This window comes from Papaver somniferum, chromosome 1, assembly GCF_003573695.1.
Source record: "Papaver somniferum cultivar HN1 chromosome 1, ASM357369v1, whole genome shotgun sequence".
Taxonomy (NCBI): Eukaryota; Viridiplantae; Streptophyta; class Magnoliopsida; order Ranunculales; family Papaveraceae; genus Papaver; species Papaver somniferum.
This window is the reverse complement of record NC_039358.1, coordinates 200,464,394-200,536,482: the sequence shown is the minus strand read 5'-3', so window position 1 is coordinate 200,536,482 and position 72,089 is coordinate 200,464,394. Positions and strand designations below refer to the sequence as shown.

At 36.6% G+C, this 72,089-nt stretch overlaps 3 protein-coding genes, 1 long non-coding RNA gene, 1 other non-coding gene and 1 pseudogene across 7 annotated transcripts; 4 read left to right on the top strand and 2 right to left on the bottom strand.

Moving 5' to 3' along the window:
* The first annotated feature begins 42,886 nt into the window (after positions 1-42,886).
* Positions 42,887-48,128, top strand: LOC113311984. Of its 2 annotated transcripts, none has more exons than XR_003341640.1 (5): positions 42,887-43,021; positions 43,453-43,774; positions 44,446-44,957; positions 45,637-45,998; positions 46,790-48,128. It is a non-coding gene; the product is annotated as an uncharacterized LOC113311984 (long non-coding RNA). The 2 variants fall into 2 exon arrangements; XR_003341641.1 differs by having other exon boundaries at positions 42,901-43,021; positions 43,457-43,774.
* A 240-nt stretch (positions 48,129-48,368) lies between these two features.
* On the bottom strand, positions 48,369-49,499 carry LOC113311976 (VQ motif-containing protein 9-like). The gene has a single exon (XM_026560758.1). The coding sequence runs from the start codon at positions 49,292-49,294 to the stop codon at positions 48,665-48,667; it is 630 nt and encodes a 209-aa protein (XP_026416543.1). The 5' UTR covers positions 49,295-49,499; the 3' UTR covers positions 48,369-48,664.
* A 5,201-nt stretch (positions 49,500-54,700) lies between these two features.
* Positions 54,701-56,998, top strand: LOC113311956 (alcohol dehydrogenase-like 1). 2 transcript variants are annotated; one of them, XM_026560742.1, is made up of 9 exons: positions 54,701-54,858; positions 54,973-55,046; positions 55,189-55,238; positions 55,466-55,788; positions 55,869-55,951; positions 56,030-56,105; positions 56,210-56,370; positions 56,474-56,635; positions 56,724-56,998. In XM_026560742.1, exons 1-9 carry the CDS (start codon positions 54,801-54,803, stop codon positions 56,838-56,840), a joined length of 1,104 nt encoding a protein of 367 aa, XP_026416527.1. In that variant the 5' UTR covers positions 54,701-54,800; the 3' UTR covers positions 56,841-56,998. The 2 variants fall into 2 exon arrangements, with proteins under 2 accessions (XP_026416527.1, XP_026416524.1); XM_026560739.1 differs by having other exon boundaries at positions 54,973-55,109.
* Positions 56,999-58,601: 1,603 nt separating this feature from the next.
* On the bottom strand, positions 58,602-58,674 carry TRNAV-CAC. The gene has a single exon. It is a non-coding gene; the product is annotated as a tRNA-Val (tRNA).
* Positions 58,675-59,145: 471 nt separating this feature from the next.
* LOC113311965 (alcohol dehydrogenase-like 1) lies at positions 59,146-61,803 on the top strand. The gene is made up of 10 exons (XM_026560748.1): positions 59,146-59,302; positions 59,383-59,519; positions 59,601-59,650; positions 59,746-60,077; positions 60,370-60,452; positions 60,565-60,640; positions 60,754-60,818; positions 60,917-61,012; positions 61,100-61,261; positions 61,353-61,803. The coding sequence occupies exons 1-10, from the start codon at positions 59,266-59,268 to the stop codon at positions 61,467-61,469; spliced, it is 1,155 nt and encodes a 384-aa protein (XP_026416533.1). The 5' UTR covers positions 59,146-59,265; the 3' UTR covers positions 61,470-61,803.
* A 96-nt stretch (positions 61,804-61,899) lies between these two features.
* On the top strand, positions 61,900-67,845 carry LOC113311971 (annotated as a pseudogene).
* Positions 67,846-72,089: the final 4,244 nt, after the last annotated feature.

Below are 72,089 nucleotides of genomic sequence, written 5' to 3'. Positions count from 1 at the left end.
AACAACGACATATTGTATTTGTTTGTCTTGTAGGTACAATCCATCATAAGAACACCACAACATGTATTTGCCAATTGTGAAAGCAAAGGATGCGAAATGAATATTTGAAGGGGCTTCTCGTCCGTACCTCTTTTAATGATACGCGTGTAGTTGTAATCCGAAGCCATCTTCTCAAATTCTTGCATAACGGACCTCCCTTCCCATTCCACCCTTCTAATAGTTGCTTGTGCGCTATAAATTGTACGTAGAGAAGACACGTTGGACTCATCCTTTTCCTTGAAGCCTCTGAGAATTTGTCTCGGTTTGATAAGTGCTTTGGTCAATCTCTTTACATCCTCGAACTCATGAGGTTTCATCTTCGCAACTAGGGAGTGACCAACAAAATCTTTCGGATCCCGGTGGTTATGACAGCCACACAAAACCTCACAATCCCAATTGTTCATGTCATTTAAACGGAAAACAAGCTTAAACGGGCAATCATTCTTCCTCGTACGAGTCTTGTATACCCTATTAGTCTTCTTTGGATATACATAATCCTTTCTCTTGTGGTTATTCTTCTCCTTGTATTTCCCACTTCTCTCGCAAGCCATCTCAAAACGCCTCTTTGAACGTTCGGTATTCCTCACCAACACACACATGTTCTTAAGAGCCGTCTCTTTAGCCCAAGCAATTGCTTCATTTCGATCTATTATTCCCTACATAAGATCAATTTCACATTCATTAGAAGGTTCATTACTAGCAATCCATTAGTAAAGTATTCTTTGGTCACATACCGGAGGTATTTTATAGTATTCCGACGTATCCCGATAAAGAGGCTTTGCATTTGTTGGATCAATATATGTCACCACCTAAATATCGAACGAAAATTAGTTCCAAACGAAATTAAAACACTATGACGGAAACAAGTACCGGCATGCTCGACCAATGTTCCGGCATTGTCGAACTAAGCCAAAACTGAAGACCAAATTTGAAACATATTCCGGCATACATTATTCATTAGACAGCAACGCCGGAAAACAAGGTGCCGGCACTGTCGTAATTTATTGTCCCAAGCCGGTACACGCTACCGGCATTCCAATTAATTGATATGTAATGCCGGTATTTAACTCTGGAAAACATTTATTCCTGTATGTTTTTTTTGTAGATACCGGCATTGTAAATTTGAAACTCAACAACGCCGGTTCCACTGCCGGCATTCTCGAAATTGATGGTACCACGCCGGTAACTGGTTCCGGCGTTGATGGTTATTAATTTTCCATGCCGGTTTTTGGGTTTACATGGAAATGTTTCCTGTATGTTTTTCATGCAGTTCCGGCATGGTAACCTATCAATGAACCCATGCCGGTTTAATATTCCGTAGTATATTCCTTGGTAGGTAAAAAAGTTAACTGCGTACCGACATAGTTTTTTGGTAGAATACTATGCCGGATCAATATTCAAATTGGGGGATATCGCTTTACCGTCATGGTCGTAGTATGAATACAATGCCGGTAACGCGTATGCCGGCATGGTATTCATACTACAACCATGCCGGCACCGAGGTTTTACAGTTGAAAAAATGGCGGGTTTAAAGAAAAAAATTGATTTTTCAACCTCTTAGCAGCTTTACCTGTGTGTTGGGGATGCTTGCATGTTGTGCAAGTTTACTTTCTTGTGTAGTTTCTTCGAAAAACTCTCCATTCTCGTCAAAATCATCATTCAAGGGTGTTGGCTTAACAAAGAGTTGCAATTGAGAGTTGTTGTCGTTAGCTCCTTGTTGTAGTAGAGCTAAAGATTCAACAGCTGCAATTCTCTCCTCACAATCATCTTCCATTTTCACAAAAAAATTTCCACTCAAAAATATTTTTCCCTCCTTCTACTCTCACCTCACTCACCCAAATTCAAATAAAACACACACTAATCATTTATCAAAAATCTTAAGATTTTACTAATTATTATTAATCACTAATCCTGATTAGTGAAGGGTAGATTAGGTAATACGTAAAATACTTAGATAAGGGGTGACCCCGAATTGATATATGGAACCAGTTTTTGTCATTTTCTTATATCACCCAATTCCTTTTTTTATCCCCCAATTAATGATTCTTTTTAAAGTGTGCGATGTATTTTATTCCTTCCTAAGTTCAACAATAATTTATCTTATTTTATTAAGAGACACAAAAATATAAATTGTAGATCGCACGAAACAATATTATTAATTTTTAATATTATAATCTTAATTATCAAACTCTTTTCATTGTTATTATAAGAAAATTGTCTCTTTAACAACTTTTTTTATCAATTAATAGTTTTTAAGAAGTGCGATTGGTGAATTAACAAAACATATTAAAGATAAAACGTTGAAAAATATGTCTATCATTCTAACATAGTTACTATATCAGTGTAACTTAGTAATGTGTTATGAAAATACTAATTTAATTAAAATAATAATCTTAATGATATGTGTAGTTGCAGAAAATCCTACACTATACCCCTCATATGATTTCATTATTACTCAACTCATTTTTTAGATTTACACTCTTAATTTTATTGATCAATCTTTGAATATTCTTACAAGAAAAGATAAAGGAATCAAGAATGACCTCTGCTCTAGACTTTCTCTCTCCTATTTACTTGTTTCTTACTCAAAAAAGATCTCTCCCTCTCCTTTACAACTGAACGACTATTTATAGGGAAATACATAGTGGATGACAGCTAATCTGTCCTTTATTTTCGAATATGACTTGCGACATTCTCGCAACCTTACAAATATTAATCTCGCAAACTCTCTAATTTTCGCAGGACCATCACATCTTTCTCATGATTTTAGCTGACGTCGTTTATTATATCATTTCTGAAATTGTTCTGCGACGCGTTGTTTGTGTTGTTGATAATTTCGCTGAATATTATTGTTGCGAGATTCTGATCCTACATCTTGCCTCTTCTCATATCTTTCTGCGAAGTAGAGAATGATGTGAGAAATGCCGCAGCTGTTCCTCTTCATATTCTGCATTTATCACTATTCTTTCTTCCATCGTTTCTTGACACGTCTTTTGTAACCGCTGCTTTTTAACCGCTTATATCTTTCCGTATTAATCGTGTTTATCTTCTCGAGGAAAAATTCCCTCTATATATATTTTTCACTCTCTTTTTCTTTCTTTTTTTTTCTCTGCAACTTCATCGTTCTTCTGCAAATTCCGTTATTGCAACTTTTTCTTCTTTCTTCTTCAATCTTTTTAAGTTCTTCTTCATCTTCATACTATTTCTTCTGCAGATCTTCATCATTCGTAATTTTCTTCGAAATAATCTTCCTGCTAGTGTTTTCCATGGATTCATCAAGGTTAGTTTTCTTTTTTCTTCTTTATGGGTTTTGCTGAAATTGATCTTGTTTACTTGCCTTATTTGATGTTGTTTATGTGATTCCCATACTGTTGTTATTTCAGCAAAAGCGCCTCCAACACTAATTTACGGTTCAGAACCCTAACATTCCCAAACCGCAGCATAAGTTGTTGCGCATAAAAGAAAGTCTGCGAATGAGAAGGTAGTAAGAAACATTATCTTTTCTAATAACAATATTGTTGCCTCTGTTTCTTATCTGGATTGTAATTCGCAGGGTGATAAGGATGTCAATAAACCTCTCAAGAAATCTCGCCACCTTAAAACTGTTCAAACTTCTGTTCCATTCCACTTACTTATCTCTTCTAAATCTCCTGCGACATCTTCGCAAGATAAACCTTATCTCCAATTCGCGAAAAAGCTGCCTCAACTATTCATTTCTTCAACTGACCTTTCAATGATTGAAACCCCCTTTGTTGATCCTTCTGTGAATGAAACTTCTTCTCTTCCTATTGAGAATGTTTCTCAACCTTCTATCATTGCCAGTTCTCTACCTGAGTCTCTTCCCTTTCGAAAGAAACCGTGGAAGGAATAGATATTGCTTTCAAAGTTTGTCTGAAGTCCTGGATGATGGCAAGAAGTCCTCCATTGATCCTGTCAAGTCTAATGTTTGCGAAATTCTGAGCAAGCATTTAGGTTCTGACAGAGCTGCTTCGCAGACAGCTTTGGAAAAAGAGTGTAATGCTCTTCGTCTCGAAAATCAAAAGCTTCAGAATGTTTTGTGGATCGTGACAATCTTCGCAAGAAGAATGATGAATTGAGAGGTATGATTTTCTTATCTGTGTCTTCAATTTGCCTTTTAATGGTTTTATCCTTCCCATATTTAATTATCCTTGAAATCCCTCTTTCGCATGTTAGCCTTAAACCAGAAACGAATAATGGAGAGATATCAATTTGAATCTGCTGTTGAAGAAGCCCGTGTTGATAAAGAAATTTTGATGGATCAATATAACCAATTAGATAACCTCTATTCATATTCTCTTGATCATATAAATAATCTTACCAATGAAAATACCCAATTAGTTCAGACAAGATTTATTAAGTAATGAAGTATCTCGCCTTTCTTATTCTTTAACTAAAGCTAATTTAGGGATGGAAACTTTATCAGATGAGAATAAAACCTTATCTCAAGAGAAGCGAACTTGTTTAAACAAGATGGCGATATCTTCGCAACAACTTAGCATTCTTCAGAAAGTATGTGATGACCAAGAGCAATCTCTTCGCTCTTTGAGAAATGAACTTAAAGAAGTAACAGAGTCATCTATCGCTGAAAGAGATACACTCATTCAAGGTAGAATAGCTTTAAGTGTAAAGGCGAATCAACTTAAAGAACAATATTCCAAATTAGAAGAATCTTATTCTTCTCTTGCGAAGAAAAATGCCTTTCTTATTTCTAAAGAGAAAAATCTTCAGTCTCGACTTAAAGGTTTAGTTGGAGATAAATTTGATGACGCAATGGACCGTTGGGAGAATAGTTGTTGTCCTTGATTCAACACCTTATTTCGCAAAAGGAAGGTAGTCATAATAGTTTGACTGCCTTAACTATCTTTTCTTTGTCATATCTTTTGAGTTCTTCATCTTATGAAATTTTGTATTCTATTTTCGCAGAGTCTGAGAAGAATCTTCATTCCTCATTTCTGTTTTGGAGGCTAAATATGCCAAAATTCGCAAAGAAAATGCATTGCTCGTCTCTGCCTTACTGGTTCTCGCGACCGAGCAGAAAGAAGACTTGATTATCTTGCTTATTTTAAGGATATTCAAGATAGGAATCATCAGAGAGCACTTCTTCGTCAAGTTCATCTCCGGGCTGAAGTCCTTGTAAATGAATTTTATTGTCCAAATCTCTTCCTCCTACATCAATTGAACCTTTGAAGTAGATGATGATGAAGTTCCTCGTCCTGCTGATAGTGATTATGATTATGAAAGTGGTGCAGAGGATATTTCTTGGAAGATGAAGAAGAAATTCCTTCTAAGGAAGCATCTGCTGGTGTTAATCAAAATGAGAAAGAAATCTCTCCTGAAGAAGTAATTGCTGGCGATAATCAAGGTGCTAGTCAAGGCGAAGATCAAACCGAAATGAAGGAGAGGCTTGCGATAATGAGAACATTGGCGAAGAACGTCTGTTATCTCCTACTACTGGAATTAATACCGAACTTGAGCTTCTTATCTAGTTTTATCTTCTTGAATTGTCTTACTTTTATCACTTTTGCGAATAATATTCTTCAACCAACTTTGGAATCAATTTTTCCTTTTAGTATTTTGCTGATGAAAAAGATAATGCTTCTTGTTTATTGATTCCCATACTTGACTCTCATTATCTTTCTTGCAAAAAATAATCTGTTACGAATACTTATAAATATTTTGTTTTATCATGTGGTCTTATTTTGCCTTCCTAATTAAAGGTCTTATTATGCCATCTCTTGTCATTGCGACAAAATCGCAGGACGTCCTTTCACTTTCATGCAAAAACCCATTGATCTTGCCTTAACTTTTTCTTTTACATTATGGCCTCTTCAGAAATGTTGCGACAATATGACAGGCCTAAATATTCTTGCGAAAATAAATCCCCATGACATTGCCGTCTTGCGACGAAATCGCAGGACGTCTTCACACTTTCATGCGAAAACCCATTGATCTCATCTTATCTTTTTCTTTTGTATTATTGCCTCTTCAGGATTGTTGCAAAAATATGACAAGCCTTAATACCCTTGTGAATAAAAAGCCTCATGACATTTGCGTCTTAAGACACTTATCAGCTCCCTAATGGAGGGTGCCGCCCTTATCTCCCCCCTGGTTGCCCCTTCAAGGAGGCGTACTTATACCATACAAGGTTAGATCCTCCCATCCAGTCTTAACAACAACCAGTTGTTTTCGCAGGCTCTTATCCCTTTTACCTATAGGGCTTATGGTTACGAGACTGCACCCTAAGTGGGGTTTTCTTCGGTCCGAGTGCAGTATAAGACAAGACTTGTCATGAATGGCAAGGTACGCTTCAAACGTCCCTGACACTCTTGACTCAACCGTGTACCTCGTAGCCTTGATCAGATCTGCACTCCTTGGGAGAGTCCTTATTACCTTAGTCGCCCAACCCAAGTCATATGCTTAAGCTGAGAATCCAAGGTGCCTCTCCCGGATGGGCTCTATTGACCCAAAGTCTCCATGACTCAGGTTCCGGTGGCGGTGTATCCTTTCCCTGAGCCATGCAACAGGTACCCCCTAATATGACGTACTTTAGATCTTACATTTTCCTCTTGCGAAATTTTATTCGCGAACTAGGGTGTACGCCATAAAGGTTCGCCTCTTTCTTTTATGTCATTGTTCTGTGATTATCTCTGCGAAAATTTCGCACATCATGATCTTGTTTTGATATGAATAATCTTGCAACTATTCTTTCAGAATCCATAATTTCTCAAAGCTTCTTACGGATAATATCTTTTTAAGTACAACCTGTTCCATGGTCTGTCAAGTCTATGACCAACATCTCTACCTCATGGATCCATTAATCTATAAGCTCATGTTCCAAATATCTCCTTAATGATGTAAGGTCCATCCCATTTTTTCGCTAATTTTCCACCATTTTCTCGCTGATATATTGGTGTCTCTCGCAGAACTAAATCTCCTGGTTGAAATTCGCATACTTTGACACGTTTATTATATTCTCGGGCTAATCTTCGCTGATAATTCTCCATATGTTGTAAAGCTTTTTCTCTTCTTTCTTCTAATTCATCAAGTTTATTTAAGATCAAACCCGCACTAAGATTTTTCTCCCAAGCTTCTCTTTTTGTTGTCGGAATAACAACTTCTGTTGGTAACACCGCTTCAACTCCGTATGTTAAACAAAAAGGTGACATTCCAGTAGCTTCTCTTCTAGTTGTATTATAAGCCCATACTGCATTATGTACTTGTTCGCACCATGCTCTGTGATGTCCTTCCAATTTCTTTTTTAATATATCTGCAATTGTTTTGTTTGTTGCTTCTACCTGCCCATTAGCTTGTGGATACAAAGGAGTAGACTTTCCACATTTTATCTTGAATGCATTAAGTAGCATTTCTATATTTTGTCCTTCAAATTGTTTCCCATTATCAGATACCAACTGCGCAGGAATTCCAAATCTGCAAATGATATTTTCGAATATGAATGTAAAGATATCTTTGTCGCGAATATGCTATATTGATTTCACTTCTGTCCATTTTGTGAAATAATCTGTTGCGACTATTAAAATATCTAAGCCCCACTTTCCAAAATGCCACACACTGGTTGAAGATGATAACGGTGCTCCATGTGCATGTATTTTCTTTCCATGCCGCTGACAATCTTCGCAGCGCCTTGATATTTGTTTTGCATCTTCGTGCATGTACGGCCAGTAATAACCTTGAATTTTTGCACTATGTGCCAAAGATCTTCCCCCGCTATGATTGCCAGCATCCCCACTATGTAACATTTTTAGCACTTTTTCTCCTTCCTCTCGTGTCAAACATCTGAGTGAAGGTCCGTCAAAGGATTTTCGGTATAGCAGCCCATCTCTTAATTCATAATTCGTTACACGACTTTTTAACTTGTGTGTTTCCAATCTATTCCTTGGTGTTTCTCCTTTCGCCAAATATGCATGAAGTTCCATTCTCCAGTCTGCGATATTGTTCGTTTGTTCTTCTTCTTCATTGTCTATTATCATCACATCCACTTCTTATTCTTCTTTATTGATTGATGGTGATAGAAGTGTTTGTATTTTTATGCATCTCACAGTTGGATCTGTCATCATGCTTGAGATGAAAGCAAAAGCGTCTGCGAGTCTGTTATGCTTTCTTGAAATGTGCCTCCATTTTATTTTTGGGATTTTCGCTGACAATTATTCAACGAGCTTCTTGTATTTATTCAAGGATGGTTCATTTGTAGTATACTCTCCCTTTATTTGGCGAATAACTAGCTGCGAATCACTAGTGATCCTGGCATTTTCTAGTTTCATTTCTATTGCGAATTTTAAGGCATGTATCACAGCTTCATATTCCGTTTCATTATTAGTGGATGCGAATTCCAATTTGAATGAAAAAGCCATATTTATTCCTTCTGGCGAAATTAAAACAATTCCAACTCCATTTCCTTGTCCATTTGATGATCCATCTACCAATATCTCCCATCTATTTGGTTCTGTTAATAAATCTTTTGGATCTCCGTGTTCTTCTTCTATATCCATCATTTCTTCTACTGCTTCATCTTCTTCTAAAGGAAATTATTCCAAGAACTCTGCAACAACTTGTGACTTTGGTGAAGTCAAAATTTCATATTTAATATCAAAGTGGCCTACTTGTGCATTCTATCTCTCCACTCTTCCTGATCTTTTAGAATTCTTCATCACTGATTCAATTGGTACTTTTGTTAATACCTTTATCTTATGCGCCTGAAAATATATGCGGAGCTTAAATGATGCATAAACTAATGCTAAGATTAACTTCTCAATCTTTGAGTAATTCTTCTCGGCAGTATTAAAAGTTTTGCTAATGTAATAAATGGGTTTCTCCACTCCTGCGTCTACTCGCAATAACACAACACTTAATGCATGCGACGTCGTCGCAAGATAGATCAATATTTCTTCTCCTGATTCTGCTTTTTGTAAAATAGTTGTATTCATCAGATGTTCTTTGATCCCTTGAAAAGATTTTTAACATTCATCAGTCCATTTAAATTTCGTACCTTTCTTGAGTATATCGAAAAAATATTCATTTGTCTGATGATCGCGAAATGAATCTCCCCAGCGAAGCTAGAAGCCCATTCAACTTCTGTACATCTTTTATTGTTGTTGGTGTTGGCATGTCACGAATTGCTTGCACTTTTTCTGGATCAACCTGTATTCCTTCCTTTGATACAATGTAGCCTAAATTTTTTCCCGATGCAACTCCAATAGTACACTTCTCAGGATTCAATTTAATGTTATACTGGCGCATTTGTTCAAAAATCTCCCTCAGGTCTTGTACATGGTCTTTAGCTTCTTTACTCTTTACTAACATGTCATCCACGTATACTTCTAATGTTTTGTGTATCTATTTTGCGAACACCTTCTCTACCATTCTTTGGTATGTCGCTCCCGCATTTCGCAAACCAAATGGCATTTTCGTGTAACAATATAAACCTCTAGGGGCGAAGAAAGCAGTATGTTCTTGATCTTCTTCAGCGAGAGGGATTTGGTTATACCCTTTGTACCCATCTAAAGACGATACTCTATCATTTCCCGCTGCGGATTCCACCATTTGAGGAATATATGGTAACGGAAAACTATCTTTGGGGCAAGCTTTGTTTAAATCAGTGAAATCTATGCAAATCCTGATTCCTTTGTTTTTCTTTGGGACAATGACCATATTCGTTATCCATTCTGGGTATTTAGCTTCTCTTATGATTCCCGCATCAAGCATTTTTTGTAGTTTTTCTTCTATTTGGGAATGGTAAGTTGTTGCAATTTTTCTAATTCTCTGTTTTAAATGGTCTCACATTTTTGTTAATCTCCAACTTGTGGCATGCAATTGATGGATCTATTCCCGGTATCTCATCCATGCTTCCTGCGAAAACATCTTTATATTCGCGCAAAAGGTTAACAGTTCTTTCTTCTTCTTCCACATCCATTTTGGTTCCAATTCTCAATATCAGAGGTTCTTCTATAGTACCAACTTTTATTTATTTTGTTGGTTCTGTGGCAGTGTAACTGGGTTTAGATTCTCCCATTGGTGTTGGTTCTTTTATTTTTTTCACAGGTCCTTCCCCTTCTTCCGAAATCTCGCTGGGTATTCCTTTGCCTTCTTTTGCCCTTATCATATATACTCTAAATTCTTCTTCTTTCTTTTCTTCCTTTGCAAACTTTCTGCGAAATTGTTTCTTTTTTGCTTGTCCTTCATAATGTTTTACTTCAATTTGATGACATAATTTCGCATTGTCAACATCTCCTCTGATTTCACCTATTCCATTTGGTGTGGGGAATTTAATACCTTGATGCAACGTTGATACTACAGCTTTTATCGCATGTATCCATGGTCTTCCTAATAACATATTATATGGCGATTCCATATCCACCACGCACAATGTTATGGTGTTTCGATCTCTCCAAGTGGAATTCGTACCACTATTTCTCCTTTAGGTTTTGTTGTGGATTTTCCAAAGCCGTGAATAAAATATGTTGAACTGGACATTTCTTCATCTTTAAATCCCATTCCCCGAAATGCATGATAAAATATTATATCCACTAAACTTCCTGTATCGATTAAAGTTCTGTTCAATATCCATTCACCCGTGGATTTTGTTGTTGTTTCCTTCTCTTTTCGCGTAATAGGCACTGTAATAACCAATGGAAATGTGTGGTTCAAATTTTCTTTTGGTATTTCTGCCGCCATGAATGTAATTTTTTTCTTTTCTCAATCTTTCAAGGGTGATGTCTTTTCTACCGCCATAACCTTCCTTCCTTCAAAATTTCGTTTATGTATTCTTCCTTTGATGTTTTCATGGAATTCATTAACCATCGTTTTTTTTATCATATTACACTCCAATATTTTGTCATCTTCATTAATTATAATCATATTTCTTTTAACTGGTTCACTAATTTATTTAATCACTTACTTGATTTGAACATTCTCAACAACAATTTTCAACTTTCGATCTTCAATTCCCTGTTTCTAGCGCCATTATGTAGTTGCAGGAAATCCTAGACTACACCCCTCATATGATTTCATTATTACTCAACTCATTTTTTAGATTTACACTCTTAATTTTATTGATCAATCTTTGAATATTCTTACAAGAAAAGATAAAGGAATCAAGAATGACATCTTCTCTAGACTTTCTCTCTCCTATTTACTTGTTTCTTACTCAAAAAAGATCTCTCCCTCTCCTTTACAACTGAACGACTATTTATAGGGAAATACATAGTGGATGACAGCTAATCTATCCTTTATTTTTGAATATGACTTGCGACATTCTCGCAACCTTACAAATCTTAATCTCGCAAACTCTCTAATTTTCGCAGGACCATCACATCTTTCTCATGATTTTAGCTGACGTCGTTTATTATATCATTTCTGAAATTGTTCTGCGACGCTGTTGTGTTGTGTTGTTGATAATTTCGCTAAGATATTATTGTTGCGAGATTCTGATCCTACAATATGATAATCTTAAATTCCTTTAAAGCTAATACATAGTTTAACTCGATTAATTCTTTGTATGAATAATCTTAATGATGATAAAGTTAAAATATCTTAAAGCTGAAAGATACATATATTAATTCTTTGTACATGTTTTTCTTTGGGGTTATCTTGTTTCCACTTAAAACATACATTTAAGTAGTTTATTGCAACTATGTTGTTTATTCACATGCTTATGTTCTGGATTTGGGATGCGAGAGTGATGCGAATTGTTCCCTTTTTACTAGGCATTCGATGAGGCAATTAGTGAACTTGACACTCTATGAGAGGAATCCTACGAGGACAATACTTTAATTATGCAACTTCTTCGTGATAACCTCACACCGTAGACCTACAATATGCATATAAGTACATCTTCATTTGTAAATTGTTATATCTAAATTTGCGTTAATTTCATTTTGTTTTATTTTTTTTGACGATGATTTGTTGATTATGTTTTTTTTTTTGATATAAGATGATGGAGTCGATGAGATTACAGATGAACGCCAACTCCAGCTCCACCTGAGGATTGAAGGTATGTAGTAATGAAACCCTCGTGCTATGGGCTACGGTTAAATGTCTGTTCTTTATTTTCCTCAAAATAAGGTACTACACTATCAATCACCAGGCTACTTTTGTGTTCTTCTTTTTTCCTTTACCTTTTCGTTTGAGTTTTCTTTTCTTTCCCTTAATTATCTTAATGTTCGATAAGGTCTAATGCTATCTATTAATATTGAGCATGGAACCTATTGTGCTTGTCTAGTTAGCTCGACAACAACCAAAATGTTATTATTTCTAATGGAACTTGGTTAATGCATCTATAGAATGTTTGTGTATTTTATAATGTTATTCAGTCTATTTCTTCTCTCTTCATTGCCACATTACTTTATTCAGTAGTCATGAGTACTGGTATATGACTGGCAACTTATCTAGATTACATGTTTACACAAGCATGTAATCTAAGATAATGTGCTCTCTGATTGATATGAGATGACACTGTTGATTGATATGAATTCCGAGTCAAACATATTTATGTATATCTCTCTTTATATAATGGGAAAAACACCGTCTCTTGCTCATAAAGAGAATATAGGTACTAAATTTAAAGAAAAATTAAGAGGAAGCAAAAGACTTTCTAGTTGCGTAATGGAGGACAAATAACAAGAATTGTGTCATCTGTAATGGTAAGATAATCCTATGCCCAAACCATTCCCAACCTTAGCCATTTCTCTGTCACATTAGCGTTGAACATGATATTATGGATGGTGTTAGACGCATCAAAAAACGTGTTAAAAAATTACCAAATAATTTATTATATATTGGTACCGTTTTATCTAAAGTTTAATTACAATCATAATCACTAATAAGTTGGAAATTAATATATACTGTTATATTTTGTTCATGAAGTGATCATGATGGTGGTGTTGAAACATACGAGAAGGAAGAATCAAAGTAATCCCATGGCGAGGTTTATACAGAGATCTGAATTTGACATTTGAGTTTGTCACTGAAAAATTATAAAAATTAGAGTCTGTTTTATTTGTTGGAATGCAATAATTAGAGATACAAACATCATAACTCATATTTTCTCAAATTTTTTCTTATTTTGGCCCCTGTTGAAGGTTTTGGAAATGGTTTCACATGATTGTTATTGGACATCAAAGAATCTGTCATTTGTGATGCATTGGCTAGAGGGATATCTACGTACATATATAACCACAGTTCTTCTAATCATATGAGTAGAATTTTTCTCACTGAACTTGTCGATGCTTTGAATGGTACATTTAGTGTTATTAGCTAACAAGGTATAACATAACTTATGACTGTATGTTATTAACTAAGTTTTTTTTTTTTTTTGGATAAGGAGGAAAACGATTGCAAATATTGCAGCTTCTTAAATCCCAAACCTTAACTAGGTAGTTCTTATTGTAATGTTTTTTTGAGCCTCGAATTTTTCATGGAAGAAAAATATTGCAACAACTTGTTGAATCGGAATGAAAAGTGTCAAAAGATTTCAATTATGTAGGACATTGCCGTGTAATACTTTGTTTCCCCAAGTTTGAAACATTCCACCTTCTGTTTACCTAAACTTCCTACTAAAACATATGGATATAACACTAGATTAGTCAAACTTGCTGTGTAATAGTTTTAAATATAGAACCAACTTCGAATCGTTTTCGGGAATTTATGGTGGACGAATGTTAATAATAGATAAGTCTAACTTAAACTATTATATATAATGTTAACTGAAATCCAAAAGACAATAATTATTAACTAGAAAAAGAAAAGACAACCAAATTAAAATTATGTACAAGTTTTTATTAACTAAAAAAATAAAATACACGATAAAAGAAATGGCTATTCTTGATATTGTTGAATATGTTAAAGCATAACTCGGTTGAACCCACCAAGCGTTGGTATGTCAAGTTTGGTTGTCATATTTTAGTGAGCCAAAACTCAATTTAAAGAATCACTTGATTATGTACTAGAGTCAACTTCGTATAGGTTAGCTTGAAAGTATTAGGATATGAGACATTACAATTATTGCGAAGACTTGAAGAAGTGAAGAAGTAAGGAGCTACATCGACAACATCATCCTTCCACTTGAGGTTAGTGATATTTGACTTGAACTGTTTCATTCCCTAACGTATCTTTCAAGTCATGCATATTGAAAACATAACTGCGAAGCATGAATGGTTACACTCTAGTTAGACGTAGTATTAAGGAATACAATACGAGGTTTATTGCTTAACCATTAAACTTTGTATATAAGACATCGACATAATTGTTTGAATGCTATTGTGATTATGTATGGGTATAAGGTGAATATTTCATCCTAGGAAACAATGTATTACATTTGTTTAAAGGAAGTAAATTCATGAACTTGTTTTGTGAATCGAAAGGGAAATCGCTAGGCTTTATTGGTATTGTTATTCATTGCATATCTTTTGAACTACCAATATATGTGATTAGTATAACCGCTCATGAATTGTTTATGTTCTTGGTAAAACTATTCACAAATGCCTGACTTTTGTATTGGTATGACTTTTACTAGTGACACCGATCTTAAGTAATCACCTGAGATGGTATGATCAATCACGTAGTTCTTGAAAGTCAGATGAACCAATTCTAGACTTGTTTGGAAGTGTGGAAAATCGGTTTCAAGATTGTAAGTATGAAATAAGACTTACAAAGTAAGGATGTCGACATACTTTGAACATGTGCAGTAACGCTTATCTTTTATTGTTCAAAGATATTCCTTAATAGCTAAAGGAAGATCCCAGGATCGAAAAATAAGTTGAGAATCTTTTAATTAAGGTTTTTAATTTTATTTTAGGAAAATGAAAATTAGTAATGTGCATTTACTTATTGGATATTTTCTAAGAGATTTTCGGCATTATTTGGACAAAGCATTTCCAGGAATTATGGAAACCGAATTTGGAATATATTGCATATGTTTGAGAATATTTTCGTTTTTGGAAATTCCTTGGTGTCCAAACTTCCTTGTCTATGAATATCAAAGTTTGCATTTCTAGCAAACTAATCCTCAGAGCCAGAAAAACTACCTCAGTTGTATTGTTACTGGTGGAGCCGCCTATTCGGAGAGGAAAGTAACCTAATTAGGAGAAATCTCTTATGACCGTTCGATTTAAAGACTTCTTTGGGATTGAGAATCTCTATTAGTACCGTTGGTGGGAAACTAGATAATTACTATTTATCTTTTGTTTCGATTGATTTGGTTGACTAACGGTGGTTGAACTTTGATTGCACCTAGTTTGCTTATGCTTGAAAATCTTCTCTTCTGATATAAGATTCACTCAAACTAGATCGAAGTTTCGACGGAGATCTTTAGACTGTTTGTAGATATAAAAACGTCTTGTGATAATCCATTATTAACAGACTCCGTTTTGTGCGTGATTGATCACAAGAGATTCAAGTTGATTGTGTGCAGGTGTTTATTGAAGATCTAAGAATATTTGAAGACAAAGAGACTTTGAAGATTTCTGATTTGGGTTCATAATCTTTGGTGTGCACAATACTTTTTTCTGTAAAAGAGGATCCAACTATAATCGGTTTATCCTTGTGGTAGATTGGATTGATTAGTTGTGTAGATCGGCATCAATACAATTCTTTGTGATTAAAAGTATTGATTGCAAAATCTTAACAATTACTTTGGTAGTTGTTGATAAGATAGATCTAAGAACTTGACAAATGAGTTTATTGAGATAAACAGAAGAGACTTTTGTCGAACTCACATCACTTGGTTGAAAAGAGTTGATACCAAATAGATTTGTTGTTCCTTTACTGTTTGGAATACGAACAAAAGGAATTGTTCTAAGTACATGACTTATTACAGGTCGGAGGCGTGGGAATACAGACGGAACTGGTGAACTATAGGTTTAGTTGCTTGGTCTCAACTATACGAAGTTGGTTTGATTTTGTATAGCGGCTTAATCCTGAGAGTATTCATTTATGGACAAGGTCCCGGGGTTTTTATGCATTTGCGGTATCCTCGTTAACAAAATCTTGTTGTGTCATTTACTTTTATTTTCCGCAATTATGATTGTTGTTATTGTAATTTAAAGTAAAATACACAAACGTTCATTCCTATTTACTTGATAGTAATCCTATTGTGTTTGGTTAAGTCCGAACCATTTATCAAGTAAACATACTTCGTTGTTGTATTGTCTTGATCTTGTATCCATAGTCAATCACACAAGTTATCTTGTTGTCGAATTGTCTCGATCTCGTATCCATAGACGATCACACGAAGTGTGAACCGATTTGTTGTATTGTATCGACTCAGTCCATAGACAATCACTTTCGGAGAAAGGACTTATAGGTGGAAAAGTTTTAGATTGAGGTATATTTGGGTACCCTCGTCTTTTCAATTGGTATCAAAGCAGGCAAACACGAAAAGGTCTAACAATCTGTGTTTGGTGCGATCCAACCTGTAAGACTGGAATCTAAAAATGATTTTTATAGAACCTGATAATGATTCAGTTAACGTAAAGCAAGACATCAAGAGTTTTAAATTAACACTTGATGATGACATCTACGATTCAATATCTGAAGAAATCATCTCTAGAGATTCTACGAGACAAGTTAATCTTGTTAATGATATAGAAACTGATGACAAGTGGAAAATTTGTCTAGAAGAAAGGATGGATGAAATTTCCGATGATGATGACTCAGATTTTGAACGAGAAGTACTATCTATTGAGTACCCATACATGGAAATACTATTTTTCCATTTTAAAATTATTAGGCTAGTCATGGTTATGACATTTTCCTACCACACTTCTATGGTACAGTAGTATTAAGAAATGTAACGTACATTTCTTAACAAACTGTTTCTCTATACGCTGACTAGAATCACGACATAGTCCCAGTACCAAACCTCCAAAACGAAAATCAAGTTGAACTTGAATTCCTCAGGTTGGTTGTGATAATCGAGCATCAAGCCTAGCCCAAATGCCTTTGGCTAATTAACCCAAAATTGATCAATTAATCATTACCCACTGACCGATACTCGATCATTTTTGGCAACGGACTGTCCGATTCACATTCCAAATTGAAATTTAAATTATTCAAAGTGGTTGTCATCCTGCAACTGGGATATTAACACAGCATCCTCCCCCACAATTCTGAGATATACTAGAATGGAGAGACCCGTCGTTCATCAGATTACCAAGTCTGATAACACCCTTTACACCAAGTCATTAGGATTTCTTGATCATTCCAACAGAAATGTATCCGATCTATTTGGATAGGTAACGTACCAAATCAGATCCTCATCAAGGGAGAAACCTTATTCATTTTCTCCCAATTTCACGGTTATTTCTACAAGTCTTGAAACTACATTTCATCTCCTCGTGAGAATGATCATGAACCTGACAAAACTGTAAATGGAAATTAGTTACAGTAACATTTGTTACAATTCACCAAATCCATTTATTTACACTAAGATTCATTATGTCTCATCACAATTTTTTGTGATATTTACCCACTGGATGCCAAACTCTCAACTGATTTTTGAACGACCAAATTTCTGGACATGAAACCAACTAGCACACATTAGGTGTCTATATATTGATTTCAATGAAAACCCATACTAGTCATTTTAAAAATCAACCGGACAAAAACACATATTTGATTCTGTTCAAGAAATATATAAGAGCACACAAATAGTTTGAACCCATATCCCCCACATTTCATGACTATCTCCGATTGTCGCGATACTACAATCACTGATTAAGGGGATCCTAAACCTCTTGATACAGTGAAAGCACATAATCCATAGATTCTTGAAGTGCTACGAGAGGAAATACTTTCCCAACATCCCATACTTGACAACCAATTGAATAAATAAGATTTGGCGAACATCCAAATCCACATTTACTCGGTTGTACTGTGTTGCTCCACAAATTAGCGTTAAACTGGTACGAACTTAATTAGTGCAACACGAACAGAGAGTGGAGAATTAGAGAGAAAAGAAAAGGACACATAAACATCCATGCATCGTGTGAATCAGTTATTGATTCACTCAAGAGACACCTCTTATGCCTTTTTACAAAAAAGCATGTCAATGTCCAAACACTACGGATTGCGAAGGGTTGTGACTTTCAAATTTCATTTTCCAAATTGAAATTCAAATCCGGATGCAACTGACACCCGTTAGAGTGAATTGAATTGCCATTTCATACATCTGTGTGGTGTGGGATTTGTGTCCGTGTACCCACCAGACTTGTGTTTGTGAGACCTTGACACCTAGCCCCTATTTCCAACTTTGTGTCTTGGATCCCTCCACCGATTCAATTGAAAAACCAAAGTCACATTACTGCCACTTATAGGTTGAATTTAACCGTACACACCCTTTCATATAAATGATGTCCCTTCTCAGCATTTCTCTCTCACAGGAGAAACTAATTAGCTACCCATAAGTGAGAGGAGTCTATATCAGTGCCTATGCACAGCACTAGCAGTGATCTGATACCGACAGATTTAATAAGTCCAGTGCTGAATGCTTTGTGGTTTCCCAACCTTCATATTTCCATTTGAAATATCACGGTACTGGCCCTACCTATCTTGTTCTAAAGTTATTTCTAGTATTTAGAACACGATAACCATAACATTGGCTTACAGTGACACCACCCTTCTCTTGATTAATTCACCATAAAAAGAATGGTGACGATTCACATAAAAGGTTTACTCCTTTCTGGTAAAAGATGCCTTTACACAGAGTCAAATGAATGACTCAGAACTTTATGCGTTCACATTACAAATGAACCGACACATTAAATCGGCATCTTTTGCTCAAGTGATCAATTTTGGACAATCCTGTATCTGAGTACCAAATTTTATTCAAAGTATTCCAACTTACCGTTTAAAGCGTTCACATGGAAGTTACCGTGATCAGCATGGAAAAGGATACTACTTAAACAGTATCGAGTTTAAACAAACCTGGGAGACTGAATCTGGAACAGGAGAGCACCAATGATTAAACATATGTTGTAAAAGGAGCCCCGGACGCTCGCCTAGACGTTCCAGGCGCGGGAGGCGTGCAGGGGCGCCTAGGAAAAATGGCGCCCAAGGTGCAGAAATATGTCCATTTTTGTTGGTTTCTAATTTCTGGGCACTCTCCTTGGACTCTCCTTGATCAAGAGAGATGGCTACTCATCAGGGGAGTAAATCCATATAAGACTATGGATATTGGGAATGTTGGGCATTACGTCGTGTACTCTTTTTCCTTAGTCAAGGTTTTTTCCCACTGGGTTTTTCTTGTCAAGGTTTTAATGAGGCATGCTAGCCCACTGCTATCCGCGGTTTCAAATGTTGTACTCTTTTTCCTTAGTCCTGGTTTTTGTCCCTCTGGGTTTTCCCGGACAAGGTTTTAACGAGGCAATATCTGCGGGTCTATCATCATTCTGAGTGCTCATGTTTTCCTACGTTCAGGTTTTTATCCCACTGGATTTTCCTGATGAGGTTTTTAATGAGATAACAATCGTAGAACGGTGATCACCATCTAACGAGATGCATATCCATAGAGGTTCTTGAGATGCGGCGCCCAGGTTTTGTCCCAAGTGGTTTCCCTGACGCAATTTTTACAAAGGAAGTATTTCATGGTGGTGACCAACTTCACTCTAAGCTCAGGTTTTTCCTAAATGGTTTTTCTAATGTTTTTTCAACAACGAAGAAAGCTCGTGACTACCATCACCAGTACCTTAAAACCGCCATTTTTTTGTTTTCAATTGGATTTTTCTGGCAAGGTTTTAACGAGATAATGGGTTTTTGCTTGGATTTTACCCGTCGGGTTTTACCAACAAGGAGACAACAACCTTAAAATGGTGGTCCAAGGGGGAGTGTTGTGAACAGATACTTGGTGGATGGCCCACCATCTGAACTTCCGGAACATTCCAGTTTTGAGTGGACTTATCTTAAACTAGGATAAGATTAAATGATTTCTTAATCCTCAAGGATAGGATACTATTGCGACACACGCGCCCTACGTGGCTGCTTAACATTTCCTCCACGGATTATACTTAGCTATAAATAGCCGAGAATCCACTATGTACATGAGACCAAGTGACATAATAAAAGAGCTTTCCCTCTTTCTATCTTTCTACCAGTTCTGGATACGTTCATTTCCTTGAATTAAATGAATATTAAGTCGAGCCCGTCATGAGTAGCAATAGGAATATTGCTTGCCCATAGATAACTAGTAGCTCAACGAATTAAGTTGGCTAAATGAAATATAAAATTGATGACAACATCCTGTCTTTAAACGGCGAAGATCATTACTTCCTCCGTTTCACAAAGACAGTCTGCTTTGACTTTCTCAAAATATTACGGAGATCATACTATTTTACCTGACTACTCTTAATTACTTACCCATTTTATTTTAATAAAAATGTTAGCAATAAAGACTATTCAAAATTGGTGTGAGAATTATAAATACGAAATATAAAAGAGAAATTTAAAAGATATTGAATTTAAGAAGTATAAACTTTATAAGGAATCTAATTTTTAGAGTTAAATGTATATTTCCTTAAAAGGAATGAAGGATATATTTGTTTCCTCAATTATAATAATTTCTTTAATATTTTAGATTGGGTCACGTTAAAAATGGATTTATGAATATAAAGAATTCAAGGGTATGTTAGAGAGTTCGTTGAAAAAGTATGACTATAAACAGAAGCTGAACACAATTTTGAAACTGACGAAAAAGGAATAGAGGACGGTCTTTCAGAAACAGAGGGAGTATGATTTATCTTTGTGGGACTCTATGAACGGCTACCACATAATATCACAGTATTAGTAATTAGTATACAAAACTAGTCATAAAAACCCAAGGTGACCAAACTTATGGTACAGAAACCCCACTCAAATGTTGGGATTCATTAAAACTCCATCTTAAACTAAATTATACAAAACCCCAAAATTTTAAAAAATTGATACAAAAATCCCAAATTTCAAAATTGGTTTCATCAAATTTTATGATGAAACCAAAAATTGGTTTCGTCAAATTGTATGAGGTTTCATCAAATTTTATGATGAAACCAAAATTTTGGTTTCATCATAATTTTATTTTTTTGGGTTTTTGTGTTACTTTTGTTTTGGCGGGTTTTTTTGTGGATGGATAGTGACTCCTTTGGGGTTATAACTTGCGGACCGTTATCATATAAGGGTACACATACCTAAGTATCCGGACTAAGTTTGAGTTCGCCAGTACGCCAATGGGTACGCATACCTTACAAACTCAGTAGAAACTCCCGGACCTGAACCTCACGCCAGTACGTGTACCTGTATGTGTACAAGATTCCCGGACTTTCACTAAACCAACCATTACGCATACGGGTATGCATCCTATAGTTCCCAGACTTAGATTACATATATGAAAGTACGCATACTATGCTTATATCCAATTCTTTTAAACTCCATTTCAATCATCGAAACATTCTCGAAAGACGACAATAGCTGTCTCACACAAACTATTAGCTTTAAAGCAATTTTCAAGTGATCGAATGATCAATACGAAACATTCCGAGTCAACATCAAATGACTGTCTGACACAAATCATGTAGATGTTACAAGGCGATTTTCACATGATCATATTTTAACTTTCGTCAATAATATAAGATGAACTTGGTTAAAGCGAAAGCTTACCAACACATATTTCGAGAAATATGTAAGTGAGTTAAACTCACCTCGAAGTATCAAATGTGCATAATTAAAGTCTATATAGTTATACGACTTTTGTCTCAAATAGGAGATAGAGTAGATAGACTTTGGAGTGATAGATGAGTTCAAGTCTCCACATACCTTTTGTTGGTGAAGTTCCACAAGCTCCCCTTAGTAGTTCTTCGTCTTCAATCGATGAACGTCGTGAAGTCTAATGCTCAACTAAACTTTCTATCCTAATCCGAGACTTAGCTATAAGTAGACTAGAAATCAAGACTTATAGTTTTGGCAACTAAACATGACAAACAAGCTTGAGATAGAAACGCTTGCGAGTTCAACCGAGCAGTGCTCTAACACCTTTCAGAAATAATCCAGCCTTGCATCTCAGACTCGGTATACATAGCTTTAACCCAAATTCCTTCAAAAGAAGAAATTTGGTCAACTCTTTCTAACATGAATCCTTGGGATGCTCCTGGTAGAGCTGTCAATGAGTCCAGGTTCTCCCGGATACCACTAGACCCGGACCCTACTTATAAAATACGGGTCTGGTTCCTAAATTTGTGGACCCAAAACCGGACCTGTTTAAAGACCCGGATACCCGTCGGTTCTGGGTACCCGTTGGGTGTAAAGAAAACTATGAAAAAAATCTTAAAACTTGATTTCTTTCTTTTATTTTAGCTTGAATCTAAATTTCTTTTGTAAAAGTTTATTATTATTTTATAATTAACGTACTAAATAAAGATTAAATGTAAGAAAAAAATGAAAAATGAAAAAAAAAAATCAAATCCAAAACTAGCAAAATGCTTATAATTTTTCTAAAAAGAGGAATAACCGGGTGGGTACCCGATACCCGACGGGTATTACCCGTTTGGACCCGTTAAGATTCGGGTCCAATCGGGTAATTACCCATCGGGTCCTAAGTTGTTAATGGGTCTAACTTTAAGACGCGGAACCGGACCCGAATCTAGCGGGTCCGGTTCCCAGTAATGGTTACCCATTGACAACCCTAGCTCCAGTCCCGGACGATTTCTAACCGGGTTTTTTCAAAGCCAATTGGGATATATTAGGGTCGGATATAATAAAAGCTACACAAGATTTTTTTTCAGAACAAGGATTATGGAAAAAGATTACAGCCACTCTTTCATTACTCTCATCCCAAAAATATCAACTCCATAAACTCCGATGGATTTTAGATCCATCAGCCTCAACAATAAAATTTATAGAATCATCTCAAAAATCCTAACCAACTGACTAAAAACCATTTGAAATAGATTGTTATCACCAAATCAATCTGCTTTTCTACCGGGGAGGTAAATTACAGATAATATTATTATAGCATATGAACTGCTTCACTCGATGAAAACCTCTAAAAGAAAAAGGGTTTCCTAGCTCTCAAGATTGATCTATCCAAAGATTTTGATAGAGTTGAGTGTCCTTTTATTAAAAAAGTTTTTTTTTTTAGGTTTAGTGATGACTAGGTAAACCTAATTTCTCAATGCATTTTCACTACATCTCTTTCCATTATTCCAAAGGAAAAGGTGATTATATAAAGGCATGGTCAGGCATGTGTAAACCAAAATCTCTAGGGGATTTGGGAATAAAAAATTCCCATAATTTCAATATAACCCTAACAAAGATAGCAACCAGAGTAATGACATAAAAACAACAATTGTGGGTGAAAATACTAGAAGCAAAATACTACCAAGATTCAAACCCTTTTGAACCAAAGAGAAACTATGAGCTCTCTTGGATATGGACTAGCATTAAAAAAGGTCTCAATATTATAAGAGGAAATTTTATATGGCAAGTGAAGAATGGAGCTAATACGAAGATTTGGGAAGATAATTGGATTCCTAACACGAACAGATTAAATAAACCAAGCGACAGAGGAGACCTATTACCGCAAAAATGTGAAGAGCTATTAAGTACCAAAGGGTCCTGGGACACTAGGAAACTATATGAATATTTCTCGCCAGAAATAAATGAATTTTTTCAGCTATTACTCCGAATAAAGATAAGAAAGACAAGATCAGATGGAAACATCATAGATCTGGGACTTTCACGGCTAAAAACATCTACAACCACCTCATCAGTCAAAATACAGATAATGAGGAGAATATTTTTTTTTTCCTTGGAATTATATATGGAAGAAGGCTATTATTGGGGAGTCACACTCCATTAGAGGGGCTTCACTTGGATTCTTAGTGTCCAAAAAAGTGGTTATGGGATATCATTCACTTAGGTACAAAATGTCTAGAATACCCTTTAACTAAAATAAAAACATAAAAACCTAATCTTTTCTAATCTTCCTTCTTTCATCTTTCTTCTCTTCCTCTCCTCCACAATCAATTTCAATTCAACTTAAATTCACTTCATCGTTTTCGATTAATCGGCGATTCGAAAACTCAACATCGTCGGATTGAAATCTCTATTAAGGATGAGGAAGAAGCAAACTGATTCCAGTGATGGGAATCAGCCTCTCAATCAACCACCAGACCCAAATCTTCATCTTCAACAACCGGTTCAAGCATCTCAATAATTACAATTCCAAACTCCTCAACAACAATCCATGGTGTATGTTAGGTAATAATCGAACAAACCCATCTTTCTTTACTCGTTTTTATGCTTAAAATAGGAAGATTGAATAAAATAGGAGTAAAATTAGGGTTTTATTTAGTAACAGTTTCTAAACTGCTAGTGCTACGTCTAGGTTCGCCAACCGTAATTTCAGTTTTTGAAGAACTTACATCCAGGTTTTGATTAATTCAAACCGTAGAAATAGCTTGTATGTGGTTTACGTCTGGGTTCCCTTAGTTTCAACCGTAGAATTTTATTTAAGTCTAGGTTTATGTTATAGGTTAACCTATACGTAATTGTGCATGTGTCTTTTGAGAGGAAAGCTCAGATTGGAATACGTCTAGCTTTTTTGAAGCTATTTTCCAGACGTAAGCCTGTACGTCTAGGTTCGTTACTTGTTTTCCCAGACGTACTTTTCTACGTCTAAGTTTATCTTATAGGCTAACTAGACGTAATTTTTCCTGTATTTTTTTGAGAGGAAAGCTCAGATTGGAATACGTCTAGGTTTTTGAAGCTATTTTCCAGATGTAAGCCTCTACGTCTAGGTTCGTTACTTGTTTTCCCAGACGTAATTTGGTACGTCCAGTTTCGTGAAGTTTTTATCTGGACGTAACTTTCTACATCTGGGTTTTTGAAGTATTTTTCCCAGACGTGATTAATCCTGAATCCTCTAAAAATTTTTCAAACCAATTCTGTAAGACCTATTTCTTGTAATTTGCAGGAATCCTGATAGAGTAAAGTATAAAAAGAAGAGAGGAAATGATTTAACGCCAAAAGATACTCCTACACCTCGCCATGAAATTCATTGTGGGGTAGAACATAGAGGTCTCCACAAGGATGCTAAGAAGAAGAAGGATATGACTCAAGGAAGTAGCTCAAGGTGTCCTGAAGCATCTCAAGAGGAAGATAATGTTTTCCAAGATCTAGAAATTGAAGGGGAATAATTTCAACTACGGTGATATCAGGAGGTACACTCGTGATTAGAGATACAACAAATCGACAAGAAGAAGAAGAAGAAGAAGAAGAAGTTGTTGTTCAAGGAAAAGGGAAACAAGTTGTTGTTGCTTCACCTGAAGCTACACCTAAACCTCAAGCGAAGGAAAAGAAGCCAAGGAATAAACCTTCACCAAAAGGCAAGCATATTCCTAAAGGCAGTAATTTGTTGCCTAAGAAGAAGAATGGTGCACTTTGGGGTGAGGCACCCGATAAATATGCGGTCTTATTCGGTTATCCACATTCATGGGCTGCTAAGGTTTGCGAAAGCAGGGTAATAATCTATAACGTTCTCTTATTTTGCATGATTTTATTCAACTTGATATATTGTTTATTTTGGTATAATTTATACATGAGTTTGATTCTATTACTTCCTTAACAACTTTCTCTTAACAAATTTGTTGTTTATACATTCTTTGTAGGATCATGAAATTGCGACAAAGAAACTGAAACATAAAAAGTCTGGTTATTGGTCGTTAGGTGAAGAATGTAAAGAGGTTCGTGATCTTGTAGTGGATACAGGGCTAGGTATGGAATTCTCAACCATCAGCATGAGTTTGATTCTATTATTGCATGTGCCTTTAGAGAGCGATATTGGTTAGAAACCGATACCTTTCATCTTCCTTTACTTGATATTTTTCGAAAAGCTTCGAGGGTTGGAGCCACTGAACTTTCTGGGAATGTTGGTCTTTTTCAGGTAATTTATATAGTTTCGGTTTTGTTATATTTATCATTTCTTTTTTTATTGGTTTTATGTATATAGTTTTTATGGTTATATATAATTTGTTAGGCATGGGTATATGACCACTTTCCGACCATGAGACCTTCTACATCTCGGTCATACGATGAGATTGGTCGTCCTACAGGAAAGAAGTTTGTATTCACTGGTACCCAAATAAAGCACAAAGAAGAGAAGATAGCTGATTTAAGGTTGAAAATGGATGCTCTCACTGTTGAAGATGTGATATTTGATCCTGATGAGTGCCTAATATTGTATATATTTATCCCTTTTTGTTGGCATTTAACTCATCTTTTGTGCAATAATTCTACATTTTATCCCATATTCTGTATTTTCATTGTTTTCAAGAATAAATATTTTTCTTACTTAATTTTGCATTTTTAGGTTGTAAATAAAGTTTGGATGAATTGCGGAACGAAAAGAGCAGAAAAGTAGTGAAAAGCCGGGAGGAATTACACAAGGAAGCCGCGAAGAATGGTGCGCATAAGCCCAAAAGACTAGAAATGGGCTCAAGAAGGAAGAATTGCTCTTAAAGAAGATATGGGCTTGGCATACCCCAGGCCCCAAACCCTTACCCAAACCCATTTTCTATAACCAAAACCGCCTCCATTCTCATCCGTCAGATTGGATCCAACTCATCATCCTACGGTCGCTCATTCATAGAGCATCAAAATCTGAAGTCTCTGCCAAACGCCACAGCGCATAAATTCCAAGCCTTCAGATTAGATTGTAGTTGAATCCAACGATCGCTTCTATGCCTGTGCATCAAAATTAGATACTCCCGCTTTACACTACAGTACCTAACATCATCTAACACCGTTGACTTCGTTGTATTTCACAATCCGACGGTCGAAGTGATTCATCTCTTATATTACCGTTAGATCTACCAACCATATTTGCATCCAACGCTCAATGTTTCTGATCATCATCTCCGATGTACATGCTCCACAGTGAAAATTCCTATACCCTAAAAACCATCGAGAGTTTTTTTCTCTCATTCCCTTCTTCTCTTCCGTTCTTCTCCCCCATTCCTCTGCAGAAACACCCATTCCACCACCATCACCTCCACCTGCTACTTCCATCATCCATCGCTCCTGTCACCACCATTTCTACCACCAACTCCTCTGTCTCAATCACCTATACATCCCCCTACTCTCTAGCCATCTATTACATCAGCCCATCACCCCTCTTTCTCGCTGGAACCCTAGGCGTGAAGAGTTGATGAAATAGATGAGGCTATAGATTGAAATTGAGGGCAGAGAAGGATCGAGAGAGAAGAGAAGAGGCATGGGTCACCACCAATTCAGCGGATTTGGTGAGCAATTTCGAAATTGAAAACCCTAATTTCAATTCTAGGGTTTCGGAAAAATTGGGTATTTGGTGATATAAATAGGGGGTGATGTAGAGCAGAGAGAGGGTGTTCTTGGGCTAGCCAAGTAACCACCCAATTTGGGTTAGGTTCACTTCTAATTTCTAATTTCAAATTCCAAGTCCAATTTCTATTTCAGTTACAATTAAGTTTGTTTTAATGTCAATTTCAATTCCAACAGTTCAATTTAGGTTTTAATTTTGTGTTTAGCAAGTTTAATTTTGATTTAATTTTCAACTGTTAGTGCAATTAGGTTTATGTTAGTTTAATTTTAATGTTTGGTAATTTCTAGTTCCATGCTTGGTTATGTTTAATTCCAGTTCATGTTTCATTTCAGTCCCTGTGATTTTGTTTTAAATGTCTAGTCCATGTTCTATTGTCTTGTGTAATTCATGTTAAGTATGTTCACTGTTAGTGGTGGAAGTTTAGGTTATAATTCTTGTAAATCGAGCTAATTGAGAAATGGAGGAATTTAGTGCTCATTAGCAAGCTTCTTCTCCTTCTATTCCATTTATGTATGCCCTGGAACATAGGCAGGCTAGAACCTCCACCTAGCTCCATTAGGGACAAGGATTTAACCAAAAACAGCCACTGCCTAACATTTTTTCCTGCTCTTCTTTGTTATCTATCTGTTTTTGTGGCTTCTTATCACTGTTTTTATAGCTGTTTTTATAACTGTTTTGTGTGAATGTTAGGCTAAAGCCTTTGAAGCATTGTGTTGATTGAGCAGTGGGGAGAAACTAGTGCTCACTAGTGACTGTGAGCAAACTGGTTCTCTTCCCACTCTAGTAGTATGCCTAGGCTCACCTTCACCATTTCACCTTCACCATCTCCACCGCCCTTGGCTAAAACAGCCTTGGTTTGTTCCATTTCCTCCATTGTTTCCTTGTTACTTTTGTTTTCCTCCACTGTCATTGATGTTCTTTGTTTTGTTTTCTTTGCTATTTTGTTAGTCTTCTTTACTTCATTGTCTTTGCTTCTTTACATTTTATTTATTGCATTGTCTTTGCTCCTGCTACTTCAACTACTCCTTGTTCTGCTGCTGCTACTACTTGCATTGTTGTGTTGCTGCTTGCATTGCTTGTGCTGCTGCTGTGCACTGCTTTCTTTCCCCTGCTGTGCAGTACTCTGCTGCTGCTGCTGCTTTCTTTTCCCTGCTGCTGCTGCTGCTTTGCTTCAACTTCTCCTGCTGCTGCTCCAGCTTGCTTCTCTTGTCCTGTGCTCAGCCACTGCTGCTGCTGCAACTGAGTTTGGCTCACAACACAAGCCAGTTCAGCCACAGTTAACTCAAAGGTTTAGTTATTCTTAGAACCAAAGGCTAAAAGCCCAGGTTCAAAGCCTAGCTCAAGCTAAAGGCTCAAGGCCCAGCTCATCATTAGGTTACCAAGCCCAGTTCTCAGTCATTACAAAGGCCCAGGTCACTTTTAAAGTAAGAGCCTGATTCAATCAAAGCCTGAACTCAATTAAAGGCCCAATCCAATTCAGGCTTAATCAAAAGCCTAATTCAGAGACCAAAGCCCAAGCTCAGTTCATTTCATTGTTAAAAACAAACCCATTAGGCCCAATAGCAATTTAGAGCCCAAATAGCTAAACACTACAAAACACTCCCAATCTCTGTGGATCGACCCGTACTTGCACGAGCTACAACTGACGACCGTGCACTTGCGGTATTACTGTAGGCCCGCGTTTTTATGACGCTTAATTTTCACGCTTCCCCGGGCCTACCAAGTTTTTGGCGCCGCTGCCGGGGAACCATTTTGCATTTAAATATAATATCTTTGAGGCCTACTAAGTTTTTGGCGCCGTTGCCGGGGATTGGTGCTGTGTTTTTCTTGTTGTTTTATTAGCTATTTTTGCATTTCACTGCATAGCATTTGCATCTGCATCTGCTTCACTTCATTTGCTGTTGGACCTGCTGTTCTGAACCTGTTTTTCCTCTGCTGGGACGCCACCAAGGAAAAGAACCAAAGCCCAACTGGGTTTTTGCAACAATATCAGAGCAGCTGGGCTGTGCTTAAAAGGTAACCCATTTAAGAGAACCCGAATTGTGGGCTTCCAATTTTTAATTGTGGGCTTGTAATATTAAAGCCAATTTTTGGGCTTCTCTTATTTTCTGTTGGGTTTGTAATAATTTTTGTGGGCTTGTTTGTTTAATTTGTGGGCTTGTATTTAATTTTTGTGAGCTTGTTTAATTTGGACTTGTATTTTGTATTCTGGGTTTTTAAACCCAGCTGAGCTTGTAACCGATCACGCTAGTTGAACTCGTTAGTGGGCCGAGTACCCAAATTCTAGGCCGAGATTTTGGACTCAGTTCCACCAAAAGTTTTCAACCTAGATGAGCCAAAGCAAACACAAAACCAACAGTGGGCTTGCTCCCATTCAAAAACCAAATTTTATTTTCTTTTAAAAAAAAAAAAAAAAAAAACCAAATTTTACTTGCTCCCATTTTAAACCAAATTTTTTCTTCTTTATCCCATCTTAAACCAAAAGTTTTATTTTACTCCCATTTCAAAACCAAATTTTCAAATGTCTCCCGACAAAACCAAATTTTTCCCAAAAAGTCCAATCCCATTAAAAACCCAATTTTCTTGTAGATAATGTGTTAGTTAAATTTCCTTTTGTATATATTTTGTGCTCATCCATTGTGACTCCGAATATGTTGGAGTTTTGCCTTGGATAACGGAGTTTTAATTCTGCTTTCGCCGAAATCGGGTATTCTCTCTCCTTTTACTCTACTCAGCATGTCCCTTTCCATATGTTGCATTTTAATTCTTTCCATATTTTTAAACATTGAGGACAATGTTTAGTTTAGGTTTGGGGGTATAGAGTAGATGCCACGATAATATGCCTTAATTGAAAACAAAACTCCATCTTTTTGAAAAAATTGAAAAATCAAAATTAAAAATTAAAAAAATTAAAAAAAAAATCATAAAAATGGAGCTCATTTACCTTGAAATGTTGACTCTTGTGCAAATATGTAATTTTTAGGAGTCTTAGTCTAGATATTTAGGCACCCTGATTCTAGCACAATTCACATAGTGATAAGAAATTTGCACGCGCACGATCTACCAATACATGTATGGCCTCGATCTTCAAGGTGTTTGATAGGAAGTTACGATTGCCAATCACTTTAGAATACTGAACGAAACTTGACTAGCTTGTTCTTTGGTTGGTTGGGATAGAAGGTGGAGGTTACATTAAGAAAGACAACCATCGAATTTAACTGGGTGCATCAAAAAGGGCTACCTCTTGCAAAGTGTCATGTAATTTTTTGTTTCTTTTTGTTATGTATCAAAAGAGCTACCTTATGTAAAAATCAATTTCAAGTTCTTTCAAAAAAAAAAAAAAAAAAACGATGTATATATTCAAAAAAAAAAAACAAAAAAAACAAAAAAAACAAAAAAAAACAAAAAAAAAAAAACAAAAAAAAATCAAGTATTTATCAATTCCATCCTCTCTTGTTCCAAAAATAAAAGAGAGTAGTCAATGTTAATAAGAGTCATGTAAAGAGTCATTTTGTTGTTTCATTGTAATAAGCAAGGAAGGGTGTATGCCATTGATGTACAACGCGAGTAATTGTGAAATTCCTCCAACTCATTCACAATTCTCGTAAAGTCCGGACAGCTAGCTAGATTTCGACCTTGGTTCTTAGCCTGAGAAACTATCTCTTGGTGATTAGTAGTCATAACTTCAGATCTTTCTTTACACATGTGTAGATACACTTTACACTCTTATCACATGTCTTTTTTTTTGTTATCAGTGCTAGGATTGTTCCTTCGATAGCTAGATTGACATCTCCATTTTGCTGTGAGCATAAACTGTTTTGCACATGTCACATTTGATGGAATCTGAGCTTATATTTTGACCTAGAACTTTGTAGGTACGTTCTAAGCAAACCTTCACGAGACTTCAACTCGTCCACTAGGGACACTTAGTGGTTTAAAAGGCTTAGTGCATACGCTAAATGCATTCGAGAGACCAGCGACAGTGGTATAGTTAGGATTTCCTTAGTTTTGTTTTACTTGAGGACAAGTAAAATTCAGGTTTGGGGGTATTTGATGAGTGCCTAATATTGTATATATTTATCCCTTTTTGTTGGCATTTAACTCATCTTTTGTGCAGTAATTCTACATTTTATCCCATATTCTGTATTTTCATTGTTTTCAAGAATAAATATTTTTCTTACTTAATTTTTCATTTTTAGGTTGTAAATAAAGTTTGGATGAATTGCGGAACGAAAAGAGCAGAAAAGTAGTGAAAAGCCGGGAGGAATTACACAAGGAAGCCGCGAAGAATGGTGCGCATAAGCCCAAAAGACTAGAAATGGGCTCAAGAAGGAAGAATTGCTCTTAAAGAAGATATGGGCTTGGCATACCCCAGGCCCAAAACCCTTACCCAAACCCATTTTCTATAACCAAAACCGCCTCCATTCTCATCCGTCAGATTGGATCCAACTCATCATCCTACGGTCGCTCATTCATAGAGCATCAAAATCTGAAGTCTCTGCCAAACGCCACAGCGCATAAATTCCAAGCCTTCAGATTAGATTGTAGTTGAATCCAACGATCGCTTTCATGCCTGTGCATCAGAATTAGATACTCCCGCTTTACACTACAGTACCTAACATCATCTAACACCGTTGACTTCGTTGTATTTCACAATCCGACGGTAGAAGTGATTCATCTCTTATATTACCGTTAGATCTACCAACCATATTTGCATCCAACGCTCAACGTTTCTGATCATCATCTCCGATGTACATGCTCCACAGTGAAAATTCCTATACCCTAAAAACCATCGAGAGTTTTTTTCTCTCATTCCCTTCTTCTCTTCCGTTCTTCTCCCCCATTCCTCTGCAGAAACACCCATTCCACCACCATCACCTCCACCTGCTACTTCCATCATCCATCGCTCCTGTCACCACCATTTCTACCACCAACTCCTCTGTCTCAATCACCTATACATCCCCCTACTCTCTAGCCATCTATTACATCAGCCCATCACCCCTCTTTCTCGCTGGAACCCTAGGCGTGAAGAGTTGATGAAATAGATGAGGCTATAGATCGAAATTGAGGTCAGAGAAGGATCGAGAGAGAAGAGAAGAGGCATGGGTTACCACCAATTCAGCGGATTTGGTGAGTAAATTTCGGATTTTCAAAACCCTAATTTCAAAATTAGGGTTCACAAAAATTGGGTATTTTGTATGTTATAAATAGAGAGTGTGTAGAGCAATTTAAGGGTGTTCTTGGACTAGCCAAGTAACCACCCAATTTGGGTTAGGTTCACTTCTAATTTCTAATTTCAAATTCCAAGTCCAATTTCTATTTCAGTTACAATTAAGTTTGTTTTAATGTCAATTTCAATTCCAACAGTTCAATTTAGGTTTTAATTTTTTGTTTAGCAAGTTTAATTTTGATTTAATTTTCAACTGTTAGTGCAATTAGGTTTATGTTAGTTTAATTTTAATGTTTGGTAATTTCTAGTTCCATGCTTGGTTATGTTTAATTCCAGTTCATGTTTCATTTCAGTCCCTGTGATTTTGTTTTAAATGTCTAGTCCATGTTCTATTGTCTTGTGTAATTCATGTTAAGTATGTTCACTGTTAGTGGTGGAAGTTTAGGTTATAATTCTTGTAAATCGAGCTAATTGAGAAATGGAGGAATTTAGTGCTCATTAGCAAGCTTCTTCTCATTCTATTCCATTTATGTATGCCCTGGAACATAGGCAGGCTAGAACCTCCACCTAGCTCCATTAGGGACAAGGATTTAACCAAAAACAGCCACTGCCTAACATTTTTTCCTGCTCTTCTTTGTTATCTATCTATTTTTGTGGCTTCTTATCACTATTTTTATAGCTGTTTTTATAACTGTTTTGTGTGAATGTTAGGCTAAAGCCTTTGAAGCATTGTGTTGATTGAGCAGTGGGGAGAAACTAGTGCTCACTAGTGACTGTGAGCAAACTGGTTCTCTTCCCACTCTAGTAGTATGCCTAGGCTCACCTTCACCATTTCACCTTCACCATCTCCACCGCCCTTGGCTAAAACAGCCTTGGTTTGTTCCATTTCCTCCATTGTTTCCTTGTTACTTTTGTTTTCCTCCACTGTCATTGATGTTCTTTGTTTTGTTTTCTTTGCTATTTTGTTAGTCTTCTTTACTTCATTGTCTTTGCTTCTTTACATTTTATTTATTGCATTGTCTTTGCTCCTGCTACTTCAACTACTCCTTGTTCTGCTGCTGCTACTACTTGCATTGTTGTGTTGCTGCTGTGCATTGCTTGTGCTGCTGCTGTGCACTGCTTTCTTTCCCCTGCTGTGCAGTACTGCTGCTGCTGCTGCTTTCTTTTCCCTGCTGCTGCTGCTGCTTTGCTTCAACTTCTCCTGCTGCTGCTCCAGCTTGCTTCTCTTGTCCTGTGCTACAGCCACTGCTGCTGCTGCAACTGAGTTTGGCTCACAACACAAGCCAGTTCAGCCCACAGTTAACTCAAAAGGTTTAGTTATTCTTAGAACCAAAGGCTAAAAGCCCAGGTTCAAAGCCTAGCTCAAGCTAAAGGCTCAAGGCCCAGCTCATCATTAGGTTACCAAGCCCAGTTCTCAGTCATTACAAAGGCCCAGGTCACTTTTAAAGTAAGAGCCTGATTCAATCAAAGCCTGAACTCAATTAAAGGCCCAATCCAATTCAGGCTTAATCAAAAGCCTAATTCAGAGACCAAAGCCCAAGCTCAGTTCATTTCATTGTTAAAAACAAACCCATTAGGCCCAATAGCAATTTAGAGCCCAAATAGCTAAACACTACAAAACACTCCCAATCTCTGTGGATCGACCCGTACTTGCACGAGCTACAACTGACGACTGTGCACTTGCGGTATTACTGTAGGCCCGCGTTTTTATGACGCTTAATTTTCACGCTTCCCCGGGCCTACCAGATCCTTACATAGATCTAAAGGAAGATAAGTTTGGAGAAGAGATTGATCATCGTGTTTTTTCAAGTTTGGAATCTTACAACGGGCCTTTGTTTCATCCTCATGGGTACGTAATGGCCAATCCACGTCGAGTTCTCCGCCAATATGGTTATGTGCAAGAAAAAGTCACTCGTGAATCGTTCAAATTGTTGGCTAATACTTCTTCCGTAAAAAGTGCCAATGTCGTACTCAACTACAGCCCAGAGCCAAGTATTGGTGTTTGGAACGACCGCAATAATGCAGTATACCAAGTCAGCATGAAGGAGCTCATTCCTATTCTAGGAACAAAGGAAGCCGAAGAAGGTTATTTGGAATGGTATTACCATTTTGGTCATCCTCATGTGATTAATAATGATCCGGAAGCGGCAACATACATCAAAAAGGCTCAAGAAAAGAAGAAGCGTGAAGCCGAAAAGAGAAGTATATTTGATACGGATTGGAAGGCGTTATATTTCAAGATGGTAAGTAAAGTTGTTATTTTTCATGACGCCATTTCATAACACTATATTTGTTTGTACTAATATGTTTCATTTTGATATGTAAAATAGAAAAAGAAATGCCTTCACTTGGCACAAACATTGACTCCATGCGTCCAAAAAGGTGAGGGCCTCACAAGTGCACAAGTAAAGGTTTTCCAACAACAAATCAAAGACTTGCCGGATCCAAACAAGGATTACGAGAACTTAGAGAGGGGAACGAAGAGGAGTAGAGATGTGGGTACTAGTCAACGTCAGCCATCACCTAGTAGTTCTGAAACCAATGAAGAGGATATGCATGCTCATGGTCGGGGTTAAGGTCGGGGTCGTGGTCATGGTGGTCGTGACGGTCCTCGTACTCGAGGTGGTAACAAAAGCAACAAAATAGGTCATGTCGTAATTGTCCTTAAACTCTATCAATGTCATAATTGTAGAAGACTATTTAGTTTCTTTTGGTTGTTTCTTTGGTTGTTATGAACAAGTTTTCTTTTGAAGAATGAAATTTTCCATTGGTTTGTATTAGCTAGAATGAATTCTATTTACGTATCTTTATGTTTGAGTGAATGCACAAATTTGGCTTAGTATTAGCTAGAATGAATGAATAAGTCCAAAAATTGGATTTGTGCTGCTAGTTTTAAAGTGAAATGCAAAATCAAAATTAGGTACTCAGGAACATTTACGCCCAGGTTTTGGGTAGGCAAAAACGAGGCGTAAGACTGAACACAACCGGCTTTGGCATTTTTGCAGGTTTACGCCCAGGTTCAGGGTAGAAAAAACCTACGCGTAAACTTGACAGAAAGTGTTTCTCAGAGTTACGCCCTGGTTTATTTTCTATCCAACCTGGACGTAACCATGGCAGAAGCCTTCTTTGCTAGGCTCATATGCTTACGTCTAGGTTCGTGTTCTCTAAAACCTAGGTGTACGTCGTTTTTAAAGTGAGTTTGTTGTTTTTTTGTCCCTATTTGGTTTGAAAATAGAGCCGTTGGGAACTTGTACTACCTGAATTTTGAAAATAGAGCCGTTGAGAACTTGTACTACCTGATAATAGAGCCGTTACACATCTTGGTTTTATATATAAGTTGAACATACATGCCCAACCATCTTATTTTTTGCTTACCTAGACATTCCATCTTCAACATCAACCATCTCCACGTAAACTCTTACTCTATTATAGAAATAAATATACTAGATTATGGATGGACCTGGTTTTACTTTGGATGAAGATTTGTGTATTTGCCGCAACTATGTACTATGCTATCCAACAAGATGAGAAGAACGACGTCAAGGTGGTTTTGTGAGTACAAGTTATTGGAGAACCATTTACGAAAACCTTTGCTCTGAAACCGGTAACCCTAATAACCGTGATGGAATTAAGTTGTATTGTCGGTACGAAACGATAAGGGATCAAGTTAAGGAATTTATGGAATTAGTTCGTATTATTGGTCAAATTCGACTTAGAGGTGAAACTAACTCTGAAGTTTTAGAGTGTGCTATTAAGGAATGGAAAAGGTGGAAAAGGTCAAATTTCCAATACTTACCTCATCTCAACATCCTGAAAGACTTCTATCGCACTCATACACCCAAATATTAGTCCTTTTGTAATGAAATTTCTATGTAATGTCATGTGTTTTGATGGGTTATAATATGGGGTTAGTAATGAAACAAGAAGAAAACTTATCAATGAAAAACAAATTCAACAAAATACTTAAGAGAATATCTTCAAAATCTTTTATTCCTAGTGAGTCATTCAAAATATTTTCACTACCCTTCACGAACGTTTAGTCATCCTCATCATCACCCAATGCAAATGAGACATTGCTCCTTGACATTTGTAATGCCTTCCAAAATTCAAAACTCTTCTCGAATCTAATACACCAAGACTTGTACCATTCGTTACAATCAAATAATGGAGGTAAAGGGCATCCTTCACTCATTTGGAGGCCGACTAAATGGTTTCCGCATACGTAACCCATCACCACTCTTCTTGTTTTATCCGATTCTTCGTTAAATGGTATCCTTGTTGGTGCAAATGTGAAACTCAATGCATTTGAGATATAATGGACAACGCAATTGAATGCATTGGAGAGTAGTTGTCCGTTTATTGGCATGGACATCCAATACTCACTTGTCAAACATTTATTGTCGTGTAACCTCTTTTCCCATGCGACAAAGCTTTCGTTTAACACCGTCTCGGACTCGTCTTTTTCAAATATCATCATTGGTATGTAATAATCTCGGTGCCCACGTAGTTCAATTAAACATTTTTGCCTTACATAGTCAACTTGTGAGCAATCCCAATCTTTCGCGTCTTCAAAGGGACCAAGTTGATCAATGAAGACGTGGTTACCAAAATTCCCATCTCCATCTACCTCATCCGTGGCCTTAATATAGTCACGAACAAAGTCCGGGAAAAAAGGAAGGTAATTTTCATATATGATATATAAATTCCGGAAATATCGACCCTCCTCATCTTTAGGGGGTGATTTGTAAGTTGTGTTTGGAATACGAACCGTACCGTTCCTTTCACTTGAAGGAAATATTCCAACAATCGGACTTTTTCCTATATTTCTTGCTAATTGTTTAACACCGGCTTTACCGCCAAGTTTTTTTCTTGAGCTTCCTTGGGAGGGAACTTCGCAACCTTTTCCTTTAACTTCCACGTCTTTTGTTCCACATGCTTTGGAATCTTTTTCTTTAACTTCTCCATTTTTTATTCCGCATTCTTTGGAACTCTTTCCTTTAACTCCCCCAACTTTTGCTCCGCATTCTTTGGAACCTTTTCCTTTAACAACTTCGCTTTTTGCTAGTTGTTTGGAACGAAAGACCGGACCTTTTCCTTTAAAATCAACTTTGCTTGTTGAACTTTCTTGAGAGGGAGGCTCAAGAACTTTTTCTTGTACATGTCGATGACTAGGTTCTCCTTTTTCCATTTGACCTCTTCTTCGTTTATTTCTACCTTGAACATCCTCCTCCATCTCATCCTCCGCTTCATAGGCTATTCTCAACAACTCATAACCCGAAAGATCTCTTTTATTTGATTCTTCCAACAATTCCTTTGTCGTTTTCCTTACTACACTCCTCTTTTTCTTCGTAGAAGGCCTCCCCTTTTTCTTTCTCTTAGGTGGTTCCTTCATATTGTTCCTAGTTTGTGGGTATACGAAGTTACTCAAGTTACTCAACCATATTTGCCTTTGCCCCCGTGTTAATGTATCATATTTCGCGGCTAGCGCTTTTCCGATCTCGGTATCGGCAAATGTTCCTCCAAAATCTTGATCGACTATTGTTTCATGGAATGATAATTGTTGCCAAAAGGGATCAACATCTTGTATCGGAATAACTTTGTCATTGTAATTGTCTATGACATGACGACATGGGAGGCCCAAACTTGACATGTTAGGACAAACACACTCTCTTCCGTCATAGTTACCCGCCTAAAATTGTATCACTTCTTTCATGATCAAATCAATTGCACGATGCGACACTGTATGATTAATTCCATGAAGCCAAGCATTGTCTTTCCATTTAGTGTGTCTACTAGATCGGTTTTTTTCAAAAAACTCCCTAACTCTATCGAGATCACGGAGGAAATAGGCGTGCATTGCTTGGAATACCGTAACAAATCCACCATCACCACTATGAAGCTTCTTCTTCAACCGGTTGTGAGACGATTCCACCATACTTGTAGCTTGGTTGTCGAAGTGTCTATATTGGTTTGTGAATGCGGCTACGAACTTCTCTTTGTGCGGATCCAACCAATTGTCCACCAAGTATTTCACCATAGTTGGATAACTTCTCAAACTAGCCAATACCATACGAGATCGTTGTTCATAGTCTTCCACGGTGAGAGAATATGTCATGGCTTCCCAATCCTTTTGGAAACTAGCCCATCTTAGTTCCGCCAACCCATCATCCTTCTTAAATTTCTCTTTGGCTTCCTTTTGTTGATCAACCGGTAGTTTCTTTATTCTTTCCATTTGACTTTTCTTTGTTGGACGAATGATGGTCTTACATTTAGTCTCAATGTTATTGCATAGGTGGAACGTGCAAAGAAGGTGATGAGCATCCGGGAAATTCCTCTCTATTGCATTCAACAATGCTTGTTCCTTGTCGGTGACAATCACCTTTGGAGTATATCCCTACACGTAGAATAACTTCACTTGTTTTAGTGCCCACACATAACTCTCTTCAAGCTCATTTTCCAAGAAGCAAAACGCGACACTAAACGGAGAGTTGGTGGAAGTTTGTCCAACAATGTTCAACACCGGCATCTCATACTTGTTGGTCTTGTACGTGCAATCCATTAAAAGTACTTGATTGGAGCACCGCGCTAATTGTATAAACTCGGTATGATCCAATATGAGATTCTTTATTTGTTCATCCTCATCTTCATTATGGAAAACCGAGTAATTATACTTCTCCCCCAAATGCCTTAATTGTTGCATTTGATTTCTATTTTCCCATTGTTGATTTTTCAATTTTGTTTTGGCGTTGTAGATGGTTGGAAAAGTAGAAACATTCTTTGGGTTTACGAGCTTTATATGACCAAGTATATCAAGAGGTTTCATACGGTTTTCCATCATGGAACTAATGAGTTTTTCTTCATCATTAAGCCGCGCCGCATAAGGATGGGATAGCAAAGTATCCGCTATGGGATGGTTATGACAACCGCATACAACTTTCTCCAAATACCAATACCACTCCTCACTTTTCACACTTTTCTTGTTGTGCTTGAATTGAAGCTTGAACGGGCATTTAGTCTTCTTAGTGAAATTAGTATTCTTCCTATTCGTCTTTGGTTCATATACGGTGCCCTTTTTCACATGACTTTTACTTTCTCCACTACACTCGCAAACCATTTGAAAGTGGCGGTCATTTGTTGATCCATTACAAACTATAACACACATAATTGACTTGCCACGTTCTCTAGCCCATTTCTTTGCATTTTCTTTATCTTTCCATCTCTACATGTCCCAAAAACTCAAAGTTAGTAAAAAAACAAAAACATAGTGAATGAGCAACATATCTTTCCATTAGTTTCAAAAAAGAAAAAAAACACTTACCAAGTCATTCAAATAGTGATGAGACGAATCTTTGGTTAGAATTTCGTTTGCATTAGGTTGAGAAGGCATTGGGATAGGTGGAAGCACAATCTATCAACCAAAATATCACAATATTAGTCAAAAAAAGAAAGAAAGAATACTAGAATTACGTCCAGGTTATAAGGTACACAGACCCAGACGTTTTAGGCATATGAAGGGCTACGGTTGAAAAATTCAACCTCTAACCTAGACGTTTACAATTACGGTTGGAAACGATGAAAATATAACCTAGACGTTCTCACTTACGTTTGGGAATCCAAAATCCTAACCAAGACGTAAAACAAGTAGTAAATACCCATACAAAAACTATTTACGTCTGTGTTTTGGATGAATCTAACCTAGGCGTAATTATCAAGTTTTGTCCTATCGGAAACCAGTTACGCTCGGATTTATCCCAAACCTAGGCGTAAACCCAACTTACGGTTGGAAACGAAGACCAAACCCTCTTCCAAACCCAGGCGTAAAACTAGCTTATGGTTGGAAACCAAGTCCAACCCAGACGTAATCTGCCATGAAAGTCTAAAAATCTGAAATTTTTAGCGAAATTGAACCCATAGGAGATAGTTTAGAGGTGTACCTGTTGATTTCAACCATTGGTTCTTCACTTTGTTGATTTATTTCTTCAATTGGTGGAGATTCATCATCACTTTGTGTTAAACCCTCTCTACCATCTAACAAATCATCAATCTCTTGGTCTCCAACATGAGTAATGTAAAATTTGTTTTCTCTATCATACAAAGATTCACCCACCTCGAATTTGTAACTTGTTTCATCCATTTTTGTTGAGTAAATCAAACAATCTAGGTTTTGAAAAAAAATCTCCAATTTTTTCTTTTTCCTCCTCTCTAGTTTTTTTCCCACATAGCTTTTGTCCCAGACTTTACAAATATATATCAAAATCCATCTTCTTAATTTAATTAGATAATAATTAAATTTAATTAAAATTAACTAAATAAATAAGGGTTGTTTGGTCATTACACAATTATTTGAGATAAGGGGTTTTTGAAATTACTTACGGGTGACCCGTTTTTGTCCTATTAGGTGACGCCCCTCTAATGGAATGTGACGCCCCAATAATAGCCTTCTTATGGAAGCTACAAGCAATCCCATAGATTAGACTAATTGGGAAACTAGTTCAAAAAGCGCTTCCAACCACTAGCAGACTAGTAGCTCATGACTCAGAAATCTTAAATGAGTGCCCTTTGTGTAATAACCAAGAGACAAAAACAATAGATCATCTATTTAGAAGGTGTCATTTTGCTATATCGATTTGGTTTGGTTGCTCTATGGACGCCGTTTATTCGCAAATTAATGCCGAGTCTATTAGCAAGTGAGTGGAAATTTGGTTATAGGATCCAAAATTTTCGCAATATTGTGTGTAGATTGCAACAATCGTATGGTTTATTTGGAAATATAGATGTGAAGTAGTGTTTAGGTAAATCTTTCCAGATCCAACTTCTTTGATTCAACAAATTAAGAAGTTCATCCAATCTTCATCGTACAATAAACAGGACAAAAACAAAGATACGCAACAAAAGAGCTCGTCTAAACATTATTGGAACAACTTAAATGCGGATTTGATAATATTCACAGATGCGTCTTTCATCGGTCGACCAAAAAGATTGTATGCATTTATTAGCAGGTTCAGATTGGGCCTCTTCGGGTTTGCACGCAGAAGCAAAAGCTTTATTAAAAGCCCTTTGTTGGCTAAAAGACAATCTTCTTTCCAGCGTTTTTATTGTTACAGACTGTAAAGTGCTAGCGGATTCCATCAACAAAAAAAGATCAGATATTTTTTGGACAACAGAGAATACTATAGAAGATAATATATCTATTTTAGGAAATTTGCCACAAGCTAAGGTAAAAATTATAAATAAAGTCCACAATGCAGTAGCATACTTAGTGGTTAAAGAAGCAAAGATCAAAAGACTACAGCACATGTCAGAGCATTCGCAACAACAAGTGCAAAAAAAAGCACTATTTATTTTTTCCCCCGATTTTTAACTAGAAAGAAATATAATTTCCAACCGTATGTAGCCAAGCCTATAATGGTAAGTTTTTCTCCCACTCTAATTAAACTAAGCCTGAAACCTTAAATCTCACCTGGCCTGGGCACTTGCAGTCGTAAACCTACTTATATTTCTCCTAAACCGATTGCTCTGATTGACACTAATAATAGCTCTTAATTAAAGCACAAATAATCCAATGAAATATGAGAATTTTGACAAAGTGTCTCCGTTTTTTGATATCCAAAAAATAAATGCCCCCGTTTTTTTACAATTTGTTAAAGTACCCTCATGTTAGTTTTTCCATCTAGTGTTAGTTAAGACTAATTTACTTTACATATTTGCCCTTTACTTATTTCCACATTGATTTTATACATCATTTTTCAGGCTCGTCGAGTCCGATTCATGATCATTACACCGCTTTCGGGTTCGTTACATTATTCCCCAAAAAGGGTTCATCATCTCAAGTGTTTTGGGGGTTTTTGGTTGGAAGAAAATCGACCTTCTGTGACATTTTTTTAGGTTCGTCGAACCCGGTTCAGGATCGTGATAACGCTTTCAGGTTCGTCGAGCCTGGTTCAGGATCGTTACACCGTTTTCAGGATCGTCTGACAATTTACCCTCCCCTCCAAGAAGATGTAATTTAGGGGTAAATATGACTTTTAATTGGAAAGATAACTGCCACCTAGCACTTAACTGGATGAAATTTGTCTTTTGAATAAAACAAGGTATTTTAATAATTTCTTTTAAAAAACGGGAACATTTTTTTGTTCAATGTGAAAAATAGGGGTACTTTATCGAATATTCACCACTGTTTGGACTTTGGAGAACACAATGGCGTCTCGTTGACATTCAAAATCTTTATTTTATCTTTTCACGATGCCATGATGGCTAAGATTGAAGTTTGACTGACGTGCACTTGACTCCAAAATATCATCGACATTTTTCTGGGCACAAAAGATTCCACACTCAAAAATTCAATAGGTTTCTCTTTCTTCTTCTTCTTGGAGTTGAAAATGTTAAGATCTCAGAAGGACGACGCCTATTAATGAACAATCTTATTCTTCATCGTCATCATCATCAGCAACTCGGTATTTTCTCTTCACAATACATAATCCAGATGTTTTTATTAGACCTAGTAATAAATTAGTCGATTTCCTGATAGCGCCAGCCAGATTCAATTTTTATTAGAATCCAGATGTTTTTTTTTTTTTTCCATCGGTGAATCCAGATGTTTTTATTTGAAAGCTAATCACTAAAAGGGAAAATCAAACTACCCAAAGTTGGATTTTTTCATATCTAAAAGGGCAAATCAAACTACCCAAATGTTATGAGACTTGACACTATAGTCCCTTCCTTTATTATCTTTCACAGCATTCTTCATACCAATACAGATGTCATTAAAATCCTACAAAAATCTAATTTCTGGGTTTTTAGCATGAACAAACTTTATGCAAGTCAGTGTGTAGCTTTTGAAATATGAAGGTGTCCCTGAATCTTATATTATTAAGTTTGTAATCAGACAGGCAACCTAGTGGATTTATGGGAGATGCTGTTAAGTTTTAAAAGATTGTGGAAAAGGTTTGAGGAATGGGTTTCGATCCTTTACGTAGGACGTTTCTCGAAGCTTTAGAAGGATTGACATCAATGAATTAAGCCTCTTGGAAAACAAAAGTGGTCGTTTACAAGAGATGGGGTTAGTCTGAAGACTAAATTCAAGCAGCATTCAGGAAGCCGCCTTATTGTATGAAGGCTTCTAAGCTCCTGCATTGATGAAAGTGTTCCAAGGTCAATTAAGTTACCAAGAGCTACTTCTGATTTGATGAGATGCATATGTGGTACCTGTATGTAGTCTTTCCCCTATTTTGTTTAGCTGCGGCCTCTATTCATAGTTTAGCTCTATGCTTGTTTTGTTATAGTGAACATGATACTTCTGATGTCTTTATATGTCACTCACATAAGCTATAATGGTGTTCATGAAAATGCTTTTCGTGCTTAGCATCAATGTTCTTTATGCGGCTTTGGGATTAGTTGGATACTTAGATATCCTTTTAAAGTTAAAATGTCTCACTTTTAGATTGTGTGATTGTGAATTTCATGGAAATTTGGTCAACATGAGCTTACATAGAAAAAATTTGTAGGTTTCACCGTTGGAGACCTCATATACCAGGTTGAGTCATTTATTAAAGTAGCCTTAATGCGGATGATATAGATGATTTTGAGGTTTCTGGCCTAGGGGTTTTTTCGTGTCAGCAGTTGATACCAATGGCTGTTCATCAGTTTTAGGGTTAAATTTCTTAGGTATCCGTATTTGATATTAAGTGCCTTTTTGTTGGGTGGTTTGTTTACTCTTTGAGGATTCTCATAGTATTGACTGTTTAGGGACATGATTGTGATGAATAAGGGTGCTGAACTGTTTCAATCGTATGTTTTGTGCTCATTTTTGTTGACGGTTTTATGCATTTGTAACTGTATACGGTTTAATGAAATACTTGTGTTTGATTCTGGGCTTCAGATGCTCAGACCCATCAAATTGCTGCTAGAAAAGAGAGACAGATGGAGTCATTGAGGGCTGCTCTTGGGAGTAAATTAAACTTCTTTACTACAGGAAGAAAGGAAACTGGATACAGTGCTGGAATCTGACTCTGAATTACTTGAAGGATAGATGCCAAACAAAAACTTGATGGAGACTAATGAGCATAGCAAACATGAGAAAGATGGTCCTAAGAAGGCTGAGAAGAAAAAAGATTTGAGGAAGAAACTCCGAAAAAGTAGGCAGGACTGTGATTCTGAAAATTCCGAAACTGTTTTAAGTGTTGAGCAAGGAGAAGATTTCAAGTGCTAAGAAAAGCTCCCAGCATGATACTGATGATTCTGGTTCCGAAATCGATGATGTTGGCAAAAGAAATAGCAAAACCAAACCACACGTAATGTCAGCTAAAACTCATCGAAGTCGTCATGTGGATGAGGATGGAAAAACACCCCTATATTTAGCTGCGGATTTGATGAGATGCATATGTGGTACCGGTATGTAGTCTTTCCCCTATTTCGTTTAGCTGTGGCCTCTAGTTATAGTTGAGCTCTGTGTTTGTTTGGTTATACTGAACTTGATAAATGTGTCACCTCTCATGTATTTATTTGTCACTTACATAAGCTTTAACGATTATTCATGAAAATGTTTTTCGTGCTTAGTATTACTGCACTGTTAGAAAGTTAAAGCTATAGATGAAGGAAGTGAAAGTATTTTGTGATGGGTTCTTTTGGGTACAATTCATCTCATTATGTCTTTGAGTTGTTCTCAAGATCTGGAGGGTGTCACTAGATACTCGCATCTGATAATTTTCATGTTCAAATACCCTGTTTTCCTGCATCTAAGATTCAAAATTGTTCAGAGAAATCTGTAAACGTGGTCCTCTGTATATTTGACGTTCCTAATGGAACTCTTGGAGTTGTTTCTCTTTTATGAATGTATTTGATATAGGAATATGAAGGTTTTCGTGGGTAGTTGATTGGCTAGGCTCACCATAGTGCTTGCTCTAACACCGCTCTGTAGCAATATAAAAAAATATCTAAAAAGAAGCATTCATTCGCTTCCCTCTCTCTCTCTCTGTGTGTGTGTGTGTGTGTGTTCTTATCTGAATCTTCTTGTTACTGTTTCAATTTTTTTTACCTCTATCTTAATAGGTTTGCTGTTGTTTTTTTCTAGAAGAAGAAATTGAATAAAATATCAGAAGACAGAGTACAACGGGATTGTGGTACAGACAGCATGAGGATCAGGAACAAACACTTATGTACAAACAAACTAATCCCTTGTATGACCAAAAAAGACTGGGAATATAGAAGCAAAAGCATTTGAAGGTGATCAAGGAACTGGTGGTGTTAAAAGAGCAAACAAAGATATTCATGAACATGATAGAAAACGTCAGATTCAACTTCAATTGGTTTTTTTAGAAGATAAATTGATCGAACAAGGTTATATTCATGATGAGATTTCTCAAAAGCTTCATGAAGGAAGGAAATTATTCGAAGAAGAAGATGAAGAATCCCAAAGAACAAACAACAATCAGAGTATTCATCTCTCCCTATCTCCCCTTCTATTTCTGCTTGTTATTTAGGGTTTTATTGGATAACTTTATAAATCTCATTACACATTATTTGTTGATATATTAGATTTATCCTTAAAAATCATATGTCACCAGCACCTTAGCCCATGTGTTTACATATTTGTTGATGAATTAGATTATCCTTGAAAATGCTATGGCACAGTGCTGGGTAAACAGTGGCGGAGGTTAATCGTGAGGGGTGCAGGATTTCATCCCCTTGTTTGCTCAGTGTTGGTGGAAATGGGACATGAATTTTACAGTTAGCAATGTTGTGGTTTGAACATTACTGAACCGTTAGTCGTCATGTTGGCTTGCATAGAAAAAACTTGTAGGTTTCACCGTTGGGTACCTCATATACCAGGTTGAGTCATTTATTGAAGCAGCCTTAATGCGGATGATATAAATGATTATGAGGTTTCTGGCCTACGAGTTTTTTCGTGTCAGCAGTTGATACCAATGGCTGATCATCAGTTTTAGTTTTAGTGTTAACTTTCTCAGGTATTTGATATTAAGTGCTTCTTTTTTGTGGTTTTTTTACTCTTAGAGGATTCTTATAAAATCGACTGTTTCGGGACAGAATTGTGATAAATAAGGGTGCCGAACCATTTCAATCGTATGTTTTGTGCCCATTTTTGTTTACGGTTTTATGCATTTGTAACTGAATATGTTAAGAGAAAATTAACTATTTCTATTCTTGCTGACTGGTATTCTTACATCTTATTGCTGGTTTTTATTAATTACTCGTGTTTGATTCAGGGCTTCAGATACTAGAAAGGAGAGACAGATCAAATTGCTGCTAGAAAGGAGAGACAGAACATTAAGGGCTGCTCTTGGGAGTAAATTAGGTTGATGAAACTTCTTTACTCCAGGAAGAAAGGAAACTGGAAACAGTGCTGGAATCTGATTCTGAATTAAGTGAAGGAGAGATGCCAAATAAAGAGTTGATAGAGAAAGATGAGCCATGCAAACATGAGAAAAATGGTCCTAAGAAGGCTGCGAAGAAAAAAGATTGCAGTAGCAGGAGAGTAGCGAGAAGTCATGACACCATGGAAAGAGGGTAGTTCTTTTGATACTGATAATAGTTCAAAACGTGGAAAAGGTTTGAGGAAGAAACATTGAAAAGTAGGCAGTACAGTGATTCTGAAAATTCTGAAAACGGTTTATGATAAGCGCAAGGAGAAAATTTTAAGTGTTAAGAAAAGCTCCCAGCATGACAGTGATGATTCAGGTTTCGAAAGTGATGATGTTGGCAAAAGAAATAGCAAAACCAAACCAGATGTAAAGAAATCAGCTAAAACTCATTAAAGTCATCATTTGGATGAAAAGAGACAGAAATTCCAATTGCAAACACAGCAAAAGCCATGATTCTGATTCTGGCAAGGGACAGAAACATGCTAGTGAAACTACTCACTGAGGACTTGGAGATGAATAAGGAAACATAAAGCTTGGAAGGGGTGAAGAGGAGCTTGGTGGCAGAGATGAGGAAGAAAAGTACACAAGCAGAAAGCATGCGAGAACTGAAGAAAAAAACATTCTACCAAACATGAGAGTGAGGTGGGAAAATGCATGAGAGGATGGAAGAGGATCTCTGAGGCAGAAATCGTGGAAGAGATGAGGAAGTACGTGGAAATAGAAGAATTGGAGAAGAGGAAGAGCAGTGAAGTAGGAGGCATGAAAAGGATGAATGCAGTTCGTGAAGTGGAAGAGATGAAAGAAGAAGAAAGAAGAAGAAAGAAGAAGTTCCAGGGATGGAAGAGGCAGAGACATGGATGCTAAAAGGGGTCAGTTTGATGATTATTCTCGACCGAGGGGAAGAAATGTATTAAAGAACAAAAACGATGCTGATCAGCCAAGGAGGCATGAGCGCGTGACTAGTTTTTCTGTGATTTGAATTTTTGCAAACTTGCCAGCAGTGCAACTTTTGAGCCTAGATTTTAAGTCATGACAGGGGATTATCCCAGATGATTTTTTTTTTTTGTTTCCAACTCTTTGTAAAAGTGTTTTGCTGTTGGAATTATACAGTTGAGGTACATGAACCCATTGGTTCAGCTTGGTTAGTTTCTGGTGCCCGCATATATGGTTAATGTTTCATTTAGATAGGGCCATAAGAGTACTTTGTTTTTCTCTCATGAACAAGTCTTGTCTAAAAGGAAGTTTCAAGGAAATATTTTACTTTGAATTAGACCAAAGACAGAAGAACTAGAAAGAGTCTTTTAAGGGTTTGATGTGGATTGACTAGATTCCCACTTCAAATAAAGAAATGACATTCAACTTGGTTTTTCTTCTTAATTTAATTTAGTGGTCTACAATTTGGAGAAAGATATGTAGATGAGCATTAAAAACATGGCAAATTTAAGCCCATTTCTTAAGCAAGTTCATCCGCTTTTCATCAAACAGTACATATCCACTTAAAAAAAGAATGCTTGAATATTCAATAGCCTGGAGAATGAATAGTGCAATACAAGATATATTCTCTTTGGATCATAAATTTACATCAGCAGAATCATGTTAGAAATTTAGAATCTTCAAAAGATCAAAATACACTGGAAATTCTAACCTCTAATTCATGTAAAGTTAAAGTTTGTTTTACCCCCATAGAAGTAAAAAGTAAAATGTTCTCTGGACACACCTTCAGACATTTTTCCAGCTTGGTGCAAGAGTTGTAGGAGGAAACTCTAATTGAGCTGTTGTTGTAGGTGAAGGAAATGAAGAAGTATTAAGAAAATCATACTGGCCCTTTGATGATTCAAAATCATTTGCATTAGTAGTATTCGTTGGTGTAGAGCTTCTTAGATACCTCATGTAAGCAGAAATCGGAGACTCAGCTGTGAAATTAACACTTGGAAAAGCTGGAAGTGGTGATAAACCCGACACCTGTGGCCGATACTCTTCATCTTTGACGGTGGTGATGGTGGTGGCAGAGGAGAGAACAGGGGTTTTTGTTGTAAGGGGCGGTGGACGAATACTATAAAGACGAGAGCTCATTTGAGGTTTAGGATTATGTATCAGTGGTTGTGGTGGTGGTGGAAGAGGATGTTGATAAACCTGAGAATTAGAAGAAGGACCAGTAAGCTGTTGAACTAATGTTCTGAAATCACTCTTGTTTATATTGTAAACATGCGTTTTCTGCTGCTTAGGCTGATAACCATTCAGTTGTTGATGATGATCCAATGGTGAGTATTTCTTGATTGGTTTTGATATCTTGTTTGTTGAGTACTTGTTGAGGTGTTTCAAGTTCTGATCATAGCTTTTCTCTGTCATTTTCTCTTTTGAATTCTTGATCAGCTTCTTCTTCTTTTCGATTTTTCCAAAACTAGTCCAAGATTATGATGGTGGGTGTTAGGATTTTTCAATGGAAACGAGATGTTATGTCTAGAGATTAGACAGTGATGAAGTTTTATAGAGGGTTGAAGATTTGTTAGAGCAGTCAAATTTCAAAAGGGTCAAAGAAGATGACCTCTGAGAAGTGGTTGTGTTCTAGTCAAAGGATTGCGTCTAATTATCAAAGAAGAGAGATAGGGACGACGGAGGAAATGATCATCACCTTACCCAACTCGTCATTTCTTGATTTGACACATGTGGTGTAGGGGTCTAAAACCAAACTAGCCGCAACCGCAACCTCATCTAGTTGGATGTTCACATTTTGATTACGTCTACAGGGGTCTAGAGTTATCGTGTCTCTTGGGCATACAAGTGGTCGGGCATTTAACTACTAAAAAAGGTCACCGTAATAGTGAGAAATTTATACTTCGTCATATTTTTATCTTTACAGTCGGGCTTTCTAAAAACATACCTAATTTTAAAACTAATTACAAAAGCATCACTTTTCTTGAAATGGAATAAGTATATTAATTTGGCCGGTAAAACATGGTGGAAGATATGAGCATGCAGCTTTCTGCGGTTTCTCAAAAGAAATGCGCGGTAATAACTCATAACAACTCCTATATCTAACAACATGTTTAAGCAAATGACGAATGAAATTTCCCATTTACATATAATCTCCAATGATGATGGTCATTCTTTTTTTATCTTTTTTTTTGGGAAATAAGAGCTTAAAACTGCGCCTGGTACGTCATCTACACGAAAGCTCAAGTTAAAACCTTAAGCAATTTCATGAGTCATGACGAACTATATATACCATATCTTAATACAGGGCGTGGCTTGAGGTTTCCGTCTTGAGAGCTTGAGCAGAGTGGAGGCAAGCCTAACATTTCCGGCGGCTCTAACCGTTTCTTGTTCCTGGAATATGCATGATGGCTCTGAGTCTGACTATGTGTATCCGCATTTATTAGTTTGTTGGACGGTAACAAGACTTTTCTGCTTTTCAAATGATAGCGCATCTGTTTGACCAATTCAACCTAACAAGTAATAACAACTTCTTTCAAAGTGTCGGATGTCCCTGTCCGAAGAGACAACCCAAAAACATTACGTACAGTACACTGAGGTTTCAGAAAGGGGGTCGTAATTAGATAAGTCTCTAAAATTTATTTTGCATCCATACCAAAGAAGCATATACTCTCTTCGTTTCAAAATAATAGGCAGGATTGCATGCAAATATACACACAAACCCGTCTATTATTCTGAAACGGAGGTAGTACTAATTTTTCCATCAAATTAAAAATCTATTTTTGAGAAAAAATGTCATTCCAAATTTCCTCTCTTGAATCTTGATTTGGAACACCAAACCAAACTCGTCTATGATATTTATGTGATGGATATCCCGAAGTTTTCCTGCTTGCGTGTAAACGATTTTTTGTTTAATACCGTGAGTCGGTGACCACATTGTAAGAAATCTAATGATTGTACTTTTCTTTTTCTAACAAAAAGAGAAGCACAAGATTGTGAAAAGTAAAGCTTCAATTATTCATCTGGGCCTCAACTGATGAGTTGAATATGAGAGTAATAATATCTTTGAGCATACATAAATAATATATTAGCGGAAGCCACCATTTGAACAATGCCGTATTATGTACACGTCTTTGATACATAGATTTTCCTAACAAGCATTTTATTTTCTTTTCTTTTCTTACATAGAACAGTGGTCCCGAATGATATTCCTAAACCATGTTTTTCGCATTGTTCAATTTAGGGGAAATGAGGAAAATATGGTTCAAGTGTGATTCCATCCATGTTATCGTGATATTATCCAATTCCTCTTTGGTTTCTTAGAGGATTTTAGTTCATTGGGGGAAATTGTTCTGACATTTTTGTCTCCCATTCAGTTGAGATACTCTGTTCTAGAACTGATCCCTTATACAAAGATCTCTACTAAGACTGGTCCTAAAGATCTCTAGTAGCACCAATCCCTTAGTCAAGGATTTCTACTGTGACTGGTCCCTTCACAAGGATTTCTAGTAGAACCGATTCTTATGTTAACCAATAAAACTTTCTTTCGATTCAGATATTAACTTAAGATTTAGATAACAATCAGAAATATATTTTGGTTAATATGGAAAGTTCAGAAGATGTCAACATAGTATTTGAACATGTGCTAAGCTTTTATTACTTAATGTTCAAGTATTTTCTCAGATACTCGAGGTGAGATCCCGATCAGACATATTCTAAATATTTTTTTGATATTCGGAATTTACGTGCCATTCATATCTCAGAGGATAAAGACGTGTATGATTGCTATATTAGTGAAGTATATGTTATATAATAGCTAATATTAAAGATTCTGTATATTAGTTGGATTACGGTTGTAATATTATAAAACATAAAATAGACATTTATTGCATATCTTTAGCAATTTCGGATTTGGAAATTCCTTGCGATCCAAATTACATTAGTCATTATAAATAGTGAAGTTTGTCATTCTTAGAAACTTAACCCTTGAACGTGCTGATCTAACCGATTGTGCCGGAAACCGACTGGAATATTCTTGTAATGCTCGTTCGAGAGGATATTATCTTAATTAGGCGAAATCTCTTATGTCCGGTTCGCTTAAAGACTTCTATGGGATAAAAAAAACACTATAAGTACCGTTGGTTGGAAATTAAATTCGTATTGGTTATTTAGTTTTTGATTATTGATTTGATTGACTAACGATATAGTTAAACCTTGATAGATCTAGTTTGTTTGTTTTGTGATCATTCTCTTCTGATACAAACTCACACAAACTTGTTCAAGGATCAACGATTTCAGATCTTCTTTTGATTCAAGATCTGAAGGTAGGAAATTTGATGATCCATTGTTGTTTGTGCAGGTACTTTGAAGACCGAATATTGGAGATTAGAAGATTTTCTTTTTGGTATTCCGATCTGTGTGATACTTCGTGCACACTTGATTGGCTGGGATCATACAAGCTCGTTTATGTCATATAGACTTTTTATAGCTTGTTTACCTCGTATAGGCTTTTTATAGACTTGGTTGACTGGGATCCGACAAGCTTGTTTATCTCGTATAGACTTGTTTTATAAATACACAATATTCTATCATTGGATATGTCTTTGAGATCGACTTTGATAGTATTGTGAACTAAGATTGCAACTGCACAACAGTGCTTTCAACTGGCTCTGGCGTTGGTTTTAGTCAGTCTGTTTATAATTTGATAACTCGGAGTACATGAGTTCATACAATGTAATTTCCATTTATACAAGTATATATAAAAAATTTGGTCATCAAATCTAAGTTTATTTTCTAATAATACTTCGTCAACTAAATTTCACGAAAAATTTCAATCTTTGATTATAATAAAACCAGATTATGATGACATTCACAGTCTAGATCAAGCCATATATACATATCTGTCGAGTTTCTCTTCAGTCGGCACAATACAATAGCTTCTTTCTTAGCATTTTCCCAATGGGATATTTAACAGGATTTATATAACAACAAAAAAGTAAAGCTTCGATTGTTAAGTTGGGGCTTGGCCTCAACTAATAAGTTAGCATCAATAGCATCATCGAGCACACAACAAAACACATTACTGGCGGCAACCATCATTGTTTTTTTCTTTTTTGACAAAGTCAACGTTTTAGTTATGGAAAAACGGAGAATATTTTGGCACAAAGGACAATCTAAGAAAACCTTATAGACATTGTTATTATCGCGTAAAACCCTCTGTAGTAGACAAAGAAAATCAACAACTTATACCTCCTTTCTTAAAATTGCCTCTTCACAGTCTCACTCGTAAGTTCATTTTTCATAGAGAAAATAACATCACCTGTCAACACTTCAGGAAAGCCAACAACAATATAAAGGCACATAGGAAACAAACCGTCGTATATTCTTTTTTATCAAGAAAGAAGCACTATAAGGGTGAGCATATGACGTCAAGGGCCGGTTTTCACCTCATCTGCATCCAATCTAATTCACTTCGGATTTTAAATTTGGAATCCGCATGCAATTCAACATATGATTTACAATCAATGGGTGCACGGTTGGAAAAACTGGATACGAAAAACCCGATGAATTTGTTTTAGTTTTAGTAAATTCATAATAAAAAAAATAAAGGCTAGATAGATGATTTCTTAAACCTAGGCATCCTATATATAAGTATGTAAATGTAAAGGTGTCACGGACAACACCCCAGACAAACACCTTAAGATTTCATAAACTATTCATATATTTTCTAAAAACCATATAAATACTCTTAATCTAATGGATACAGATATCCAACAGATTTTTAAAATTGCTTCGAACTCAACCCATAATCCGTTACATTTTAAGAATTTCATCAACAAACAGTCCAGACACCTATCCGCAAAAATGCGATTGTTCCAGGTCAAATTCGCGAAAGCAAAGCTTCAAATGGATGAGTTGGGTTTTAACTAATCAAAACTTATGGACCGCTGGCCTTAGAGTTCCAACTTCGAAGCCCAATACAACTATTTATTTGTATATTGTCTTCACCTCCTAACGCAGTCGCGGCGATAGCTCGGTTCGGAGAGCGTCACTTCAAAAACCTGAAGGTCGCGCGTTCGCTTCGCGCAACAGTTATTTAATACTTTCCACTTTTTTCCCCTATCATTGGCGGCAGCCACCATCTGAACAATATGCACATTGCATCAACACAAACACATTCTGTACACGTCTCTGAGGAAACGTTTTTTTTTTTTTTTTCGTTTTTCTTTTCGACAAAGTGTAACCAACGTTTTAGTTATGAGAAAAACGGAGAATACATGCAGTATTTTGTCACACAGGAAAACCAAGGAAAACCTTACTGACACTGTCATTATTGCGTAAACCTCTATGCAGTAGACAAAGAAAAATCAACAACTTCCACTTCTTTCTTGAAATTGTCTCTTCACAGTCTCACTCATGGAGCAAATAACATCACTTGTCAAGACTTCAGGAAAGCCAGCAAGAATGCAAAGGGTTTGTATATAGGAAGCAAACAATTAGGCATTTTTTATCAACAGCAGCTAAGATCGCAACAAAGGCAAAGCTCCAAATTGATAAGTTGGGCTTTTAACTATTCAATTGGGCGCACTCATTATTGGCAGCCACCATTAGAACAATATACTATATCATTTGACAGCAAATTTAACTAACACACATTATGTACACGTCTAGATAGAGCCAATGTTCATAACCAACGTTTTTTATTATGAAAATGAGAAAAAAAAACAACCAATAATTCTGTTTAGAGAACCTTACCTGACATTGTCATTTATTATATAAACCCCCAGTGCATTAAACAAACAAAAACCAACAACTTCAAAAATATTCTTTGTTTCTTGAAATTGTCTCCTCGCACTCTCACTTATCGCTTCTTCATCAGTTTACTGATTTACTCTTGGTTTGATCGATAAAGTTTAGTCTTATGGCGCAAATAATAAGATCACTTGCCAAGACTTTAGGAAAGCCAATAAAATGCAAAGGTCTGTATATTCATTCAACATGGACTTTTTTATTTATTCTTTTCTTAAATATATATTTTGATTTCATTTTTCCAATCGGGTATAATTGTTATCATGATCATATGAGTGTTGCAGGTGCAGTATGTAGAGGAGCAGGAGAAGCACTGGTGATAGAAGAGATAGAAGTGGCAACGCCCAAAGCTTATGAAGTTAGGATCAAAGTTTTATGCACTTCTCTTTGTCATAGTGATCTTACTTATTGGAAAGGCCTAGTAAGTACTCAAAAAACTTAACTCAAATGAAAAATTACCTGCACAAAATTATTTGAATGTTACTTGGTATGTTTATTAGGAAGGACCGAGAGGAGTGTTCCCGAGGATTTTCGGCCATGAGGCAGTCGGGTAATTTCACTGGCTTCCCCTTTCTTTTCTAGTCATTGTGAAGTTTATTATCATGAAGTATGGAAAGTCAATATAATTTGGTGCCATAGCCTTATGGACAGCCCTAGAATAAAGAATACGAGTCGTGCACGTCTTTAAAATCACTAGCACCTAGCTAGCAGTAGGTGTTGGTGACATTTCCTATCTTGAGCTTATGCCTAACTTGAGTTGATGACTTCTTCATATAGTATGGTTGAGAGCGTGGGAGACAACGTGGTCGAAGTAAAAGAAGGCGACATTGTCATACCATTTTTCCATCCAAATTGCGAGGAATGTTGGGATTGTAAATCCAAAGAAAGCAACATTTGCTCAAAGTTCCCCTTTGGTGGCTTAGGAATGCCAAGGGATGGGACTAGCAGGTTTACGGATTCTAAAGGAGAGATTGTACATAACTTCATCAAGGTTTCAAGCTTCATTGAGTACACAGTTGTAGATATCTGCAATCTGGTGAAGATCAATCCTGATTTTCCTCTTGACAAGGCTTGCTTGCTTAGCTGTGGAGTTCCAACCGGTATGTATTTCAAAATCCCATGTTCAATCCAGTTGTCTGTTTCTTATGAACAATGCGCTAAAAAAATTGTTTGGGTGCAGGCATAGGTGCGGCGTGGAAGACAGCTAAAGTCAAGAAAGGGTCTACCGTTGCAATATTTGGTCTGGGCGCCATTGGACTCGCGGTAATACATACGGCCATATCTCATTTTTATCTCGTGGCTGTAAGTAAAATTTAACATGTTTCGATATTGTTCTTACAGGTCGCAGAAGGAGCAAGGATAAGTGGTGCTGCTAAAATTATTGGCATCGATTTAAACCCCCAGAAATTCAAACTTGGTACAGTTTTTTTTTCTTTTTTAGACGAGAAGCGCACAGTTGTAGGAAACCGAACTAAACAAAGACGTATTGAAGTGATTCTAACAAATTTTCAAATGTTGCAGGAAGCAAATTTGGAGTAACTGATTTCATTAACCCAAAAGATTGTGGGAATAGACCAGTGAATGAGGTTATAAAGGAAATGACAGACGGAGGTGCTGATTATTGCTTTGAGTGTGTTGGACTGGCTTCCTTGATGAATCTTGCTTTCACCAGTTGCCGCAATGTAAGCAAAACTTCTCTCATTATATATTGGATCAGCTAAGCTTTTAGTGTCCTAACTTGATTGTTTTTGTGTATTCTGATTTCTGTTTGTGTTGGAGCTGCAGGGTTCCGGAAAGACAATAATCCTAGGAATAGAAATGAATGGGACACCACTAAGCCTTGGTTGCTATGAACTTCTCAGAGGAAAAACCATTACTGGATCGATTTTCGGAGGTATCAAAGCCAAAACTGATATCCCAATCCTCGCACAAAGTTACATAGACAAGGTAAAAACAATCATCGATTCTTGGATCATTTTCACTCAGGAAATTACTTCAATTTTTAACAATTCTTCGGTTTTGGGGTCATTTGTAGGAACTTCATTTGGACGATTTTATAACGCACGAGGTGAACTTCGAAGACATAAACGAGGCCTTTGATTTACTCATCCAAGGCAAGAGCCTCCGATGCATTATTTGGATGGGCAGATAGTCCCGGCCCTTCTATCATCAATAATGGTCGAAATATATAATACTTTATATTATCCTCTTTATGAGTCTACGACAATGAGATTTTCCAGCGTTTCTTTGTGTTGTTTTTCTCGTTTTCGTCGGCAAGAGTGGGTGAACAAGTTTAGTGTACTTAGAAGTTGGATCACATCATGAATAATTGATTAGAATGCTTTAATTTGAAAAGTTTGAACATCAAGTTCTTGAAAGCAACCTTAAAAACAACACAACACGCTTTCTCGCACGACATGACACGCTCAGGCACGTCGCAGCATGGCACGCATCACATCACTAAATCCGATGCTTAATTTAACTAAGGCCGATGCTGTAAAATTAAAATGTTACTTCCCATGAACAGATTAACTGTCTGGTATCAAGACACTCAAACCACCATGAATAAAACAAACAAAAGTCAGTACTGAGATACTGACATCCTTAAATAGCTGATAACAACCTTTGATCATTACATATGAACCTCCACAAAATGTACTGAATTTTTTTAAGTTACTGTTACAACTAAATTTGGACTATATTGATACTAATTTCAAAGACAAAACAATGAAAGCAATGAGATGAAACCCTACGTTGATTTTGGACCAAAAATGTAATAGGTTAATTGTGACACTGTTGGATCAAAAATCTTGGAGCACCATTTACAAAATATATTTCTTTTATTCTGGGAAGTTAAATCCAATGATGATTTTGGATCATTAACTATAACTACACTACCCCTTGAAATTTCATATTATTGGGAATCTTTTCAGAACATGTTGTCCCTTTTATCTCCCAACTTCCCGTTGATATTTTATTATAGGGTCACCAACTTTATACAAAATTATCCCTCTTAATTTAGACACGCAGAAGTGTACGTGTCTGCATGATGATGAATCTGATTAGAAGGCCGTCCCCATTCGGCTCATTATTGATACACTGTCCAGCTTTTTTTTTTTTTTTGCATAAAATACAACAGCCGTGATAGACCTACCGAGATCCAGCACCGTGATGTGCACCGAGAGGGATTGGACGGCCACAATGTCACCCTCTCTGGAATAAGGGTGGGGCATGAGTGAGCCCCACCTTTCTCACACGGTACCAGCTCGGTGCTTGTATCTCGGTACATTAATCATTTTCGAAACAAAGAAAAAAAAAGTAGAAGAAGAAATTGTGTTGACATTTTCTTTTCCAATTATTTTTCCTTCTAAAGAAAAGGCAAGAAAAAACCTTTAGAAAGAGTTATCAATGTCGCTACTGGTGCTGTTTGCTGAATTGCCAAGCCTGGCATCATCTAGACTCCAGAGTCCAGAGGTCAGTTAAATTTCATCTTGACAATCCCTGGTTAAACTTGGCAGTAAATTGTGGACATCTCAAGGTCCAGTTAAATTTCATTTTAACTCTTGAGCTTTCCAAATGCTAGAGTGCTAGATTGGACAAGGACCATGTATTGGTTTTTCAATGTTTTACTTTGAAGTTTGATCATATATCCAACTCAGAAGTATTTGAGTTATGTATAACTTTATATGCATGATCGCATAATCCTACAAGGCTACAACCTTTGATCATTACATATGAACCTCCACAAATGTTTGTTTATATCTGAACCCATAGTTGAGGTAGTTTTTCTGACACAATAGGTCTGACTCGAAGGTATCAACTAAGCAAGGTAGTTCCCTTAACCCTAGCTGATTGATCAAAAGAAGAAAAAGAAAAAAAAGGTTGAGGTGGTTTCAAAAAAGAAGAAAAAAAGTGTCTGAGCCCAGGTTCGAACTGGGGACCTTTAGTGTGTGAGACTAACGTGATAACCACTACACCACTCAGACGAGTCGGTCAAACGTGGATAAAAGGACTAATATTTAAGTGGTATGAAACGAATAAGATTTTATAAAGGTGTCTTTGCAACTGTGAATATCATGAAATTGATTCGACAGATTGGCCCATCTCAAAAAGTTTTAATATAAAAATAAACTTTGAAATGCTACCCAACTAAGACTATGAATCATGAAAATGAACATGGTATCCTGTTTTTAACATTATCGGGGCTGATTTCAACCAAAAACCGATGCGACAACGTCTGATCCCGGATGCGAAACTTGAGTAATTCAATTTTTTTGTTTTGTTTTTGACAACAACCTTTTGATCATTACATGTTAACCTCCACAGATACACCAAATTTCCTGCTCATTATTCATCTCACATTTAATGCCCCTTAGAAAATTCAGTTTTTCATAGTTTTAAGTCGCATACGGAATCTTTTTCTAGAACATGTTTTGTTTTATCTCTTTGCTCACCCACTTTATAATGGATATGGTCCTGATGAGTCTCCTGACCGAATTATCACTATCAATTTTTTTTTACAAAAAGCTCAAACTGAGCAAAGACTTTTCTCAGATTTCTTCTATTTTTAGAGAATCATGGAGAAAACTGCAGGAAAGCCAATCAGATGCAGAGGTAATCTATTGATTTCTGTTCTGGCTTCTGTCTTACCTTTTCAGTTATCTTGACTTTGCTATGGATACTATTTTTTGCAGCTGCAGTATGTAGAGTTCCAGGAGAAGCATTGGTGATGGAAGAAATAGAAGTGGCACCACCTAAAGCTTATGAAGTTAGGATTAAGATTCTATGTACTTCTCTTTGTCACAGTGATGTTACCTTCTGGAAAATGCCTGTATGTATTTGTCCAAGATTTCAATTATGTATCACTACTGATATCTAAAATTCATTACTAAATTGTTTTGTAATGTTTTAGAGTTCTCCTATTTCGATATTCCCGAGGATATTCGGACACGAAGCTGTCGGGTAAATCTCAATTTAGCTTGCCATTTTGCTGCTGTAATTTTCGTTTTTGCATCTGAATTGTCATTATGTAAACTGCTGTTATAATTAATGTGCAGAGTGGTTGAGAGCGTGGGGGAAAATGTAACGGAGGTAAAAGAGGGAGAAACTGTGGTGCCCGTGTTTCTAGCGAATTGCGAATACTGCAGAGATTGTAAATCCAAGAAGAGCAATATTTGTACATCTTTCCCATTCTCATCAGCTCCAGGTATGCCCAGGGATGGACCTGGAACTAGTAGATTCACGGGTTCCAATGGAGAAACTTTACATAATTTCTTTGGGGTTTCGAGTTTTACCGAGTACACGGTTGTGGATATTGCTTATGTTGTCAAGATTAGCCCTGAAATTCCTATTGATAAGGCTTGCTTGCTTAGTTGCGGTGTCTCAACAGGTAATAATTTTCCTTAACTTGTCATTGATATTAATTCGAGGTAGACTACTTGGTGTTTTTCAAGCGATGATTATGACGTAATTCGACTTGATATGGTTTGTAGAAGTGATTTTATGGTTGGACTCATGATTTTGACAATTACGAGGCCCTAGATTGATAATGAAATGAACCCTCTAAATTCAATATTCTAAATTTGGTCACTGATTCCATTTTGCTTGATTTTTCCATCTCACCCAATCAAGCTTGTAAACAATTTTGGGTACATTCAAAGAGAAGTTGTTTGTTTGCGTAGGGGTTGGTGCAGCTTGGAAGGTGGCCGATGTAGAGGCAGGAAGCACTGTTGCCATCTTCGGCCTTGGAGCCGTTGGGCTTGCGGTAGATTATGAAACTTGAACACCATAGTCCATAGTCACTTGAGTAAGATTGACAGTATACTAAAAATTGTTTTCAAATCTGTATATAATTAGGCTAATCACATTATACATAGGTTGCAGAGGGTGCTCGAATACGCGGAGCTTCTAAAATTATTGGTGTCGATTTAAATCCAGAAAAGTTTGAAACTGGTACTGCAGACCTGCTTTACTGATATGTACATTTTTATTTTTTGATGCATTATTCTGTGACATGATCCCTTTGCTTATATAGCCTCATTTTCGGGCATCGTTTTTGGGAACAGGGAAGAAATTTGGAGTGACTGATTTCATCAATCCAAAGGATTGTGGGGAGAAACCAGTTAGTGAGGTTCGTGACTTAAGAGTATATGGATCTTAAATGTCATTTTTCAACAAAAAGAATAATTTAGCACTGTATGAGATTTCAAATGTTATATTGATTATCAGGTAATAAAAGAAATGACAGATGGAGGTGCTGATTACTGTTTCGAGTGTGTCGGGTTAGCTTCCGTGATGAATGACGCCTTCACTAGCTGTCGTGATGTATGTATCGATCTCTATCTTTGTCTCTGATTGTTGTGTAATCTGTATTTGAGCTATTGAACTCAAGCACTTATGTACCGAATGCAGGGTTGGGGGAAGACAATCGTGTTAGGAGCGGAAATGCATGGTGCACCCTTGAGCATCAACACATATGAGCTATTGAGAGGTAAAAGCATAGAAGGTTCATTGTTTGGAGGCATCAAAGCTAAGACTGATATTCCACTCCTTGCTCAAAGTTACCTTAACAAGGTAAATAATTTGAGCACTTTTCTTCAAGGTAAAAAAGTTAAAAAAAAAAAACAAAACTTAATTTTACATACTGAAAGTTTGGTTATTGCAGGAACTTCATTTGGATGAATTCATCACTCATGAAATCAATTTTGAAGAGATCAACACAGCATTTGATTTACTCAGTCAAGGGAAGAGCCTGAGATGCATTATTTGGATGAACAAATAGACCTTCTTCTTTACTCCTACAAGAAAAATGGACAACAGCAAAATCATAGTTGGTGAATGTTCCCACCCATGCTTGATTTGGCAGGCATATCATTGATTTTATTCTAATACTGTAAGATAAAACCCCAACCAGAAAAAGAAAAAAGTTTCTTCCATAAAATTCACAGCTTCTAGCTAGGCCTTGCCAATTCTTTTACCAAGGAATATGAATTAGAAAACGTAATGAGTTGGTTGTGCTTGTGATGGTGTTAGATAAAAGATGCTCGTCCAACGTGCTAGTATTTTGTTTTCCTTTTATTTTGAAATGCAATCCTATGTTGATACTGGGTCACTGACTTTTATTGTTCACCTACTATACGCATAATAATGCTTGATATAAAAAGATTTAAAAGAAAAAAAAAGATATTGTCCTGACAGAATCATCCTCTCAATTTAGACAGACATAAGTGTACTTAACATACATGATTAGGTAAACTTGATCATTACATGTAAACCTCTGCTTGTCATGATATTTCTTGTTGCTCAACACTTTTGGTTTGGATACCATGAACATTGTTGGGTATTTGGATCGTCCACCCATGAACTAGCAGAGTCATCACCAAATGCAAATTTGGCATTTTAAATAAAATAGCGAATTGAACAAACAAAGGGGTTTTTGCATCTGTAAATGTCCTCCACCCATATGCTTGAATTGCCATATGATGAATTTGATTTGATGGAGTAGACCCATCTGAAACACAATGGTAATTGACCCATAAGAAAAATGCAATGAACTTGGTATCCTCTTTTGCTTTTAGATCCTGTTTGGTGCCCCATGTACCATAGAGATGCACCTAGTTTTATCTCTTTCACTATATTTTATTGCTCGCCCACTTTAAAAGATATATGGGTGGTCATGGCTCATGACAGAAATACCACCATCAATCCCAAAGTCTTATTTCCCAAAGCACACTCATTGTTCACACTTCAAACTGAAACACAACAATAAAGCTTTTCTTCACTTTCATTGACTTCTTCCGTGAAAAATATGGAGAAAACTGCAGGAAAACCCATCAGATGCAGAGGTATATCATTGAAATTTCTGTCTTACTTTTCAGTAGTCTTCTTGACGTAGCTGTGAATACTACTTTTTGCAGCTGCAGTATGTAGAGCAGCAGGAGAAGCACTTGTGATCGAAGAGATAGAAGTGGCAGCACCTAAATCTTATGAAGTTAGGATCAAAGCTTTATGTACTTCTCTCTGTCACAGTGATGTTACCTTCTGGAAAATGCCTGTAAGTATTCTACTAGTGACCAGTCCATACTTTTAAGCAAAAATTCATTATTGAAATGGTTGTATTGGTTAATCTTCATTTTTTGCTTTAACTTAGAGTTCTCCTATGTCGATATTTCCAAGGATATTTGGACACGAAGCTGTCGGGTAAATCTCAACTTAACTTCCCGTTTAGCTGCTTTAATTTTAGTTTTGGCATCTGTAAAAGATGCTGTAGTAATGTGCAGTGTGGTTGAGAGTGTGGGAGAAAATGTAACGGATGTAAACGAGGGAGAAATAGTGGTGCCGGTGTTTTTTGCGAATTGCGAGGACTGCCGGGATTGTAAATCAAAGAAGAGCAATGTTTGTACAGGTTTCGGATTCTCGCCAACTCAAGGAATGCCTGGGGATGGAACCAGCAGATCCACGGATTCCAGTGGAGAAACTGTACATAATTTCTTCGGGGTTTCAAGCTTTAGCGAGTACACGGTTGTGGATATTGCTCAAGTTGCCAAGATCAGTCCTGAAATTCCTATTGACAAGGCTTGCTTGCTTAGTTGCGGTGTCTCAACTGGTAATAATATGCCTGTACTTGTTAATGACATAATTATGAGGTAGACTATAATGAGATGAACCCCCTAAGTTTGGCCACTGACTCTATCTTGCTTGATTTTCCGGTCTCACCCAATCAAATGCAAATCCTTTCTGGGTGCAATTAAACAAAATCAGTTTGTCTGTGCAGGGGTTGGTGCAGCTTGGAAGGTGGCCGATGTAGAGGAAGGAAGCATTGTTGCAATCTTCGGCCTCGGAGCCGTTGGGCTTGCGATAAATATTGACACTTTTGAATACAACTGGTCCATTCAAGTTAAATCCACAGTATACCAAAGAAATATCCTGGAGTCTGCTTCAGGTCTACATAATCGACATGAATAATTAGGCCAACCAAAATACATAGGTTGCAGAGGGTGCAAGAATACGCAGGGCTTCTAAAATTATTGGCGTCGATTTAAATCCAGAAAAATTTGAAATTGGTAATCAAGACTTATGTTTCCTTACTTTTCTGCATAATTCCGTCACATGATCCCTTTGCTTATATAATCTCTTTTCTTCGGTAAAACAGGGAAACAATTCGGATTGACTGATTTCATCAATCCAAAGGATTGTGGGGAGAAACCAGTTAGTGAGGTTCGTGACTTTACATATGGATTTGAAAATTACATTTTATAACAGAACAAATTATTTACTGTATGACCTTGAAAATGTTATTGTGATTAATACCTAAAATAGCATAATTATTTACTGTATGATCTAAACATGCATCCTCTCATGAATCACACAAATATAACACTAATACCTAAAATAAACCATCCTTCAAAGTCTTCACAGTTTAGACCCATAGCACTCTGTAACGTCACATATAAAATCATTTCAAAAATCCTAGTCAACCGAATTAGACCCCTTCTTCCTTTCTTAATAAGCCCATACCAAAGTGGTTTTGTGCCACAAAGATCAATCCACGATAACATAGCAATTGCCGGAGAACTCTTCCATCATATCAGAACCTCAAACCTCACCAAGGATCCAAAAATAGCTCTCAAACTAGATATCCAAAAAGCCTATAATAGTTTAGATTGGGGTTTCATCAAAACCTCCTTTACAAGACTTGGATTTCCTTCATCCTTTATAGATTACATTATGCTATGTGTCACATCAGTTACATATTCGATCAACATAAATGGTACTCCCCATGACTACATTAACCCAACTAAAGGTATCAGACAAGGCGACCCGTTATCTTCCTATATTTTCATCGTATGTGCTGAAATCTTATCTACAAATCTAGGAAACCTTGAAAACCAAAAGTTAGTTCAAGGACTAAACATTTTAAAAAAAACACCATCCATTTCTCATCTTATGTATGCGTATGATATACTAATTACCTATAAAGCCTCGAGTCAGAGCAACCATCACCTTAAAACCCTTCTCCAAGCCTATGAAAATTCTGCAGGACAAGTAATTAATACCTCCAAATCAGTAATAATTCACCACCCAAGACTATACCCGATCAAGGTAACTGAAACATTTTTTCGATATGTCAACAACATCAAAACCTCCGACCTATCTAGGCATCCAATTCAAACAAGGAAGAGCATCCAATCAAACCTTCGCACCCATTCTACAAAGATTAGCCCGAAAAGCTAAAGGATGGATGACAAAATGCCTAACTCCAGCTGGAAGACTCACTCTCATCAAAACTTCACTTACCCCCACCTCTAACCACATTATGCAAACACAAAACTTAACCAATACAATTCATAAACAAATAGATCGTATCACTAGGAATTTTTTCTGGGGACATGACTCAACAATCAAAAAGCTTCACCCTATAGGCTGGGATAAAATAACAAAACCATTATCCGAAGGACGGTTAGGCATAAGGAAAAGCAGTGATCATAATAATTAAGGATCTCCTCATGAAAAGAATTTGGAATTTACATGAACAACCTAACTCCATTTGAGAAAGTCTCTTCAGTGAAAAATATCTTGATCAACAACCTATTCTACAAGGAATTCATACCATACCTTCCTCTTCCAGTCCCCAATGGAGATAACTAACATCAATTGTCCCTGCCATGCAAAAAATGATTTTCCATCAAATTGGAAATGAATTATCAACTCTGGTAGAAGCCAATTGGATCCCACACTCACCACCTCTAGACCCAACTCAACTCTACCCAATCCGAATGGTAGCAGATTTCATCGACCCAATCTCCCATACCTGTAATCAAGGAAAATTAAACACCCTTCCAACTCCTATAGCCCAAAAAATCATAAACATCCACCTTCCCCAAAAAAACGCACAAGATAAAATTATATGGCCACACTCAAAATCTGGAAATTACACTACATCTTCGGGATACAAATGTCTGACCCATGGTCAACCAACTCATACCCCTCTTCCACCCACCAAATACCTGTGGACCTTACCATGTCCACCAAAAATTCGGCTTTTCTTGTGGAAAACAATCAATGAAGGATTACCAACCTTCTCTATCCTACATCATATCCACTTGACCAACTCTGACATATGCCCCAGATGCAATGCTGATCCAGAATTGGCGAGTCATCTTCTAATTCATTGTCCAACGACGATTACTTCCTGGAACACCCTGATCAATAAACTTACAAATACACCAAAATCCAATTACCCCCTCACTCTTCACCTTAACCCCTCAGACGACCATCTTCCAAATCCTACAACAATCTGCACCAACAGCCGTAATCTCCTCCTTTTGCTTCCTTTTTTGGACCCTATGGTTAGCTAGGAATGACCTAATATACCGCCAAAAACAAACAACTTCAGCCGAAATATTAATCTGGGCTCAAAAGCTACAACAAGAATTCACTGCGGCACAAGATTCCCTACCACCGGTCCTACCAGGAGATGCACCAATATATAACCACCATCCAAGAGGAGACAAAAAAATATCTACGATATTGGTAGGATGGTCAATTCCAAACATCAACTGGATTAAAATTAACAGAAAGACAATGGCAGAGATTCTGACGCACAAACTATAGTGTCTCTAGCTCAACCTTTAGGAATTACGACCGCCTTAACCGCAGAAACTTGGGCTCTTCTTTTGGCTTCAAGAACGACAACAGAAAGACAATGGCCAAAAGTTCTCTTTGAAACTGACTCAGAAAATCTTTTGCGCTTCATCACATCCTCTACCCCCTCCTTGGCACATCTCAGGGATGATTGAGGAAATAAAGAAGAGATTCAGACAGATCCCACAGGTGACCATTCAACACAACTACAGGGAAGGAAACCAAGCCGTAGACGGTCTAGCCAATCATGCAACAGATGGAAGCCAAATAAGAAACTTATCAACCAAAATATGGGACCAGGCAATCCACTATTTTATTAGTCAAATTTTGTTTCTTGATTCAGTGGGTATACCCACGACAAATTGTAACCTACTCTCTTATCAATAAAGCGCATGCTTCAAGAAAAGGGATATTTTGAGTTTCGTGCCCACAAAATGGTATACCTTTGTGTTTGGTGCCCAACTTTGTCCAAGTTTGAGTTTGGTGCCCAATAGATCCCGGTCAAACAATTGACTTAACAGATGACCGTTCGACTGTTTATAATATAATTTTATTTTTATTATAATCAATTAATGGACGGTATTAGGGACTGTCAGGCTCATGATGGCTGAGGCCTTTCATCAAACATGTTTTATGCATTTCTATTTTTATTTTGTGATGGATAATCACCTCTAGTACTTATACCGTTTCATAGATTTTATCATCGTTACATAAAATCCCATTGAACGATGCTGATGGCATTCTTTAAAATTACAAGAAATAGTGATGCTGATGGCATTGGTACCATTTTACAGGCACCAAACTCAAAATTTTCCTCAAAATAATAGGTAATAAATTATTTACTGTATGATCTTGAAAATTATTTACGAAAATGTTATTGTGATTAATAGGTAATAAAAGAAATGACAGATGGAGGTGCTGATTATTGTTTCGAGTGTATCGGGTTAGCTTCCGTAATGAACGACGCCTTCACTAGTTGCCGTGGTGTACGTATCGCTTTTGTTTCTTACTGTTGTATCCAAACTGGCTGCTTGAACTCAAGCACTTGTATATGTTTGCAGGGCTGGGGGAAGACCATCATATTAGGTGTGGAAATGCATGGTGCACCATTAAACATTGATACATATGACCTACTAAGAGGGAAAAGGATAGAAGGTTCATTCTTTGGAGGCATCAAAGCCAAGACTGATATTCCACTCCTTGTCCAAAGTTACCTTAACAAGGTAATTACATGCACATTTTTCTTTAGGGTAATAGTTAGAAAAAAATCTTAATCTTACGTACTGAAATTTGTCATTGCAGGAACTTCATTTGGATGGATTTATAACTCATGAAATCGGTTTTGAAGAAATCAACGCAGCATTTGATTTACTCATTCAAGGGAAGAGCCTAAGATGCATTATTTGGATGAAAAAATAGACAATTAGTTACTTTATGAATGGAACATAGTGAATTGTATCTAAATTACCACATGGATTTTGATGAATCGGTGAGTACTGTAAATGCGTACATTACACTAGCAAAGGCTATATGAAACAGCCAAAGAGACGCAGATTTTACTCTAATCAGTTTCATACTCTTTCTCACTGCTTTCCAGACGTAAGCGTTATTTCCCAGCCGTTAACGTCATTTTCAAAACTAATTTATCCTTACCCTGACCTTGAGCATTAGCGCTGAAGAAAAACCAGAGAAACAACCCAACAACCACGGCGGTGTATAAAGCCCAGACGAGAGAATACCACAAAAATGTTTTAATAAGTCTTCCCAGTACCTCCGGAAATAACCCAATGACACTCTTGAATGTTATATCTATGAATGTATAGATACAAGCAACAAGATACACTACACTAGAAATTGTCAGGAGTTTGAAAAAGAGGTCGAAGATTGCATCGACGACAAGTGAATATCCGGGGGAGTAGGAGGCTTTGATTGAATATAAGAGAAAAATGGCTAGCGGAAGGACTGCAGAGCTACTTATTTGGGAAAAGATTCTTAATGTATTGTGGATGTCCCATATCGATATTGAAGCACCATTTATAGTCCATCCTAGAATTACTTTGAATATGCCAAGTATGTTCTTGGTGCTAGTATAAATTAGAAGAGATAAGGCTAAAGGAAGAAGTTTTAGGGTTTTAGAATATTGTGTGAAGAATGAGAGTTTATCTTCTTTCAAACCTAATTGTTATCTCTAGGGGGAATTAGATCATCTAATTTTAGAGTATCAACTAGATGCCTTTCATAGTCTTATAGTTTCCAATTTAATTGGGTAGAAATTGTAAGTTATTTGAGAAGAATCTCCATTATTAGGTTATTCCTTTATTCAAAGGGTAGAAGAAACTAAATTGGTTGGTTATTTATCTTTTTCAAGTTATCAATTTCAATTTATTTCAATTATAAGCTTCCGCTTCTCATCATTTGGTATCAGAGCTTTGGTTTGATTCTCAAGGGGAAAAGGTGTGATTGGTGAAGATATTTGTTCTTGAGGTAAACACTACTAATCTCTTTCTCAAGTATTTTGGGTTGCTTTTTATGTTCTTTGATAGTATTTTCAAATTGGGGTTTTCAGTCATATATTGATTTCACTATGGTTTATAAAAGAGAAGTTAATTTGGGTAGGATTCATTCAAAGGATGTGTTAATGAATATTGTACATGAAGTGTTTGATGATATGTATCTAAGAATGGGAGAAATTTGTGAAGAATATTATTGGAAACTTGTAAGTCTCTAAAACCAAGAAAGGATTCTACCTAATGATTGTGGATGATGTAAGTGAACTAGATGTATCAATTTTGGTTGGTGGATATGAGGATAAACAAAGTGCCCACAAGGTGTTTGATGAAATGTCTCCACCAAAATTTGATAGTTATTTGAGTCATGGGGAAAGTGAAATAGTGGGTGATCTTCCAATCTATCAAGATGGCATGAATGTGGATCAAATATTTGATTATTTTACTATCATGGACCAAGTGCTATCATGTAAGAATCAAGAGAAAGAAGAATACAATCCTTTGTGTTCAATTTTTGATGAGGTATTTAATGGTAATGAAGTAAAAGATTTTGGTGTACCAAGGTATGATATTGAATTGGAAAATGCTATGTTAGATGCATCTCGAGAACAATTTCAAGTATGTGAACCGACAATTACCGGAAGCAAGCCTTCACTCAAGCTACAACAAAATGGAAAGTCAATATATATTAATCCAATTTGGGCTTTCGTTAAAGACAAGTTCCATGGATTTCGTTACCGTGCAAGGTTGAGAGAAATGCTTGGTGTTTCTTTACTACTTGGAGATGTTTTTAACCATGACCTCAAAATGCTACATTTTGTGAGTAACTATAATGGAAGGTGTAGAGGTAGAATTGTCTTCAAGCAAGGAAGAAATTCAAGCACTAATGGAGAATATGCTTTGAAGAATTCATGGACGAATTTGTTCAAACAAGGGGAGGATGATGTATTTACAAACGAAGAAATACTTGGTGTGTCTTTAATACTTGGGGATGCTCTCAAAGATGAACACAAAGTGCTACATTTGGTGAGTAACTACAATGGAAGGTGGGGAGGTAGAATTGTCTTCAAGCAAGGAAGAAGTTCAAGCAGGGGAGGATGCTCTCAAATACTTGGTGTGTCTTTAAATGGAGAATACGCTTTGAAGAATTCGAGGACGAATTTGTTTAAAGAAGGGGAGGATGATGTATTGTGGATGTCCCATATCGATATTGAAGCACCATTTATAGTCCATCCTAGAATTACTTTGAATATGCCAAGTATGTTCTTGGTGCTAGTATAAATTAGAAGAGATAAGGCTAAAGGAAGAAGTTTTAGGGTTTTAGAATATTGTGTGAAGAATGAGAGTTTCTCTTCTTTCAAACCTAATTGTTATCTCTAGGGGGAATTAGATCATCTAATTCTAGAGTATCAACTAGATGCCTCTCATAGTCTTATAGTTTCCAATTTAATTGGGTAGAAATTGTAAGTTATTTGAGAAGAATCTCCATTATTAGGTTCTTCCTTTATTCAAAGGGTAGAAGAAACTAAATTGGTTGGTTATTTATCTTTTTCAAGTTATCAATTTCAATTTACTTCGATTATAAGCTTCCGCTTCTCATCAATTCTTTTCCAGGAGAATGTAATCTTGAAGGTTTCCTTATACATACCGAAAAATCCCATGAATTTGTTTGCTGGTTCTCTGTTCATGATTTTGCAAGTCTTATGATCACAAAACGATAAGTTTACGAAAGTGAACTGAAATCTAACTTTGGGGACGAATCTTTCATCCGACTACTCGGTCAGATTATATCTATATACAAATTTCACACCTCAATGATGAACTTTTGATGGACCACTTTGACCCGAATATTGACTTGAATATTACATAGCAAAATTTCTTAGAATGTGGGCCGAAATTAACAAAGATCGCATTTGTAAGAAAAATACAGAACCTTGAAAGCGTGTAATAGACGCACATGGACTGATTGGACAAAGAATGCCTTAACGGGACGTTTTTCTCCCATCATAAACTAAGGTGTCAGGGTTTCACTGGTTTCATTCCGTTGACCAGGTAAACCCCGTTGACCAGGGAAAATATGTTATTTTACCACCAATAATTTGGAAAGAGGGACTTAATCGTCGTTTGTGTATACAATAAAATTTTCAAATCAATGTGTAGACAATAAATTCTTCACATCAACAATGGTTAAGCAAAGGACAACATCACTATAATATGTGTTATCAAATTTTATATTACCAATCCAGTCCTTCCGGTGATTGAAATTGTTGAACCGAACGAGCGAAGCGAGGGAGGACTCTATATATGGTGACATTGTGTCAATGTGATGGATTTGACATAAAAGATTAGATTTGGTTCAGCTATGAAAGGACGATATTTCCCCTCGGAATCAAATTTTTCTTTTTTTCCTTTAGATATTTTTGTAAATAAACCGAAGAGGAATGGCAAATAGGTATTAGAGATTTTCGTAAATAAACCAAACAGGAAGGGCAATAAGGTATTAGACATTTTCGTAAATAAACCAAAAAGGAAGGACAAGTATATATAAGAGTCAAATCTAAAGAGCCTAGACAAATAAAGCTCTCACATTGAACAGTGAGGAAACCCTCGCTTCCTATTGGTCGAAATAGGTCTATTTTGAGTTTTGTGAAGCGAGCGTTTTGGTAAGGACACTTGGCAACGTATGTTTGGTTTAAAAAGAACAAGAAAAAGATTAAAAAAAACCAAATTCAATTTGGAATTCATGACGTGACAATATTTAGGTGAGGACATTTGGCAACATATGATTGGTTTAAAAATTAAAAACTTAAAAGGAAAGCCTAACTTACTATGTTTGGATTTTTATGGAAGTCCAAATTCAATTTGGAAATCGAGTATAACTACTATATTATGACCCGAATCTTTTTTCTAAATTAATATATAAAGGGAAAAAAATCCACATATTTTCTACGAAAATAAAAGGAAAAAATAAATAAAATTTGCACATATTTCCCACCTGTTTAATGTGTTTGCCCCGCACACACCAAATCTAAGATCCATCGCCACGGAGCGGGGCAAAGCTCTGCGCAGACCAAATCAAAACGAGAACTTTGTTGTTTAGACCAGTAAACCCGACCGGGTTAATGGCTAGTCCAGCAGAAAAATATATTTACTCGCTAGTCCAAAAAAGGTTTCAAAAGAGTAGAATTTCTTTGCTAACCCTAACATATAGTACTATGTAAAAACCTTTATGCTCTCCATAAGCATCACTA

Excerpts from the sequence above, each read along its gene's own strand:
- LOC113311976 (XM_026560758.1), bottom strand. The coding sequence starts at position 49,294 with ATGACAGAGAAAAGCTATGATCAGAACTTGAAACACCTCAACAAGTAC.
- LOC113311956 (XM_026560739.1), top strand. The coding sequence starts at position 54,801 with ATGGCGCAAATAATAAGATCACTTGCCAAGACTTTAGGAAAGCCAATA. Across the intron at positions 54,859-54,972 it reads AAAGCCAATAAAATGCAAAG|GTGCAGTATGTAGAGGAGCA; the intron begins GTCTGTATATTC and ends TGAGTGTTGCAG. Across the intron at positions 55,789-55,868 it reads TAGCTGTGGAGTTCCAACCG|GCATAGGTGCGGCGTGGAAG; the intron begins GTATGTATTTCA and ends GTTTGGGTGCAG.
- LOC113311965 (XM_026560748.1), top strand. The coding sequence starts at position 59,266 with ATGGAGAAAACTGCAGGAAAGCCAATCAGATGCAGAG. Across the intron at positions 59,651-59,745 it reads TTCGGACACGAAGCTGTCGG|AGTGGTTGAGAGCGTGGGGG; the intron begins GTAAATCTCAAT and ends ATTAATGTGCAG. Across the intron at positions 60,819-60,916 it reads GGGAGAAACCAGTTAGTGAG|GTAATAAAAGAAATGACAGA; the intron begins GTTCGTGACTTA and ends ATTGATTATCAG.